General features: G+C 50.4%; 1 protein-coding gene across 3 annotated transcripts; it reads left to right on the top strand.

Annotated features, from left to right (window-relative positions):
* The first annotated feature begins 20,216 nt into the window (after positions 1-20,216).
* Positions 20,217-58,019, top strand: bcl6aa (BCL6A transcription repressor a). Of its 3 annotated transcripts, none has more exons than XM_059991238.1 (10): positions 20,217-20,237; positions 31,359-31,393; positions 32,132-32,297; positions 44,520-44,741; positions 48,239-49,171; positions 50,140-50,303; positions 52,128-52,295; positions 52,967-53,097; positions 56,059-56,196; positions 56,905-58,019. In XM_059991238.1, the coding sequence occupies exons 3-10, from the start codon at positions 32,137-32,139 to the stop codon at positions 57,043-57,045; spliced, it is 2,058 nt and encodes a 685-aa protein (XP_059847221.1). In that variant the 5' UTR covers positions 20,217-20,237; positions 31,359-31,393; positions 32,132-32,136; the 3' UTR covers positions 57,046-58,019. The 3 variants fall into 3 exon arrangements, with proteins under 3 accessions (XP_059847221.1, XP_059847210.1, XP_059847213.1); XM_059991227.1 differs by lacking the exon at positions 20,217-20,237 and adding an exon at positions 21,387-21,526; XM_059991230.1 differs by lacking the exon at positions 20,217-20,237 and adding an exon at positions 22,708-29,431.
* The last annotated feature ends 13,341 nt before the right edge of the window (positions 58,020-71,360 follow it).

Here is a 71,360-nt window from a genome sequence, read left to right as displayed (position 1 = left end):
TCACCATTCCCTCGATGACCACGACTTCTCCTGTGCTCACCATGCTCTTGATGACCACGACTTCTCCTGTGCTCACCATGACTTTGATGAGCATGACTTCTCCTGTGCTCACCAAGCCCTTGATGACCACGACTTCTCCTGCGCTCACTATGGTTTTGATGACCACGACTTCTCCTGTGCTCACCATCCCCTTAATGACCACGACTTCTCCTGTGCTCACCATCTCCTTGATGACCACGACTTCTCGTGTGCTCACCAACCCTTGATGACCATGAATTCTCCTATGCTCACCATGCCCTTCATGACCACGACTTCTCCTGTGCTCACCAACCCTTGATGACCATGAATTCTCCTATGCTCACCATGCCCTTGATGACCACGACTTCTCCTGTGCTCACCATGCCCTTGATGACCACGACTTCTCCTGTGCTCACCATCCCCTTAATGACCACGACTTCTCCTGTGCTCACCATCTCCTTGATGACCACGACTTCTCGTGTGCTCACCAACCCTTGATGACCATGAATTCTCCTATGCTCACCATCTCCTTGATGACCACGACTTCTCGTGTGCTCACCAACCCTTGATGACCATGAATTCTCCTATGCTCACCATGCCCTTGATGACCACGACTTCTCCTGTGCTCACCATGCCCTTGATGACCACGACTTCTCCAGTGCTCGCCAAGCCCTTGATGACCACGACTTCTCCTGTGCTCACCATCCCCTTGATGACCACGTCTTCTCCTCTGCTCACCATCCCCTTGATGACAACTTCTTCTCCTGTGCTCTCCAAGCCCTTGATGACCACGACTTCTCCTGTGCTCACCATGTCCTTGACGACCACGACTTCTCTTGTGCTCACCTTGCCCTGGATGATCACGACTTCTCCTCTGCTCACCATGCCCTTGATGACCACGACTTCTCCTGTGCTCACCATGCCCTTGGTGACCACGACTTCTCCTGTGCTCAGCATCCCCTTGATGACCCCTACTACTCCTGTGCTCACCAACCCTTGATGACCATGAATTCTCCTGTTCTCACCATGCCCTTGATGACCACGACTTCTCCTGTGCTCACCAAGCCCTTGATGACCATGACTTATCCTGTGCTCACCAAGCCCTCGATGACCACGACTTCTCCTGTGCTCACCATCCCCTTGATGACCACGTCTTCTCTTCTGCTCATTATCCCCTCGATGTCCACTACTTCCCCTGTGCTCACCATGCCCTTGATGACCACGACTTCTCCTGTGCTCACCATGGTCTTGATGACCACGACTTCTCCTGTGCTCACCATGCCCTTGATGACCACGACTTCTCCTGTGCTCACCAACCCTTGATGACCATGAATTCTCCTGTTCTCACCACGCCCTTGATGACCACGACTTCTCCTGTGCTCACCATGCCCTTGATAACCACGTCTTCTCCTTTGCTCACCATGCCCTTAATGACCACGACTTCTCCTGTGCTCACCATGCCCTTGATGACCACGACTTCTCCTGTGCTCACCATGCCCTTCGTGACCACGACTTCTCCTGTGCTCACCATCCCCTTGATGACCCCTACTACTCCTGTGCTCACCAAGCCTTGATGACCATGAATTCTTCTGTGCTCACCATCCCCTTGATGACCACGACTTCTCCTGTGCTCACCATGCCCTTGATGACCACGACTTCTCCTGTGCTCACCAACCCTTGATGACCACGACTTCTCCTGTGCTCACAATGCCCTTGATTACCACGACTTCTCCTGTGCTCACCATGCCCTTGGTGACCACGACTTCTCCTGTGCTCACCATCCCCTTGATGATCCCTACTACTCCTGTGCTCACCAACCCTTGATGACCATGAATTCCTCTGTGCTCACCATCCCCTTGATGACCACGACTTCTCCTGTGCTCACCAACCCTTGATGACCATGAATTCTCCTGTTCTCACCATGCCCTTGATGACCACGACTTCTCCTGTGCTCACCATGTCCTTGGTGACCACGACTTCTCCTGTGCTCAGCATCCCCTTGATGACCCCTACTACTCCTGTGCTCACCAACCCTTGATGACCATGAATTCCTCTGTGCTCACCATGCCCTTGATGACCACGACTTCTCCTGTGCTCACCAAGCCCTTGATGACCATGACTTATCCTGTGCTCACCAAGCCCTCGATGACCACGACTTCTCCTGTGCTCACCATCCCCTTGATGACCACGTCTTCTCTTCTGCTCATTATCCCCTCGATGTCCACGACTTCCCCTGTGCTCACCATGCCCTTCTTGACCACGACTTCTCCTGTGCTCACCATGGTCTTGATGACCACGACTTCTCCTGTGCTCACCATGCCCTTGATGACCACGACTTCTCCTGTGCTCACCAACCCTTGATGACCATGAATTCTCCTGTTCTCACCACGCCCTTGATGACCACGACTTCTCCTGTGCTCACCATGCCCTTGATAACCACGTCTTCTCCTTTGCTCACCATGCCCTTAATGACCACGACTTCTCCTGTGCTCACCATGCCCTTGATGACCACGACTTCTCCTGTGCTCACCATGCCCTTCGTGACCACGACTTCTCCTGTGCTCACCATCCCCTTGATGACCCCTACTACTCCTGTGCTCACCAAGCCTTGATGACCATGAATTCTTCTGTGCTCACCATCCCCTTGATGACCACGACTTCTCCTGTGCTCACCATGCCCTTGATGACCACGACTTCTCCTGTGCTCACCAACCCTTGATGACCACGACTTCTCCTGTGCTCACAATGCCCTTGATTACCACGACTTCTCCTGTGCTCACCATGCCCTTGGTGACCACGACTTCTCCTGTGCTCACCATCCCCTTGATGATCCCTACTACTCCTGTGCTCACCAACCCTTGATGACCATGAATTCCTCTGTGCTCACCATCCCCTTGATGACCACGACTTCTCCTGTGCTCACCAACCCTTGATGACCATGAATTCTCCTGTTCTCACCATGCCCTTGATGACCACGACTTCTCCTGTGCTCACCATGCCCTTGGTGACCACGACTTCTCCTGTGCTCAGCATCCCCTTGATGACCCCTACTACTCCTGTGCTCACCAACCCTTGATGACCATGAATTCCTCTGTGCTCACCATGCCCTTGATGACCACGACTTCTCCTGTGCTCACCAAGCCCTTGATGACCATGACTTATCCTGTGCTCACCAAGCCCTCGATGACCACGACTTCTCCTGTGCTCACCATCCCCTTGATGACCACGTCTTCTCTTCTGCTCATTATCCCCTCGATGTCCACGACTTCCCCTGTGCTCACCATGCCCTTCTTGACCACGACTTCTCCTGTGCTCACCATGGTCTTGATGACCACGACTTCTCCTGTGCTCACCATGCCCTTGATGACCACGACTTCTCCTGTGCTCACCAACCCTTGATGACCATGAATTCTCCTGTTCTCACCACGCCCTTGATGACCACGACTTCTCCTGTGCTCACCATGCCCTTGATAACCACGTCTTCTCCTTTGCTCACCATGCCCTTAATGACCACGACTTCTCCTGTGCTCACCATGCCCTTGGTGACCACGACTTCTCCTGTGCTCACCATCCCCTTGATGACCCCTACTACTCCTGTGCTCACCAACCCTTGATGACCATGAATTCTTCTGTGCTCACCATCCCCTTGATGACCACGACTTCTCCTGTGCTCACCATGCCCTTGATGACCACGACTTCTCCTGTGCTCACCAACCCTTGATGACCATGAATTCTCCTGTTCTCACCACGCCCTTGATGACCACGACTTCTCCTGTGCTCACCATGCCCTTGATAACCACGTCTTCTCCTTTGCTCACCATGCCCTTAATGTCCACGACTTCTCCTGTGCTCACCATCCCCTTGATGACCCCTACTACTCCTGTGCTCACCAACCCTTGATGACCATGAATTCTTCTGTGCTCACCATCCCCTTGATGACCACGACTTCTCCTGTGCTCACCAACCCTTGATGACCATGAATTCTCCTGTTCTCACCATGGCCTTGATGACCACGACTTCTCCTGTGCTCACCATGCCCTTGATAACCACGACTTCTCCTTTGCTCACCATCCCCTTGATGACCACGTCTTCTCTTCTGCTCACCATCTTTTGATGACCACGACTACTCGTGTGCTCACCATTCCCTTGATGACCAGGACTTTCCTGTGCTCACCATGCCCTTGATGACCACGACTTCTCCTGTGCTCACCATGCCCTTGATGACCACGACTTCTCCTGTGCTCACCATTCCCTCGATGACCACGACTTCTCCTGTGCTCACCATTCCCTCGATGACCACGACTTCTCCTCTGCTCACCATCCCCTTGATGACCACGTCTTCTCTTCTGCTCACCATCTTTTGATGACCACGACTACTCGTGTGCTCACCATTCCCTTGATGACCAGGACTTTCCTGTGCTCACCATGCCCTTGATGACCACGACTTCTCCTGTGCTCACCATGCCCTTGATGACCACGACTTCTCCTGTGCTCACCATTCCCTCGATGACCACGACTTCTCCTGTGCTCACCATTCCCTCGATGACCACGACTTCTCCTGTGCTCACCATGCTCTTGATGACCACGACTTCTCCTGTGCTCACCATGACTTTGATGAGCATGACTTCTCCTGTGCTCACCAAGCCCTTGATGACCACGACTTCTCCTGCGCTCACTATGGTTTTGATGACCACGACTTCTCCTGTGCTCACCATCCCCTTAATGACCACGACTTCTCCTGTGCTCACCATCTCCTTGATGACCACGACTTCTCGTGTGCTCACCAACCCTTGATGACCATGAATTCTCCTATGCTCACCATGCCCTTGATGACCACGACTTCTCCTGTGCTCACCAACCCTTGATGACCATGAATTCTCCTATGCTCACCATGCCCTTGATGACCACGACTTCTCCTGTGCTCACCATGCCCTTGATGACCACGACTTCTCCTGTGCTCACCATCCCCTTAATGACCACGACTTCTCCTGTGCTCACCATCTCCTTGATGACCACGACTTCTCGTGTGCTCACCAACCCTTGATGACCATGAATTCTCCTATGCTCACCATCTCCTTGATGACCACGACTTCTCGTGTGCTCACCAACCCTTGATGACCTTGAATTCTCCTATGCTCACCATGCCCTTGATGACCACGACTTCTCCTGTGCTCACCATGCCCTTGATGACCACGACTTCTCCAGTGCTCGCCAAGCCCTTGATGACCACGACTTCTCCTGTGCTCACCATCCCCTTGATGACCACGTCTTCTCCTCTGCTCACCATCCCCTTGATGACAACTTCTTCTCCTGTGCTCTCCAAGCCCTTGATGACCACGACTTCTCCTGTGCTCACCATGTCCTTGACGACCACGACTTCTCTTGTGCTCACCTTGCCCTGGATGATCACGACTTCTCCTCTGCTCACCATGCCCTTGATGACCACGACTTCTCCTGTGCTCACCATGCCCTTGATGACCACGAATTCTCCTGTGCTCACCATCCCCTTGATTACCACGACTTCTCCTGTGCTCACCATCCCCTTGATGACCACGACTTCTCCTGTGCTCACCTAGCCCTAGATGACCACGACTTCTCCTGTGCTCACCCAGCCCTTGATGACCACGACTTCTCCTGTGCTCACCATGCCCTTGATGACCACGACTTCTCCTGTGCTCACCATCCCCTTGATGACCACGACTACTCCTGTGCTCACCATTCCCTTGATGACCACGACTTCTCCTGTGCACACCATTCCCTTGATGACCACGACTTCTGTGCTCACCATGCCCCTGATGACCACGACTTCTCCGGTGCTCACCAAGCCCTTGATGACCACGACTTGTCCTGTGCTCACCAATCCCTCGGTGACCACGACTTCTCCTGTGCTCACCATCCCCTTGATGTCCAGGTGTTCTCCTCTGCTCACCATCCCCTTGATGACAACGTCTTCTCCTTTGCTCACCATGCCCTTGATGACCACGACTTCTCCTGTGCTCTCCAAGCCCTTGATGACCACGACTTCTCCTGTGCTCACCAACCCTTGATGACCATGAATTCTACTTTGCTCACCAAGCCCTTGATGACCACGACTTCTCCTGTGCTCACCCAGCCCTTGATGACCACGACTTCCCCTGTGCTCACCATGCCCTTGATGACCACGACTTCTCCTGTGCTCACCATGCCCTTGATGACCACGACTTCTGTGCTCACCAACCCTGATAACCATGAATTCTCCTATGCTCACCATGCCCTTGATGACTACGACTTCTGTTGTGCTCACCATCCCCTTGCTGACCACGACTTCTCCTGTGCTCACCAAGCCCTTGATGACCACGACTGCTACTGTGGTCACCATGGTCTTGATGACCGCGACTTCTCCTGTGCTCACCCTCCCCTTGATGACCACGACTTCTCCTCTGCTCATTATCCGCACGATGTGCACGACTTCCCCTGTGTTCACCATGCCCTTGATGACCACGACTTCTCCTGTGCTCACCATGGTCTTGATGACCACGACTTCTCCTGTGCTCACCAACCCTTGATGACCATGAATTCTCCTGTTCTCACCACGCCCCTGATGACCACGACTTCTCCTGTGCTCACCATGCCCTTGATAACCACGTCTTCTCCTTTGCTCACCATGCCCTTAATGACCACGACTTCTCCTGTGCTCACCATGCTCTTGATGACCACGACTTCTCCTGTGCTCACCATGCCCTTGGTGACCACGACTTCTCCTGTGCTCACCATCCCCTTGATGATCCCTACTACTCCTGTGCTCACCAACCCTTGATGACCATGAATTCTTCTGTGTTCACCATCCCCTTGATGACCACGACTTCTCCTGTGCTCACCAACCCTTGATGGCCATGAATTCTCCTGTTCTCACCATGCCCTTGATGACCACGACTTCCCCTGTGCTCACCATGCCCTTGGTGACCACGACTTCTCCTGTGCTCAGCATCCCCTTGATGACCCCTACTACTCCTGTGCTCACCAACCCTTGATGACCATGAATTCTCCTGTTCTCACCATGCCCTTGATGACCATGAATTCTCCTGTTCTCACCATGCCCTTGATGACCACGACTTCTCCTGTGCTCACCATGCCCTTGATAACCACGACTTCTCTTTTGCTCACCAACCTTTGATGACCATGAATTCTCCTGTGCTCACCATTCCCTTGATGACCACGACTTCTCCTGTGCTCACCATGCCCTTGATGACCACGACTTCTCCTGTGCTCACCATGCTCTTGATGACCACAACTTCTCCTGTGCTCACCATGCCCCTGATGACCACAACTTCTCCTGTGCTCACCATGCCCTTGATGACCATGACTTCTCCGGTGCTCACCAAGCCCTTGATGACCATGACTTATCCTGTGCTCACCAAGCCCTCGATGACCACGACTTCTCCTGTGCTCACCATCCCCTTGATGACCACGTCTTCTCTTCTGCTCATTATCCCCTCGATGTCCACGACTTCCCCTGTGCTCACCATGCCCTTGATGACCACGACTTCTCCTGTGCTCACCATGCCCTTGATGACCACGACTTCTCCTGTGCTCACCATGCCCTTGGTGACCACGACTTCTCCTGTGCTCACCATCCCCTTGATGAGCATGAATTCTCCTGTTCTCACCATGCCCTTGATGACCACGACTTCTCCTGTGCTCACCATGCCCTTGATAACCACGACTTCTCCTTTGCTCACCAACCTTTGATGACCATGAATTCTCCTGTGCTCACCATTCCCTTGATGACCACGACTTCTCCTGTGCTCACCATGCCCTTGATGACCACGACTTCTCCTGTGCTCACCATGCTCTTGATGACCACAACTTCTCCTGTGCTCACCATGCCCCTGATGACCACAACTTCTCCTGTGCTCACCAAGCCCTTGATGACCACGACTTCTCCTGTGCTCACCATCCCCTTGATGACCACGTCTTCTCTTCTGCTCACCATCCCCTTGATGACCACGACTTCTCCTGTGCTCTCCAAGCCCTTGATGACCACGACTTCTCCTGTGCTCACCATGCCCTTAATGTCCACGAGGTCTCCTGTACTCACCAAGCCCTTGATGACCACGACTTCTCCTGTGCTCACCAACCCTTGATGACCATGAATTTTCCTCTGCTCACCATGCCCTTGATGACCACGAATTCTCCTGTGCTCACCATCCCCTTGATTACCACGACTTCTCCTGTGCTCACCATGCCCTTGATGACCACTACTTCTGCTGGGCTCACCATGCCCTTGATGACCACGACTTCTCCTGTGCTCACCATCCCTTTGATGACCACGACTTCTCCTGTGCTCACCATCCCCTTGATGACCACGACTTCTCCTCTGCTCACCATGGCCTTGATGACCACGACTTCTCCTGTGCTCACCATGCCCTTGATGACCACGACTTCTCCTGTGCTCACCCTGCCCTTGATGACCACGACTTCTCCTGTGCTCACCAAGCCCTTTGCTCTCCACAAAGCATTATAGAACTGCCTTCCTGATCATTAGATCTCACTTTTGATCTCAACTTCCCAGTCCACCAGAGCTGACTTCAGATCCTCTGACAGGCATGTCCCTGTCTCATCTGCCTGTCGAAGCAGTGTACTGAAGTGTGGCCACTGTTACATTCAAACAGCTACTTAGAGCTAAGTGTCCACTGGGGCCCATTGCAGAGTTACCCCTCCCTGGACACCCCATCCACTCCTAATCTAGGTATAAACCCAGCAAAACTAAACCATAATTTGGCTTGCAGAGTGCAAAGGAGATTTAAATGTGTGTTGCCTGGATTGGAGGGCGTAACTTATGAAAGCATGTTGAGTGTACTTGGCCTTTTCTCCTTGGAGTGACAGAGGATGAGAGGTGACCTGATAAAGTTGTCTAAGATGATGAGGGGCATTGATCATGTGGATAGTCAGGGATTTTTTCTGAAAGCTGAAATGGCTAACACAAGAGGGAATAGTTCTATGGTGCTAGGGTATAGGTACCGAGGGGATGTCAGGGGTAAGTTTTTCACACAGAGACTGGTGGGTGCGTGGAATGGGCTGCCAGTGATGGTGGTGGAATCAGATACAATAGGGTCTTTTAAGAGCCTCTTAGATAGGTACATGGAGCTTAGAAAAATAGAGGGCTATGCGGTAGGGAAACTCTTGGCAGTTTCTAGAGTAGGTTACATGGGTCGGCACAACATTGTGGGCTGAAGGGCCTGTAATGTGCTGTGGATTTCTATGTTCTGTGTTCTATGTTCTATAATTTGATGTCAGATGCAGGTTTTGCAATGCACTAAACCCAGGTATAACGAGAATACCCCAATTTAAATAATCTGTGGAGCATATCAAAAACCAAGGCTTTGGTTCAAGGTGATTGGAAAAGGTTACATCACAGCCTAGTATGGAAACACTAATGCCCTTGAATGGAATATCCTTCAAAAGTAGTTGACATGGTCAGTCTATCACAGGTAAAGCCCTCCCCACCATTGAGCACATCTACATGCAGTGTTAAGCCCATAGGACCATAAGACATAGGAGCAGAATTAGGCCATTCAGCCCATCAAGTCTGCTCTGCCATTCCATCATGGCTGATCCCAGCTCCCACTCAATTCCATACACCTGCTTTCTCGCCATATCCTTCGATGCCTGAACAATTAGAAAATGATTAACTTCTGCATTAATTATACCCATGAACTTGACCACCATCACAGTCTCTGGCAGAGTATTCCACAGAACTCCTTCCCTCTGTTCTAAAGGTTTGCTCCTCAATTTTAAGTCTGTGTCCTGGACAGCCCCGCCATTGGAAACCTCCTCTCCACATCTACCCTGTCTAGTTCTTTCAATATTCGTTAGGTTTACATGAGATTCCCACATTCTTCTAAATTCCAGTGAGTACAGGCCCTAAGCTGCCAAACATTCTTAACATGTTAACCCCTTCATTCCTGGAATCATCCTCACGAACATCCTCTGGTCTCTCTCCAATGACAACACATCCTTTCTGAGATTATGGGGCCCAAAACTGTTGACAATACTCCAAGTGACTAGTGTCTTATAAAGCCTCAGCATTATCTCCCTGCTTTTATATTCTATTCTCCTTGAAATAAATACCAACATTGCATTTGTCATCTTTAGCAGAGATTCAACCTGTAAATTAACCTTCTGGGAGGCTTGCACGAGGACTCCTCAGTCCCTCTGCCTCTCTGATGTTGGAACCTTCTCCCCATTTAGATAATAGTCTTGCATTATTGTTCCTTTCACCAAAATGCATTATCATACATTTCCCAACACTATATTTCATCTGCTGCTTCTTGCCCATTCTTCCAATTTGTCTAAGTCCTGCTGCAATCGCATTGCATCTTCAGCACGACCGACCCCTCCACCTATCATTCACAAACTTTGCCACAAAGCTTCAATTCCATCTTCTAAATCATTGATGTACAGCATAAAAAGCAGTGGTCCCAATTCTGACCCCTGAGGAACACCACTAGTCACTGGCAGTCAACCAGAAAAGGCTCTTTCCTTCTCACTCACTGCCTCCCCTGTCAGCCATTCCTCGATCCATGCCAGTATCTTTCCTGTAATGCCATAGCATTTTACCTTGTTAAGCAGCCTCATGTGAGGCACCTGATCAAATGGCTTATGAAAACCCAAGTAAATGACATCCACTACCTCCCCTTTGTCCACCGTCCTTGTTACTTCCTTGAAGGATTCTATCAGATTTGTCAGGCAAGATTTCCCTTTACAGAAACCATGCTGACTTTGACTTATTTTATCATTAGTCTTCAAGTATCTTGAAACCTCATCCTTAATGATAGACTCCAACACTTTTCCAACCACTGAGGTTAGGCTAACTGGCCTGTAATTTCCTTTCTTTTGCCTTCCTCCCTTAAAGAGTGGAATGACATTTGCAATCTTCCAGTCCTCTGGGACCAATCATTTCAGAGATTCTTGAAAGATCATGACCAATACATTTGTTATCTCTTCAGTAACCTCTCTCAGGACTCTGGGATGTAGTCCATCTGACGTATCTACCTTAAGACCTTTGAGTTTGCCTAGCACTTTTTCCTTTGTAATAGCAATGGCACACACTCCTGTTCCCTGACAATCAGGGACCTCTGGCACACTGCTCGTTTCTTCCACAGTGAAGACAGATGCAAAGTACCCATTAAGTTTATCTACCACTTCTTTGTCCCCCACTACTACCTCACCAACATCATTTTCCAGTGGTCCAATATAAACTCTCACGACCCTTTTAATCTTTATATAACTGATATATAACTTTGGCTATCCTGCTGTATATTATTGCCTACTTTGCCCTCATGTTTTGTCTTTTCCTTTCTTTTAGCTTTTTTTAGTTGCCTTTTGCTAGATTTTAAAAGCTTCCCAATCATCTAACTTCCCATTCACTTTTGCTACCTTCTATGTCCTTTCCTTTGACTTTTATGCAGTCCTTAACTTCCTTTGTCAGCCACAGTTGCCTTGCCCTGCCATTTGAAACATATCTATCCTGCACCTTGCGAACTATTCCCAGAAAATTCAGCCATCTCTGCTCTGCCGTCATCCCCGTCAGTATCCTCCTCCAATCCACCTGGTCAAGCTCCTCTCTCACGCCTCTGTAATTCCCTTTATTCCACTGCGATACGGATAAATATGACTGATGCTTCAGCTTCTTAAACTGCAGTATGAATTCAATCATATTATGATCACTGCCTCCTAAGGGTTCCTTTTCATTAAACTGACTAATAAGATCTGGGTTATTACACAACACTCAATCTAGGGTAGTTTTTCCCCGAGTTGGCTCAACCACGAGCTGCTCTAAAAAGCCATCTCATAGGCATTCAACAAATTCCCTCTCTTGTGATCTGATGCCAACCTGATTTTCCCCATCCCCTTGCATATTGAAGTCCCCCATTCCAATTGTGCCATTACCTTTGTTATATGCTCCCTTTGCAATCTCAACCCCACACCTTGGCTACTATTTGTTGTTGCAGGAAAGCAGCAGTCGTCATCAAGGACCAAACTATCAAGGGTATGCTCTCCTCTTGCTGCAGTAATCAGGAAGAAGGTATCAGGACCCACACCACCAGGTTCAGGAACCGTTATTACCCCTCAACCATCAACTCCTGAGCCAGAGGGGTAACCACTCAACTCCACTTGCCACAACCAATGGACTCACTTTCAAAGGTTCTTCATTATTATTATTTCTTTTTTTCTTTTATATTTGCACACTTTGTTGTCTTTTGCATATTGGTTGTTTGTCTGTGTTGCATGTGGTCTTTCATTGATTCTGCAAACACAAGGAAATCTGCAGATGCTGGAAATTCAAACAACACACACAAAATGCTGGTGGAACACAGCAGGCCAGGCAGCATCCTGATGAAGGGTCTCGGCCTGAAACATCGACAGTGCTTCTCCTTATAGATGCTGCCTGGTCTGCTGTGTTCCACCAGCATTTTGTGTGTGTTGTTTTCATTGATTCTACTGGTTTTCTTTGTATTTACTGTGAATGCCCACAAGAAAATTAATTGTATATGGTGACATAAATGTACCTTGATAATAAATGTACTTTGTAATTTGAACATTAAGGTATCTGATGGTTATGTCTTTACAGAGTGGTAGTGATGTGGAACTCTGTGCCAGAGGAGGTGGTGGAGCCTGGTAAAATCTCCTGATGAGAGCATGAGATGTAATTAGATAAAGAATGTAGGTGGTGACAATGTGGAGAGCAAAGAAGGAACTCAGCAAGTCCATCTTCAGCTCTAGTTGGGCCATGAACCTTCATCAAGACTGAAGAAGGGTCCTCTGTAGACAGACAATAAAACATGGAAACAGAAAAAGGCCCTTTTGACCAATCAAGATACAACCTGACCTTAAAGTTCAAAGTAGACAAAATTAAAAAAATGAAATAATAATAATAAATAAATAAGCAATAAATATTGAGAACATGAGATGAGATGAAGAGTCCTTGAAAATGAGTCCATAGATTGAGGGAACAGTTTAGTGTTGAGGTGAGTGAAGTTATTCCCTCTAGTTCAAGGTTGAGGAATAATGTATTTTGAGTCAGTGGTTCAAGATTTCCAGCATCTGCAGAATCTCTTATGTTTAAAGATAGCAAAGAAAATTGTTCAAGGGTTCAGCAGGAGGTACATTGGAGAGAAATTTAGGTGCAGTGATAGCAGATGGAGTTTAATCCAGACAAGATTAAGATTATGAGAGGCATAGACAGAATAGACAGACAACCCCTTAATATCAGAATCAGGTTTATTATCACCGGCATGTGACGTGAAATTTGTTAATTTAGCAGTAGCAGTTTAATGCCGAAAGAAAAGAAACAATAATAATAAATAAACAAGTAAATTGATTACAGTATACGTATATTTAATAAACATGCAAAAACAGAAATACTTGTATTTTTAAAAACTGAGGTAGTGGCCAAAGAATTTCCATTTAGGAATCAGATGGCAGAGGGGAAGAAGCTGTTCCTGAATCACTGGGTATGTGCCTTCAGGCTTCTGTACCTCCTACCTGATGGTAACAGTGAGAAAAGGGCATGTCCTGGGTGCTGGAGGTCCTTAATAACGGACGCTGCCTTCCTGAGACACGGCTCCTTGAAGATGTCCTGGGTACTAGTTCCCAAGATGGAGCCAACTAGATTTACAACCCAAACCCTCTGCAGCTTCTTTCAGACTGTGCAGTAGACCCTCCATGCCAGACAGTGATGCAGCCTGTCAGAATGCTCTCCATGGTACAACTATAGAAGTTTTTGAGTGTATTTGTTGACATGCCAAATCTCTTTAAACTCCGAATAAAGTATAGCCGCTGTCTTGCCTTCTTTATAACTACATCAATACGTTGGGACCAGGTTAGATCCTCAGAGATCTTGACACCCAGGAACTTGAAACTGCTCTCTGTCTCCACTTCTGATCCCTCTATGAGGATTGGTATGTGTTCCTTCACCTTACCCTTCCTGAAGTCCACAATCAGTGCTTTCGTCTTACTGATGTTGAGTGCCAGGTTGTTGCTGTGGCACCACTCCACTAGTTGGGATATTTCACTCTTGTATGCCCTCTCAGCACCACCTGAGATTCTACCAACAATGGTTGTATTGTCAGCAAATTTGTAAATGGTGCTTGAGCTACACCTAGCCACACAGTCATGTGTATACGGAGAGTAGAGCAGTGGGCTAAACACACACCTGAGGTGCACCAGTGTTGATCGTCAGCGAGGAGGATATGTTATCACCAATCCACACAGATTGTGGTCTTCTGGTTAGGAAGTCGAGAATCCAATTGCAGAGGGAGGTACAGAGGCCCAGGTTCTGCAACTTCTCACTCAACTTGCCTTTTCACATTGTGGTGTTGAATGTAAGATTCAGGAAGTCATATTGCAAAACATAAATCTGATTCTGATTCAGTTTGTTCTAGTCGCCCCATTACAGGAAGTAAATAGAAACATAGAAAACCGACAGCACAATACAGGCCCTTCGGCCCACAAAGTTGTGCCGAACATGTCCCTACCTTAGAAATTACTAGGGTTATCCATAGCCCTCTATTTTTCTAAGCTCCATGTACCTATCCAAAAGTCTCTTAAAAGACCCTATCATAGCTGCCTCAACCACCGTTGCTGGCAGCTCATTCCATGCACTTGCCACTCTTGGCATAAAAAAAAGCTTACCTCTGACATTTCCTCTGTACCTACTCTCCAGCACCTTAAACCTGTGTCCTCTTGTGGCAACCATTTCAGCCCTGGGAAAAAGCCTCTGACTATCCACATGATCAATGCCTCTCATCATCCTATACACCTCTATCAGTTCCCCTCTCATCCTCCATCGCTCCAAGGAGAAAAGGCCAAGTTCACCAAACCTGTTTTCATAAGGCATGCTCCCCAATCCAGGCAACATCCCTGTAAATCTCCTCTGCACCCTTTCTATGGTTTCCACATCCTTCCTATAGTGAGCCGACCAGAACTGAGCACAGTACTCCAAGTGGGGTCTGACCAGGGTCCTATATAGCTGTGACATTACCTCTCAGCTCCTAAAATCAATTCCATGATTGATGAAAGCCAATACACCATACACCTTCTTTACCTGTGTAGCTGCTTTGAATGTCCTATGGACTCAGAACCCAAAATCCCTCTGATCCTCCTGCCAAGAGTCTTACCATTAATACTATATTCTGCCATCATATTTGACCTACCAAAATGAACTACTTCACACTTATCTGGGCTGAACTCCATCTGCCACTTCTCAGCCCAGTTTTGCATCCTATCAATGTCCCGCTGTAACCTCTGACAGCCCTCCACACTATCCACACCTCCAACCTTTGTGTCATCATCAAACTTACTAACCCATCCCTCCACTTCCTCATCCAGGTCATTTATAAAAATCACGAAGAGTAAGGGTCCCAGAACAGATCCCTGAGACACACAACTGGTCACCAACCTTCATGTAGAAAATGACCCATCTACAACAACTCTTTGGCTTCTGTGGGCAAGCCAGTTCTGGATCCACAAAGCAATGTCCCCTTGGATCCCATGCCTCCTTACTTTCTCAATAAGCCTTGCATGAGGTTCCTTATCAAATGCATTGCTGAAATCCATATACACTACATCTACTGCTCTACCTTCATCAATGTGTTTAATCACATCCTCAAAGAATTCAATCAGGTTTGTACAGCACGACCTGCCCTTGACAAAGCCATGCTGATTATTCCTAATCATATTATTCCTCTCCAAATGTTCATAAATCCTGCCTCTTAAGATCTTGTCCATCAACTTACCAACAACTGAGGTAAGATTCACTGGTCTATAATTTCCTGGGCTATCTCTATTCCATTTCTTGAATAAAGGAATAACATCTGCAGCTCTCCAATCCTCCAGAACCTCTCCCGTCCCCATTGATGATGCAAAGATCATTGCCAGAAGCTCAGCAATCTCCTCCCTTGCCTCTCACAGTAGCCTGGGGTACATCTCATCCAGTCACGGAGACTTATCCAACTTGATGCTTTCCAAAAGCTCCAGCACATCCTCTTTCTTAATGTCTACATGCTCAATGCCTATCTGGTGGGAGCACAGAAGATGTGTGCTATCAGAATCAGATTTAACATCACTGGTATATGTTGTCATGAAATTTGTTGTTATGCGACAGTAGCATATTGCAATGCATAATAATAAATACTGTAAATTAGAGCAAGAAGTGCAAGAGAGAGAAAACAAGATAGTGAGATAGAGTTCGTGGGTTCCATGTCCATTCGGAGATCTGATTGCAGAGGGGATGAAACTGTTCCTGAATCATTGAGCGTGTACTTTCAGGCTCCTGTACCACCTCCTAGCAATGAGAAGAATGTAGTTCCTGGCTGATGATGGTCCCTAATGAGAGATGTTGCCTTCTTGTGACATCGCTCCCTGAAGAGGTCCTCAGTGTTGGAGAGGCTGGTGCCCATAATGGAGATGACTGAGTTAACAACTTTCTGCAGCTTTTCCCAATCCTGTGCAGTGACCCCCCTCCCCACCCACCCCGTACCAGAAGGTGATGAACACACCTCGTGATATATCTGCAGAAATTTGTGAGTGTCTTTGATGACATACTGAATCTCCTAATGAAATAGAGCTGCTGTCATTCCGCCTTTGGAACTGGATCAATATGTAGGGCATCTGAAACTTGAAACTGCTCAGAAGACACACTGGTATGTGTTCCCTCAGTTGTATACCCTTTCTGAAATCCACAGTCAGTTCCTTGGTCTTATTGACATTAAGTGCAAGGTTGTTACTGCAACACCACTCAACCCAGCTGACATATCTCGATCCTGTACGCCTCCTCGTCACCATCTGAAATTCTACAAACAATAATAATTGTGTCATCAGCAAATTTATTGATGGCATTTGTGGCATTGATGGCTACACAGTCATGGTGAAGAGATGGTGGAGCAGTGGGCTAAGCACCCATCCTTGAGGTGTGCCGGTGTTGAATGTCAGTGAGGAGGAGATGTTGTTTCTGATCTGTGCATACTATGATCTTCTGGTGAAGAAATTGAGGATCCAGTTGCAAGGGGAGTTACAGAGGTCCAGGTTTCGGAGCTTTTTGATCAGAATGATTCTGTCAAACACTGAGCTGTAGTCAATTAACATCAGCCTGACGTAAACAGTAGTATTGTCCAGGTGAGTGAAGAACCATTCAGATTGCACCTATTGTGGTGATAAGCAAATTGCAGTGGGTCACATTCCTGCTAAGCCAGGTGTTGGTTATAACCATAACCAATCTCTCAGAGTACATCATCACCGTAGCTGTGAGTGTCACCGCTGAGGCAGCTCACACTAATCTTCTTGGGCACTGGTATGATTGTTGCCCGATTGAAGCAGATGGGAACTTCTGACGGTGGCAATGAGAGACTCAAAATATTTTGATCACACAGGTTTTCAGAGCCTTTGCAGGTACTCCATTGGGGCCTGTTGTCCTGCAAGGGTTCACCCTCTGGAAAGACAGCCAGATGCCAGCCTCTGAGACAGAGATCGCAGGGTCATCGGGATCCTCATAACTGCGGTTTTATTCTCCCTCTCCAAGTGAGCATAAAAGGTGTTCAGCTCATCTGAGATAGAAGGCATGTGTCAGACTTAAAAACTGGACAAACTTGGGTTATTTTCTCTGGAGTGTCAGAAGCTGAGAGGAGACCTAAGAGAGACTTTAAAAAAATTATGAGGGCAGTGATGGAGTAGAAATCAGTCCACATCTTGGTAGTTTCTTGTAGTCACAGGCAGAGCAGTTACCGGAATAGACAATAGACAGTAGGGGCAGGAGTAGGCCCTTCGGCCCTTCTAGTCAGCACCACCATTCACTGTGATCATGGCTGATCATACACAATCAGTAACCCGTTCCTGCCCTCTCCCCATATCCCTTGACCCCGCTATCTATAAGAGCTTTATCTAACTCTCTCTTGAATGCATCCAGAGACTTGGCCTCCACTGCCTTCTGGGGCAGAGCATTCCACATATCCACCACTCTCTGGGTGAAAAAGTTTTTCCGCATCTCTGTTCTAAATGGCTTACCCCTTATTTTTAATGTGCTGGCAGTGGACAGGGTCCAGAGGAAGTTCATGAGAATGATACTGGATTAACATATGAGGAGTATTTGATCAACTCCAACATAGACAGTCCCAAACTCAGCTGTGAAAGGAGGAGGGATGCCAAAAGAACCTTCGAAGACTTCAACCTTGGGAGAAGAAGGATCTTTGCCTGGAGACATATGAAGTTGTGGGGTGTAAGTGGAAGCAACAAGACTGACCGGTCTTCTATCTGCCCAGGATAAATAACTCTGGTGAGCTGCTGTAGATGGTTTATGCTCCAGTAGGAATGATGGGATTCAGAAGAACACCAAGAAGTGTTTGTTGACTCTGGGCCTGTATTCATTGGAGATTGAAGGGGATCTCATGGAATCCTATTGAATTTTGAAAGGCCTGGATAGAGTGGATGTGGAGAGGACATTTCCTATAGTGTGAGAGTCTAGGACCAGTCGGGCAATCTCAGGACATCCCTCCAGAAAGTGATGAGGAGGAATTTCTGTAGCTAAGGGTGGTGAGCCTGTGGAATTCATTGCCACAGACAGCAGTGGAGCCCAAGTCATTGGGAGATTGATGGGTTCTTGATTCCTGAGGGTATCAAAAGTTACAGGGGAAGGCAGGAGAATGGGGTTGAGAGGGATAATCAATCAGCCATGATTCGATGGGCTGAAAGCTGGTCCTGTTGCGAGGACGAGGCGGAGGATGAACCCAAGTTCAGGAGGCAGACTCGGGAGGCGTCTTTGACATAGCGAGCGTGGAATCCGTATCCAGGAGTGATGCTAGACTTAGAACGAGCAATCCTAAGAACCATGAAACAAGGTTACTCACACCGGAGTCAACCAACAAACTGGCAGCTCCTTGTTGTGATCCCAGGGTCTTTATCCCGCATTTTCTGATGGAAAGCAGGTGTGTGTAGTTAGTGGAACCTGGGAATGATTGGAAACTAAACGAGGGGATTGAGGCCCAATTCCTGAGGTAAATAGCAAGGTGGGGGAGTGCCAGAAGGGGCCATGACAGGTCCTCAATGAGGCATCGCCTTTTGAAGATGTCCTGAGTGCTGAGGAGGCTGGTACCCACGTTGGAACTGGTTGAGTTTACAACTTTCTGCAGCTTTTCCTGATCCCGTACAGTGGCCCCTCCAAACCAGACAGTGATGCAACCAGTTAGAATGCTCTCAATAGTTCATCTGTAGAAATATGTCTCAGAAAGACGGTGTCCATTATTAAGGACCTCCAGCAACCAGGGCATGCTCTTTTCTCACTGTTACCATCAGGTCGGAGGTACAGAAGCCTGAAGGCACACACTCAGTGATTCAGGAACGACTTCTTCCTCTCTGTTATCCAATTCCTAAATGAACATCAAATCTTTGGACACTTCCTCACTATTTTAATATACACGTTTTAAAAATCTATTCAATATACGTAATTGATTTACTTGTTTATTTATTATTAAAGTTAATTAATTTATTTTATTATTTTTTCTCTGTTAGATTATGCATTGCATTGAACTGCTGCTGCAAAGTTAACACATTTCACGTCACATGCGGTGATAATAAACCTAATTCTGATTTGCTATGTCACCTCTCCTCCGCCTTATTCAGAGATTTTTCTCCCCTGGAACTTGTCTCTCGGCCAGATGCAAACCCGGCCCGACACGGCGATCGCCGGGCAGTCAGAGCTGTGTCTTTAAGAGCCGAGTCCCGCCCATTCAATAATCCCTGCTAATTAACTTGCAAAGCGCCCCGCAGCAGACCTGTCAATCACATGTCCACGCCCTATGGGCGGCATGGCCCCGCCCCCGGTTAATGAGTTCTCAGAATTCGGATTCAATGTATCAATTTTAGCTTCAACGTCATACCTAGGACACACCACATGATGGTTCAAACCAACTTGCAAAGATGTATGGGGGGAACTATAGAGCGATCGACCGCAGGACCGGCGGAAACGGCTCCAGGCCTTGGACCACCGACTGGACTAACGGTAATATAACTGATAACTATCCGTTGCAGCGAAGGCCGACCCCAAGTCCCGTTGCAACCCCTCCGCTACTACCTTCCTAAACCTAAACACCCCTCCCTTTTAAGCGGTGGTTGAGCCCTCCGCTCAAATTCGCGGAATTGGCGAGAGGCGGTTCTGAGAAGCGGCGGTTCCTGGAAGGAGCGGCCAGGTGACCGGGAGAGGGGCCGGGGGAGGGGAGCTGCAAGCCTGGGGAGGGAGAGAGGCCGGAGAGAGAGAGTGTGCTGGGGAGGGGAATTGGGGAGACTAGTCCCAGAGAAGAGGGCTTTTGAGCGCCCAAAGGAGCCTCCAGGAGAATTGATAGAGAGAGGGTGGCCGGGGAGAGGAGCCTCCGGGAGGAGTGACGGAGAGGGTGGCCGGGGAGAGGAGCCTCCGGGAGGAGTGACGGAGAGGGTGGCCGGGGAGAGGAGCCTCCGGGAGGAGTGACGGAGAGGGTGGCCGGGGAGAGGAGCCTCCGGGAGGAGTGACGGCGAGAGGGTGGCCGGGGAGAGGAGCCTCCGGGAGGAGTGACGGCGAGAGGGTGGCCGGGGAGAGGAGCCTCCGGGATGAGTGACGGCGAGAGGGTGGCCGGGGAGAGGAGCCTCCGGGAGGAGTGACGGCGAGAGGGTGGCCGGGGAGAGGAGCCTCCGGGAGGAGTGACGGCGAGAGGGTGGCCGGGGAGAGGAGCCTCCGGGATGAGTGACGGCGAGAGGGTGGCCGGGGAGAGGAGCCTCCGGGATGAGTGACGGCGAGAGGGTGGCCGGGGAGAGGAGCCTCCGGGAGGAGTGACGGCGAGAGGGTGGCCGGGGAGAGGAGCCTCCGGGAGGAGTGACGGCGAGAGGGTGGCCGGGGAGAGGAACCTCCGGGAGGAGTGACGGCGAGAGGGTGGCCGGGGAGAGGAGCCTCCGGGAGGAGTGACGGCGAGAGGGTGGCCGGGGAGAGGAGCCTCCGGGAGGAGTGACGGCGAGAGGGTGGCCGGGGAGAGGAACCTCCGGGAGGAGTGACGGCGAGAGGGTGGCCGGGGAGAGGAGCCTCCGGGAGGAGTGACGGCGAGAGGGTGGCCGGGGAGAGGAGCCTCCGGGAGGAGTGACGGCGAGAGGGTGGCCGGGGAGAGGAGCCTCCGGGAGGAGTGACGGCGAGAGGGTGGCCGGGGAGAGGAGCCTCCGGGAGGAGTGACGGTCTCTCCCCTCTGAGGCGCGGGTAGTAGGGGTGACTCGGGGAGAGACCGGGCGAGTGAAGAACTGGTGACCGGGGTCGAAGGAAGGGGCCTTTGACTAGAGACTGGAGGAGGCATGGAGGGAAAAGGGCTGGTGAGGGTAGCCGAGTTCGGTGGAGGTGGAGAACGCCGACAGTCTGGAACGGGCCGGAGGAGCGGTGACAGGCGACCAGGCTGAAGGGACCGGGGTCTGTCAGGGCGATTGGGGGAGAGACAGAGCGAGGCCCCGCGACCGTGGAGAGCGGGTGAGGCGCAAAGAAACCCAGAGAAGTGATCCACTACTCGGGTAGAGGGGAGGCCGGGAGCGAGCCGGGGGCTGGGAGAGGAGACGAGACGGGCCGGGTGGCGGCGACCCAAACCGGGGACGTTAGGAAAGAGTGGGAGACCGAGTCTGGAGAGAGGGGTCGGCTGGCAATGACACGGAGCCGGGACTGAGGAGCTGCTTTGACGGTGCGGGGCGGAGGGGGTGGAGGCGGAGGCTGCGCCGAGCTTCGGCCGCATCAGTGTCGCAGGGGCCGGCGGCCCCGGCTAGGCAGCGTCCATAGGACCGGGCGCCATCGGCCGGTCTCTCCGGTCGCGGTAGTCCGGGAAAGCGGCCCCCGCTCTCCGGGAGGGTGTTTATACAGATTGGTGCTGCTGTCGGCCCGGTCCCCGCGGGACGTGCCTGCCCTCTGGCGGCGGCTGGGCCCTGCGTCCGCTCGGCCCGTCCCGTCCCTGCCTGCCTCGATTGCGTTCTGATTGTGTTCCGTTCCCGGTGCTTTGGAGGTTCTGTCGTCCTCAGCAAACCGAGGGAGAGGAGTTCCCAGCAGCTGCTGGCGGGCTCCGCTCGGCTGCGGTTGCTGTTCCCGTTCAGGAACAGAGCCGGCAGCAGGTGCGGGTCCAGTCTGGTTGGGCGGATTGGAAGCAAGGAGTCTGTCAGGGATTGTTGTGGATCGGAAGGGATTTGTCCTCCCGGATGGCGGTGGTTACAGTGGAGAGCGTGTGCTGTCTCCCCGCTCGCCGCACAACACTTTCCGGAATTCCCAGCACCCTTACCAAGGCTGCTCCCGTGTCCCTCAGCCCAGCCACTTGCAGTGTTTTTTTTCCCCTGTTAGCCCCGCGCCAGCAGCAATAGAAATCCCCCCTCCCATCTACTGTAAATCCCGTTTGGTCCCTGTGTAGTAACCCCCGGGTTCATTTCCTTGCTCCCGGCTGCACCGGGTCCGCCGCTTGCCCGAGCACAGTGCTGGGATCTGTATTTATATAAAGGTGCTTTCTGACTGTACTGAGCGTCTGTTTATTAACCTTGGAATATTGTGTGCTGTTGTCAGCTGCTTTGTCAACATGCCCTGTAACCCTCAGCAAACGGCCGCTTGGAACGTACCTCTTTAAATATAACTTTGCACGGGGGTGGTGGGGGGGGGGGGGTTCCTCTGAAGAGGTGCAGTTGACTAAAACTCTGCCACTGTGTTCTGTGGACTTCTGATTTCCTCAATTTCAATGCAGTTTGATGGGTTCTGGATTACTCGTGTTGAAGGTTGCAGGAGAATGGGGTTGAAAGGAATAATATATCAGCCAGTTTGAAATGAGGGAAAAGCCGGGGCTGGATGGCTTAATTCTTCTATGTTTTATGACCGAGATGGAAACCCACGAGCACTGGTCTGGTTGCAGTGCTGGTGGTCGGTCGCATCTCTATTTCCTTCCTTCCACCTTCCTCTGGAAGGAGGTGTATTCACCTTGGCTGTGTATTCCAGGCAATTATTTGGGTTTAATTATTCAAAGTTGATTGGGATGACAGTAGACTAGCAATGTCTAGTTTTTCCTGGGGAAAGTTCAGAAGGAACAGGGAAGATTCTTCCCAAAGATTTGGTATTCTAAAGGGAGGATGCAATTGAGGGAAGTTAAATCCAACATAAAAGGAAAAGAGGACATTTAAAAGAGAAATTAGTGGGAATGTAGAGGACTGTGAAACTTAAATGAATAAAGCACTAAAACACTAATAGAAGATGAAATGAAGGCGAACTCTCCAATGTCAGAGATTCCAAAGTGTAACCGTGAGTAGATATCAGACCGCTGGAGGAGCAGCAGTGGCAGGCAAGGAAATGGCAGATGATATGAAAGTGTTTTGCAAGTTTTCACTGTGGAAGTTCCAGGGGAGGCATGAAGCGTGTGAAGTGACCATAACTGGAGAGGAAGTTCTTGGGAAACTGAAAGGTCTGAAGGTAGACAAGTCACACCCCAGGGTTGTGAAAGAGGCGGCTGAAGAGATTGTGGAGGCATTAGTAATGATCTTTCAAGAGCTCTGGATTCTGGAGGGCTGGGAAATCGCAACTGGCACTCCACTCCAAGGAGGGAGGGGGAGGAGAGATTGTAGGCTGGTTAGTTTGACCTCAGCAGTAGGGAAGATGTTGGAGCCGATCGTCAAGAACAATGGGGTTGCATGATGAAGTAGGCCAAAATAGCATGATCCTTAAGGGAAAATCTTGCCTGACAAATCCGTTGGAATTCTTTGAAGTAATGAAGGAGAACTTGGATTTTCAGTTGGCCTTTGACAAGGTGCTGTGTATGAGGCTTCTTAAGTTTGCTCGTGGTACAGGAATGATCCTGGAGCAGTGGCTGACTGATGGGTGGCTGCCGTTCCACAGGGGTCTGTGTTGGGACTGATTCTTTGTTGTGGATGATGTAATTGGTGGCTTTATGGCCATGTTTTCAGACAATGAGGGTACGTGGAGGGGCAGGTAGTGTTGAAGTAGGAAGTCTACGGAAAGTCTTGGACAGACTTGCAGGTTGAGTTGGTGGTGACGAAGGCATATACCATGTTGGCATTCATTTTGAGAGGACTGGAGTATTGTGAGCAGTTGATGTGCTGGCATTAGTGAAGGCCCAGAAGAGGTTTGTGAGAATGATTACATGAGCACATTAGGCATATTTAACGTAAAGGTTGATAAGTTCTTGATTCGTCAGTGCATCAGGGATACAGGGTGAAGGCAAGAAATGGGTTTAGAGGGGTAATAGATCAGCCATGATGAAATAGAGCAGACTTGATGGACTAAATGGCCTAATTCTGCTCCTGTTATGATCTTAATTAACATATTTTGCAATTGCTTCTGCTGAGCACCGATGCCGTGTACCCTGGCTGAGGGTCCTGCAAAATGGGCAGGTACCATAGTGCATTGGAAGTGCTGTGAAGCTATTGGCTTCCCAGGTGACCCCCGTAGTCTCTTGGCCCTGATCAGACAACAGGACAAGGGAATCTAGTTAGACCACTTGGGCCATTCCATCACGGCTGATTTATTACCTCTCTCAACCCCATTCTCCTGTTTTCTCCGTGTAACCTCTGGTACCGTGACTAATCAACCTTTGCTTTAAATATACTCCGTGACTTGCTCTCCACAGCCTACAGATCTGCCACTCTCTGGCGAAAGAACTTTCCCTAATCTCCTTTCTAAATGGGCTGGTGCTAGATTCCCCCAGTCTATTGGATTAGTTGTCTAGAGCCTTTCGGGACCTGGCAGACCCCACACGCTCAACCACACTGATCGAGTTGATGGGGTAGGCGCTCATAATGTGACCCTAGACTTCTCTAAAATAAGTCATCAACACTCACTCCTACTCCCATTCATGTGGGGGCGGGGAAGGGAGAGAAAATGACCTTGTAAATGGGATCTTGCCGTGCATAGGTCAACCACCACCAAGTTCCCGCATTGATGCTGTTCTGGGAACAACTCTCCGGTCGCTGCACAAGAAATGATCCCTTTCGCTCCGCTCTGTTAAATCCCTCCAGCTCTTGGCATCCTAACGTTTTGTTCAGAATGGGACGTCGTGACCAGGCATTCGCAAAAGGTTCTTTATTTTTTGCATAAACCGTTTGTTTATGCTTCCATGTCCCGGTCTGCAGTCGTCCAGGTGCCGTTGGAATAACCTGTAGCCAAATCCAGCTCCGGCACTCTCACCTGTGGCTGGTATTGCCGGTTTAAAAATGATCCGGCGCCGCCCGAAGCCAGTGCTTCAGATTAAGCAACACAATGCTGGAGGAACTGAGCAGTATCTATGGAAAGGAGTAAAGAGTCGGCGTTTCGGGTGAGTTTCTCCAGTACTCTTCCCCGTGCTTGTGACCCTGGATAAAGAGCGGTCCGGCACCGCCACCTGCCGCCTGTGGCCGGTAATGCCGGTTTAAAAAAATGGGCCGGCAGCCCGCCCCCTGCTGTCGGTGGCGGATTCTGCAGCTGGAGGAGGTGGTTCGTGTCTGCCACTTGGTGCTCTCTGTGTACTTCTGGGGAATCGGCGGTGACTCTCCTGCCGCTTCTTCCGGGGGTACTGGGGTCTCCGTTTGCTGCTGATTCCTGCTGTTGCACTACAGTGGCCCCTGTCCCAGGAGGCGCCCAGCATATCATGGTAACTGACCATTGTATCACTCACCTGCCCTAACCCAGTAATGCAGTTGTCAGTCCAAATCCTCTCAGCCCTGCCTGCCATAAACTCACCTCCGTTCCTGTAGAACGGAGACGAGGAACTTCTTTAGCCAGTGGGTGTTGAATCTGCGGAATTCATTGCCTCAGACGGCAGTGGAAGCCAAATCATTGGGTATACTTAAACTGTATATATAAAATATTGGGAAAATGTAAAATGAAGAGGCAGACTTGATGGGCCAAATAGCCTAATTATGGTCGTCTAGCCATTCCCTTAGGCTGTCTACAAATCCCTTGAAGCTTTTCTGCATCTCTCCCTGACTGCCAGCTGTCTTTGCACGTTCGAGGCACAGAAACAGGCCTTTTGGCCCATCTGATCTATGCTGGCCTGTCTTCTGCTAAGACCTATCAACCTACATCTAGAGTATAGATCCTCTATACCCCTCCTATCCATGTACCTATCCAAACTTTTAAATATTGAAATTGAACATGGATCCACTTCCACTGGTGGTTCGTTCCACACTGTCACTGCCTGAAAAAAGTTCCATAATTATGGGAACAGAATTAAGCTGTCTGGCCCATCGAGTCTGCTCTGCCATTTTATCATGGCTGATCCATTTTTTCCTTTCAGTCCCAATCTCTTACCTTCTTCCTGTATCCCTGATCAATCAAGAATCTCTCAACATCTGTCTTGAAGTTGCTGTACATAAAGACTTGGCAATGAATTCCACAGATTAACCACTAACTGAAGAAAGTCTCTCATCTTCATTATAAAAGGATGCCCCTCTATTCTGAAGCTGTGCCCTCTGGTCCTAGACTCTTTCCCCCATAGGAAACATCCACTCTATTAAGGCCTTTCAACATTTGATAGGTTTCAATGATCTCACCCCTCATTCTTCTGAATTACAGTGAATACAGGCCCAGAGTAGTCAAACACACTATATGACAAGCCATTCAATCGTGGAATCATTTTCATGAACCTCCTTTAACCCCTCTCCATTTTCAGCACATGCTTTCTAAGATAGGAGCCTAACACTGCTCACAATACTCCAAGTGAGGCCTCACCAGTGCTTTATAAAGCCTGAGCATTACATCCTGTATTCTGGTACATAACCATACATTTCTTGACACTATTTCATCTACCACTTCTTTGCCCAATCTCCTAATCCAAGTCCTTTTGTATTCTCAACTTGCTACCTGCCTCTCCACCTATCTACAAAAACTATCAGCAAAGTATCAATTTCATCATCAGTCATTGACATACAATGTAAAAAAAAAGTGGTCCCACCAGAAAACCAGTAAAGATTTCCTTTATTTCTACTGTCTCCTCCTGCCAATCGGCCACTGCTTTATCCATGCTCACACCTTTCCTGTAATACCATGGACTCTTAAATTGTTAAGCAGCCTCGTGTGGCACCTTGTCAAATTGCAAGGACACAACATTAACGGATTCTCCTTTCTCTGTCCTGTGTGTTACTTCTTCAAATAAGTCCACTGGATTTGACAGACATATTTTCCTTTGAGGAAACCATGCTGACTATGGCCTATTTTATCATCTGCCTCCAAGCGCCCTGAGACCTCACCCTTAACAATTGGCTCCAACAGCTTCCCAACCACTGGGGTTAGAATAACTGGCCGATAAAGTCCTTTGTTCTGTGCCTCTCTTCTGAAAGAGTGGAGTTACACTTCCAGTCTTCCAGAACCATTGCAGAATCTAGTGATTCTTGAAAGATTTTTACTAATGCCTCCACAATCTCTTCAGCCACCTCTTTCAGAACCCTGGGGTGTACACCAGCTGGTCCAGGTAACTTGTCTACCTTCAGAATTTTCAGTTTCCCAAGAACCTTTTCCTTAGTGATGGTAACTTCTGACCCTTGACACTGGAACTTCCACTATTCTGCTCGTGTCTTTCACATTGAAGAGTAATGCAGGTTCCCCTTGGACATTTCACCTTTCATCCTTGACCCATGACCTCACCCGACCTCAGTGGAAAAGGGCTGTCTGCATTGACATTATCTATACCCTTTAATGTTGTATACAAGGAAACTTGCAACTAGAGCATCAGAGCACAGGCCCTTTGCTGTTCTTTAAACATGCTATGATCAATCTAACCTTTCCCTCCCACATAACCCTCCATTTTCTATTATTCTTGTGCTTAAGAGTTTAAATGCTCCTAACACCACTGTTGCTAGAGGGCATTTCATGCATCCACCACTCTGGGGTTGGGAGAGGAGTGAGCTCCTACCTCTGACATCGACCTTACACTTTCCTAGAGTCATAGAAAAGTACAGGACAGAAACAGGCCCTTTGGCCCATATCCCATCCGAGCTATTTAAAATACCTACTCCCATCGACCCGCACCAGGAGCAGCGCCCTCGTATTCCTGCTATCCAAACGTCTGTTAAACATTGAAATTGAGCTTGCCTGTAGCACTTGTGCTGGCTGCTCATGACCCTCTGAGTGGAGAAATTTCCCCTTGTGTTCCTCTTAAACTTTTCACCTTTCACCCATAACTTATGAATTCTGATGGAAACCACCTCAGTGGAAAAAGCCTGCTTGCTTTTACCCTATCTATACCCCTCATAATCTCTTCTCAGTCTTCTATGTTCCAAGGAATGAAGTCCTAACCAATTCAGTCTTTCCATAACTTGGTACCTCCAGACTCACAGCATTCTTGTAAATAAGGTTGAAAGAGTAGAGAAAATTCGCACCTTTCTTGTAAGTAGGTGACCAAAATGGCGCACAATACTCCAAATTGGGCCTAACTGATATCTTGTACAATGTCAGCATCCCAGTTCCTAGTTTCAATTCTTTGATTTTGCACACCAATGTGCTGGAAGTTCTCTTTATGACCCGAGCTTTTTACTTGTGCATTTATGGGGTATGTGCTTCCCCAGCCAAGCCAGCATTTATTGCCCATCCCTAGTTGCCCTTGAGAAGGGGTGATGAGCTGCTTCTTGAACCGCTGCGGTCCCTGAGGTGTAGTAACACCCACAGTGCTGTTAGGGAGGGAATTCCATGATTTTTGACCCAGTGACAATGAAGGAACGGCGATGTGTTTCCAAGTCAGGACGGTGAGTGTCTTGGAGGGGATTTCCAAGTGGTGGTGTTCCCAGGTATCTGCTGTTCTCGTCCTTCTAGATGGTAGTGGTTGTGTGTCTGGAAGGTGCTTCTTTAAGAACTTTGGTGTGTTGTTGCAGTGCACTTTGTAGATAGACAGCACTGTGTCGATAGTGGAGGGATCGGATGCTTGTGGAAGGGGTACCGATCAAGTGGGTTACCTTGTACTCGATAGTGTCAATCTTGAGCATTGATGGAGCTGCAGTCATCCAGGTGAGTGGTGAGTATTCCAATACACTCCTGACCTCAGGCTTTGGGGACTCGGGAGGTGAATTGGACGCTGCAGGATTCCTAGCCTTTGATCTGCTCTGGTAGCCTTGGCTGGACCAGTTCAGTTTCCTGTTGATGGTAGGCAGTTCAGTGATGGTGATGCCACTGAATGTCAAAGGACGGTGGTTAGAGCCTCTCTTGTTCATTGCCTGGCACTTGCATGGCTCGAATCTTTCTTGTCAGCCCAAGGTCCTGCTGCACTTGGGTATGAACTGCTTCACTATCTGAGGAGTCACGAATGGTACAGAACATTGTGCAGTCGTCTGCGAACATCCCAACTTCTGACGGAAGGAAGGTCGTTGATGTAGCAGTGATGTCCTGCGGAAGAGATGATTGATCTCCAACCAGCACAACCATCTTCCTTGGTGTGAGGTATGAATCCAACCTGCAGAGGATTCACCCCCTAATTCCTATTGACTCTATTTTAGATATGGCACCTTGATGCCATACTTGGTTAAACGCTGCCTTGATGTCAAGAACGATCACACTCACCTCACATCTGGTATTTAGCTCTTTAGTCCATGTTTGGATCAAGGAGGTGATGAGGTCAGGAGCTGAGTGGCCTTGACGGAACCCAAACTGAGCATTCGTAAGCAGGTTGCTGAGTAGGTGCTGCATGGTAGCATTGCAGATGATTGAGAGTAGGCTGATAGGGCAGTAATTGGCTTGGTTGGACTTGTCCTGTTTCTTCTGTACAGGGCATATCTAGGCAATTTTCCACATGACTGGGTAGATGCCGGTGTTGTAGCGGTAATGGGACAGTCTGGCTAGTGGCCTGTCTGCTTGTGAAGTCATTTTCAAGGAATTGTGGACCTGTATTTCCGATCCGTTTGTTCTATCACAGTTGAGTGGCCTGGTGACTGTGTAGCCTGTTGTCCCTCAGTTCTGATGGAGAACATTAGTGAAGACCTGTTTATATTGCAGCCTGCCTTTGGCCTGGTTTTCCAACGGGCAGGTGTGATGCTGGGTCCTTCTGGTGTGGTTACAACCTTGGGCCCCCCAGTACCAGTTTGACACTGGGCCTCTGCAGCTCCTGGTGGCCATGGTAACCTGCAGTTGCTGTCTGCTGCAGTCACTCTGCCTGAGATGAGAGATTACAAGCCTGTGAAACTAATGACTACGCTGCTGCCACTGAGCCCTCTAGTAGGACAGTTAACTGTTTTACCTGTGATGCTCTTTGCTACATGCAGTTTGAATTGTGTTTATAGTTATTTTATGTTTTGTGGGTGCACTGTGATCTGAAGGTGCATTGCATTTGGTTATACATACAGTAAGATGGCAGTAAACTTCAACTTGAATCCCCAGACTGTGCTTCACCAAGCTCCCCATTGCTGTTCACGGAAATGCTAATGTGATAAAAGTTATCTGAACTGAGGGCGTTTGTAGTTCTTAGAGGCACTCCTGAGAAATGCAGAAATCGCAGAAAGATTAAATCAGGTTGTCTGCTTCCCACAACTGAAAGTGCGAGCCTGGCTGTGAGTTAGGTAGTGTACCGCGGGAGCCTGCTGGCAGGGCAGGGGAGGGTCACCCTCGACTGCTGTGTGCAGTTGACTGACCTGGTGCTGTGGGTAGTTCTGACCAGTGAGGTGAGGTGACCAGTAGGCAACGCTTGCCGAGTGGGGAGCAGGAGGTGTGACTGCGGGCTGTGGGGCTCAGAAATGATTTGTTCTCAGATAGCTGGATCTTCTGTGAAGTCTGCTACTTAAACCAGGAATTAAACAACTCTCAGTAGAGCTGTGTGATTGCTTAAGGCTGCTTGCTAATAGTGTGAGTAGGTTTGATGGGCAAATTCTCAAAGGCAGGTGTCCAGCTGAGTTCGGTCCTGTGCGCGAAGAAGTTCCTGTGTTCCTGACGTGGGGGTTCTCTGATTGGTTGTAACTAGTGACTTAATGTGGGGAGGGGGGTTTGTCTTTGATCGGTTGTAACCAGTGACTTGACAAGGGGAGCCTCTCTGGTTGTAACTACAATGTTCCCAATGTGAGGGGGCGTGCTTGATGGGTTGTAACCAGTGACTTGATGTGGGGAGGGGGGTTTGTCTTTGATCGGTTGTAACCAGGGTTCCTGTTGTGGGGGAAGGCTCTCTGATCAGTTGTAACCAGTGACTTGACAAGGGGAGCCTCTCCGGTTGTAACTACAGTGTTCCCAATGTGAGGGGGCGTGCTTGATGGGTTGTAACCACAGTGACTTGATGTGGGGAGGGGGCCCACTGGTTGTAACCAATGTTGCTGACAAGGGGAGGGGGCTCTGATCGATTGTAACCAGTGACTCATTTGCATAATTTCCTTTATTTAATTTTCAGACTTTTCACCCAGTGGGGTCTGGACGTCTCTGTGGGTAAGCACTCGGCTGCATTGTTACAGTTCTGTATGTCAGTGAGGTTCGCTGTTCGCTTATTGGTGTTTGTGTGGTGAGGTGCCGCTTGCTCAGTTGCAGTCTGGCAAGGTAACTGCTGTTCACGCCCTCTGCTGGTCAGGGTCGACTGTGAATGTTGTAGCTGTCTACATGGTACCGTCTGGAGGGCAAGCTGCTGCCCACGCAGCCGATGAATCCAAAGGAATGGCAGAGACCAGTACAGCTTGGACTTGCCAGTCAGTGTAGACTGCCTTAAGGGCTTCCACTCCAGATTCTTCCTGTGGGTTTACTCCAGAACTTCCCCATGAGTGGGTATAGTTTGAGATCAGATTTCCTTCTAGATGAGCTGCCAACCATGGCTGATGAGCCCCATCTTCCTGAAGCAACTGGTTTTAAGGTGCCAGTAACCCTTCTGTCAGTAGAAACAATTGCACCGGGATTTGGTGGTCGGGTTATTTGAGACGTGAAGGAGCTTATCCCCACTTTAATGTCCTTACGGAACTGGGGTCGGGCTGGATGATTTGATGGTGTTATGGAGCTATAGGTTTCCTTTCCCATTCTGAATCCTCCTGGGTAACATCCTGCAGATGTTCAGCATCTGTGTAGTGAGTGAACTTCTGTTCTGAGTTTAGGTTTTTCCCTGGGATTTTCAGCTTTGGTTTGGGGCAGGATGTCCATCAAGTTGCACGTGATGGGTTACTGGATACGTTTCTCTCTCAGGCACGATGACTTCGGCAGTGGACAGCTGCATCCAGTTCACTAGACACGCCGGTGACGTGCTTTTCAACCTGAACAGACTGCGATCCCGGGACATCCTCACTGATGTCACCATTCTGGTGGACCGCCAAAAGTTCCAGGCCCACAAGACAGTGCTGATGGCGTGCAGGTTGGTCTCCTTAAATATCAGATCCAGGGGGAGAGGTTGGGCCCATCACAACTCCTACCTACCAAATTCCTTGAACGTGATGTCACTTGTAGATAGGGTAATTAAGAGAGCTTTTGGCACAAGGAGTTCATGGAGCAAAGTATTGAGTAAAGGAGTTGGGGTTTTATGTTGAAATTGTATAAGTTGTTGAGGCCCAACTTGAGTATAGTGTGCAGTTCTGGTCACCTACCAAGAGGACGGCTGAAAAATGATGCTGGAGAGGTAGCAAAGAGGGGCCACAAAATAGTAGATGAACTGAATCAGTGTTTTTGCTTCACTGTGGAACACCCTAGCAGTATGGTGAACATTCCAGGTGCTGGGGGCATGAAGTGTGTAAGTTGCCCTAACTAGAGAGAATGTTCTTGGAAACTGAAAGGCCTGAAGGTAGACAAGTCACCAGACCAGTTGGTCTCCACCCCAGGGTTCTGAAAGAGGTGGCTGAAGAGATCGTGGAGGCATTAGTAATGATCGTTCAAGAATACTTAGATTCTGGAATGTTCTGGAAGACTGGAAAATTGCAAATATCACTCCACTCTTCAAGAAGGGAGAGAGGCAGAAGAAAGGAAACTATAGGCCAGTTAGTCTGACCTTAGTGGTTGGGAAGATGTTGGAGATGACCCTCACAGAGGAGGTCTCAGGGTACTTGGCACATGATGGACCATGCTGTAGTCAGCATGGTCTCTCCTCAAGGGCAAATCTTGCCTGACAAATCTGTTGAAATTTTTTTTGGAAGAAATAACAAGCAGGAAAGACAAAAGAGAATCAGTTGATGTTGTGTATTTGGATTTTCAGAAGGCCTTTGACAAGGTGCCACACATGATGCTGTTTAACAAGCTCTGAGCCCATGGCATTGCAGAACGGATTCTAACAGATAAAGCAGTGGCTGATTGGCAGGAGTTAAGAGTGGGAATAAGGAGAAACTCTTCTGGTTGGCTGCTGGTGATGTGGTGTTCCACAGGGTCTGATTCCTTTTACATTATATGTCAATGATTTGGATGATAGAATTTTTTTTGAGGAAGTAGAGAAGCTACAGAAGGACTTGGGCAGGTTGGGAGAATGGGCAAAGAAATGGCAGATGCAATACAGTGTCAGGACTGTATAGTTATGCACTTGATGGAAGAAATGAAATGGTTGACTATTTTCTAAAGGGAGAGAAAATGCTAAAGAATCTGAGGTGCAAGGGGACTTGGGAGTCATTGTGCAGGATTCCCTGAAGGTTAGTTTACAGGTGGAATCTGGTGAGGAAGGCAAATGTGATGTTAGCATTCATTTCAAGAGGACCAGAATATAAAATGTTGAGACTTTATAAAGCACTGTTGAGGCGTCACTTGTATATTGTGAGTAGGTTTGGGGCCCCTTTTTCTTAGCAAGGATGTACTGAAATGGGAGAGGTTTTAAAGGAGGTCCATGATAATGATTCCAGGATTGAAAGGCTTGTCATAGAAGAGTGTTTGCCTTTGGGATTGTATTCACTGGAATTCCGAAGAATGAGTAATGACCTCATTGAAACGTATCGAATGATAAAAAGCCTTGATAGAGTGGAGGGAGAGGCTGACCAGAGGACAAACCCTCAGAATAGGTGGCATCCTTTCAGAATGGATTTCCTTTACCCAGGAGTTGTGAATCTGTGGAATTCCTTGCAGCAAGAAGCTGTGGAGGCCAAGTCTTTGTTTAAGGCAGATTGGTCAAGACATGAAGGGATACGGGGAGAAGGTAGGAGATTGGAAGAGAAGGAAAATGGATCAGGCTTGAAGAAATGGTGGAGTGGGCTTGGTGGACCAAATGGCCCAATTCTGTTCCTATATCTCGGTCTTTAGATGAAAGGGTGCAGAGAAAACTTACAAGGATGTTGCTGGGATTTGAGTTAGAGGGAAATGTTGAATTGGTTGGGATTTTATTCCTGGAGTGTAGAGAAATGAGGATAGATTTGATAAAGGTATAAAAAATTTGAGAGTATAGATGGGATAAGTGCGAGACTTATTTGTGTGAGACTAGAGGTCTTGGGTTAAGAGTGAAAGGGGAACATAAGAGGGAGAGGTGATTAGAGAAGTTGATATCAGAATCAAGTTTAATGTCACTGGAATATAGTGAAATTGTTTTTCAGCAGCAAGACATTTCCATGCATAAAAATAAAAACAAATTATGATGAGGAAGAAATGTTAAAAGAAATTAATTAAGTAGTGCAGAAAAAGTTAATGGATTCATTGTTCATTCAGAAATAGACAATAGACAATAGGTGCAGAAGTAGACCATTCGGCCCCTCGAGTCTGCACCGCCATTCTGAGATCATGGCTGATCATTCACTATCAATACCCAGTCCCTGCCTTGTCCCCATATCCCTTGATTCCCCTATCCATCTATAAATCTGCTGGCAGAGGGGAAGAAACGCTTCCTGAAGCATTGAATGTGTGTCTTCAGGTTCCTGAACCTTCTTCTCGATGAGAAGAGGGAACGTCCTGAGTGGTGAGGGTCCCTCATGATGGATGCTGACTTTTTGAGGCATCACCTTTTTGAAGGTATCCTCGATGTCAGTGTGGTTTGTGTGGAGCTGGCTGAGTTGACATCTTTCTGTGGAATGGGCTGGAATGTGGAACTGTTGCTAATTGTGGGAGGGGTGGAGAGGGTTGGGGTGGGTAGGGATGCTGATAGCAGGCTTCAGACAGCTGCACCAAATCCAAACTGTCCAGTGGAAGGAGAGGAGATTCCAAACAGTCCACAGGGAGCCTTTGGGACCCATTCCCAGGGAGAAGTGGAGCTGGATGATCCCTGATCTTGTGTAGCCCATAAAACATAGAAGCAGAATTGGGCCATTTAGCCCAGCAAGTCTGCTCTGCCATTCCATCATGGTTGATTTATCATCCCTCTCAACCCAATTTTCCTGGCTTCTCTCCATAATCTTTTAATGCCCTGACTAATCAAGAACATATCAAACTCTACTTTGAATGACTTGGCCTCCACAGTCGCCTATGGCATTTCCACAGATTGACTACCTTCTGGCTAATGAAATTCCTCATTTGTTCTTTGTCGGATAAGTGTTTCTCTCGCCGTTGTTTCACTTTAGAATGGCTGATATGGTAATTGTATTCATTTGTTAATCAATAGGGAATGTTATTGTGTCTTGTGATGCTGGGAACTTGGGGGAGGGGTTTTCGCGGTTTTTTTTGGGGAGGCCGAGGAAGACGCTGAGGAAGGTGGACGTGTGCTGGACTGCTCGTAAGACCACCAGGGTGGTCCCAGGTGCGACGGCCGGATGGGTCGATTGGTTCGTTGATTGAGCTCCAACGAGTGCACTAAACAGACTGAACTTTGATAAGTTGGCGCCTTTTGTTTTTTCCGTGTGTGTGTATATATATATATATATTGTATTGCCTACTATTTTTTTAATTTTAGTAAACTCTTTAAAGTGTATTTCATAACAGTATTTGTTGTGGGTTTGATACTGTTGGCGGGCGCGAGGCATTAACTCGATTCTCACAGCACCTGCATGTACGGGAGGTGGGTTGGAGAGTGGCTGGATCCCTTTTTCCCCTAGACATATACCAGCCTGTGGGTAAGGGTTACATTTGTGGGGGGCTCGTCCCGGATTGGATTGTCAGGGGCTGTGGAATCGCGCAGGCAGCAGAGCGGAGATGGACAGAGATAAGATTTTTTGTTGGTGCCAGTTTGAAGGTGTACCGGTGCAGTACGCATGCGTAGTGAGCGGAGTGGATGTTCGAGTTTCGGGAGACGCGATAGTGCGGGGTTTAAGTTCGGTGAAGGGTATTGGGCAGGTAGAATTGGTAGCTAGACGGTGTGGTAAAGAGGTGGAGTCTAGCTGGGTGTTGGTTCGTACGAGTGCTGAAGTCAGGACGGTGGAACAGCCGGCGACGGTCAGTGTACCGGGGGAGGAGGGGCCATGGGGGCTCCACTCCTACAAGGATGAGGCTGAGGAGACATCGGAGGAAGAGTTAGAGCTGGAGGTGGACCCCCGAGAGGTGCCCGGCACTAGTAAAGGGAGGTGGGAGGAGGGGCCGTGGGGGCTCCACTCCTACCAGGATGAGGCTGAGGAGACATCGGGGGAAGAGTTAGAGCTGGAGGTGGACCCCCGAGAGGTGCCCGGCACTAGTAAAGGGAGGTGGGAGGAGGGAGTCGTGACTAAGCCCCACTCCCCAGGTAGGGTGGAAGTCTCGGAGCTGGCAGCCGCACTTAATTCCCTGGTGGGGGTGGCCGAGAGGCCACGGCTGAAGCTGGGGGTGTTCTCCGGAGCCAAGCCTACTCCAGATGGGGAGGTGGACTATGAGACCTGGATCGAGCATATGTCTTTGATGTTAGAGGAGTGGCCAGGCTCAGAGGAGGAGAAGAGGCAGCGATTGGTGGGAAGTTTGAGGGGTTTAGCAGCCAAAACCGTCCGGGAGATGAAAGCTGAGAAGCCTGAGGCCTCAGTGGAGGAATGCATTGAAGTTTTGGAGGGAGCGTTTGGGTTGTCAGGGGAACCCTGGCTGGTTTTAGCAGAGTTTCAACGCCTGGAACAATGGGAAAAGCTCTCCGAGTACATATTTAGGATGGAGGGGATGCTCTCGGGGCTCCTGCGCCGGGGGGTAGTGAAGGCGACTGACGTGGCTAGCGTGAGGATGAGTCAGCTATTCAGTGGCTCTCTGGAGGAGGACAAGGTGGCGTGGACTATCCGGCAGGCTTATAGGAAAGGTCCCCCTCCATCCTTTGGGCAACTGATTAGAGAGGTGCGAGAGGAAGAGAGAGCGTTGGGGCGGAAAAGGGGCGCGGGCCTACGGGAGCAATCCTCAGCGATACAGGAAGTGGTGGCTGAGTGGAGGAATGACAATCCCCCGGGGAGTAGGGAACCCCCTTTGGAGGGGAGGGACAGGGGAGGTACCTACTCTCGGGGGTGATCAGTGCAGTGGATTGGGAGCAGGAGCCGTCCTGGGAGAGGAGGGGTGGCCGGCAGTGTGTGCTTTAACTGTGGGAAAGAGGGGCATTTCAGGCGGGACTGTGGAAGGCTGAGGGTGTGCTATAGCTGTGGAGAGGAGGGTCACTTTAGGTGGGATTGTGAGAGACGAGGAGTCCCGCGGAGGACAAGCCCTCCTGCGACTAAGAAGGGAGAGGTGTCGGGGAAACTTAGGAGAGGCTCAGTGAGGGAACGGACTGGAGCCTCTGGAGGAACACGTTCCCAGAGATCAGCCGGAAGACCACCGGGTGCCCATGCCTCTGTTCCGGATGGGCTGGTAGGACCCCGTGCCAGTGTGGGTCTACGGATAGAGGGAATTTACGCAAAAGCCGTTCTTGATACGGGATCGCAGGTGACCTTATTGTACCGGTCTTTCTACAATCAACATCTAAAGCATTTGCCCGTAACACCATTTGACACCCTGCAGATTTGGGGTGTGAGCGAGGGTGACTACCCGTACGATGGGTACCTATCGGTGAGATTGGAGTTCTCAGAGGGCGATGTGGGAGTGTCGGAAGCTATTGAGACGTTGGTGTTGGTGTGTCCTGACCCGGTGGAAACCGGTGGTGCTGCCCTCCTGGTGGGGACTAACTCCCCAGTTGTGCGACGGCTCCTGGGAGCTTGTAAGGAGAAAGGGGGGGAAGACTTTCTGGAGACCCTCTCGGTGCATCCAGTGTTTCGAGCAGTGTTCGCAGAAGGGGTTGCCTCCCAAGGGCTGGACCCGGAGTGTAAACGAGGGACGGTGTGGTGTATGCAGGCGAGGCCCAAGGTGATCCGACCCGGGGAGGTAGCACTAGTGATGGGGACCCTCAGATTCCCAGGAGTGCCGACGGGAGAAGCCCTGTTAGTAGACGCCCCAGACGATCTTGAAGGGGAGACACGATTTCCGGCGGGGGTGCTGGTGAGGCCCGAAGTGCAGAGACCAGGGGTGGTACATGCGAGGCGTATAGCTATAAGTGTCAGGAACACCACGGCAAGAGAAATCACCTTTAAGAGGGGAATGCCGCTGGCACATCTGTTCCCGGTGACGGTAATGTCCAGCGCACCAGTGCGGACCCCTAACGGGGAGGGATCGGAGCATCGAAGGGAGCTGACCGCTGAAGCCTTTAACTTCAGGGATTCCCCAGTGTCGCCGGAGTGGAAATGCAGGCTAGTGGAGAAGATGCTGAAGATGGAAGCTGTTTTTTCTCGGGGCGAGTTTGATGTTGGCTGCTCCAAAAGCACTCGCCACACCATCCGGGTGACGGAGGACACCCCGTTCCGCGAGAGATCCCGGCGGCTGGCTCCGGCAGATGTTGAGGACGTCCGACAGCACTTGTGCAAGTTGGAGGCCGGAATCATAGCTGAGTCTCGAAGTCCTTATGCATCCCCAATAGTGGTGGCACGGAAGAAGAATGGGCGAGTGCGCATGTGCGTTGACTACAGGACGTTGAATCGGCGAACTGTCCCTGATCAATATACTGTCCCGAGGGTCGAGGATGCGTTGGCCTGCCTGAGCGGTGCGAAGTGGTTCAGTGTGCTGGATTTAAGAAGTGGGTATTACCAGATCCCAATGAGTGCTGCCGATAAAGAGAAGACCGCTTTTATCTGCCCGCTGGGGTTCTTTCAGTTCGAACGAATGCCCCAAGGCATATCCGGAGCCCCAGCCACCTTCCAGAGGCTCATGGAGAGAACTGTGGGGGATATGAATCTGTTGGAGGTGCTGGTGTACCTGGACGATTTGATAGTGTTTGGATCGACTTTGGAGGAACATGAGGAGAGACTGTTGAAGGTGTTGGGCCAGCTTAATGAAGAAGGGTTGAAGCTTTCCCTGGACAAATGCCAGTTCTGCAAGTCGTCGGTTAACTACATTGGCCATATCATTTCGCGAGAGGGAGTGGCTACTGATCCAACCAAGATAGAGGCTGTGACCACCTGGCCGAGACCCCAGAAAGTGGGTGCTCTGCGCTCATTTTTGGGGTTCTGTGGGTATTACCGGCGATTTGTGAAAGGATACACCAAAGTGTGTCACCCGTTGACTCAGCTGTTGTGTGGCTATCCCCCGGTGGGGAAGAAGAGGACGGGGAACCAGAGGCAGGATGCTGGAGGATACTGGAACCCAGCGGAACCTTTTGGCTCGAGATGGGATGATCAATGTGAAGAGGCGTTCCGATCTTTGAAAAGGGCACTGACCCAGGCCCCGGTGTTGGCTTTTGCCGATCCCCAGAAGCCATATGTGCTGCACACGGATGCCAGCCGAGAGGGTCTCGGGGCTGTTCTGTACCAGGAGCATGGCAAAGCATTGAGGCCGGTAGCCTTTGTCAGCCGAAGCTTGTCGCCATCGGAGAGAAACTATCCCACTCACAAGTTGGAGTTCCTGGCGCTGAAGTGGGCGGTGGTGGACAAGCTGGGCGATTACCTGTACGGAGCCAAGTTTGAGGTGAGAACGGATAACAATCCTCTCACTTATATTTTGACTTCGGCGAAGCTGGATGCCACAGGACATCGGTGGCTGGCGGCATTGTCGGTATATGATTTCAGCCTGAGGTACCGCCCCGGAAGCAAGAATATCGATGCGGATGCATTGTCTCATCGGGAACCAGGGGAGGAGGAGGGGGACGAGGAGTGGGAGAATGTCCCTGCCCCTGGAGTGAAGGCGATGTGTCAGTTTGCTATCACTGTGAAGGCCGAGGGAAGAGGGAGGCTGGAACGAGCCGTGGACCATTTGGGGGTTTTTGACGACGCCATACCCCTAGTTTACTGTGACCTGACCGCTCTGGGGACTAAACAGTTGGCAGAACTGAGTCCGGGGGAAGTGGCAACTGCTCAGCAAAATGACCCGGGCATTGGCACAGTGTGGAGAGCGGTCGAGAAGGGGGATGCGGCGATGGCTGAGAAGGCGAAACACCCATGCGTGCCTCTGTTGTTGGAGTGGTCTCGGTTGAAGTTAAAGAACAAAATCTTGTACCGGGTAACGATGCCTCCAGACCAACCCTGCTGTTGGCAACTGGTCCTGCCGGAGGAGTATCGCCAGACTGTACTCCAGGCCTTACATGATGATTCTGGACATTTGGGGGTGGAAAAGACCTATGGATTACTCAAAGACCGGTTCTACTGGCCCCGGATGAGGGGGGAGGTTGAAGAATACTGTAGGGAATGCAGTCGTTGCATCCGGAGGAAGACCCTGCCAGCGTTGGCGGCTCCACTGTCGCACTTGCAGAGTGCGGGACCTCTGGACCTGGTATGTATGGATTTCCTGTCGATTGAGCCTAACACCAGCAACACCGCAAATGTCTTGGTCATCACCGATCATTACACTCGCTATGCTCAGGCATTTCCCACCAAGGATCAGAAGGCGACGACAGTGGCGAAGGTGTTATGGGAGAAGTATTTTGTGCATTACGGCCTTCCCAGGCGAATCCATAGTGATCAGGGGCGGGACTTTGAGAGCCGCCTTATCCAGGAGTTACTGACTATGCTTGGGGTTGAGAAATCCAGGACTACCCCTTACCACCCACAGGGAGACCCTCAGCCAGAGAGATTCAACAGGACCCTGTTGAATATGCTTGGGACGCTGGAGATTGGGCAGAAAAGCAGGTGGAGTCGTCAAATTGGACAATTGGTTCACTGTTAGAATTGTACTCGCAATGAGGCAACAGGGTATTCACCCTATTATCTGATGTTCGGGCGGGAAGCGAGGTTGCCCATTGATGTGTGTTTTGGAGGTGGAGTGGGTGAATTTCCCGGGAAGTCCCATCTAAAGTACGTGTCCGACATGAAGAGGGAGTTACAGCGGGCGTATGAGTTGGACGAGGCGGCGGCTACCAAACAAAATCAGAGGAATAAGATGCGGTATGATCGAAAGGTGAAGTTTGTACAATTATTACCGGGCGACCGGGTCCTTTTACGGAATTTGGGACTCCCTGGTAAGCACACGTTGGCAGATCGATGGGCGGCCAGCCCCTATGTAATAGAGAGCCAGATGCCGAACCTGCCCGTTTACTGGGTGAAACCTGAGGATGGAAAAGGGCCCATCAAGGTACTCCATAGGAATCACCTGCTGCCACTGGGTCAAGCGGTGCAGGTGGATAAGGAGCCCGAGTGGGAGGTTACGCCCAGTACAAGGACTCTGCGAGGGCGTGGAGAACGGGAAGAGCCCGCTGCTGAAGAGCGGGGACGGGTCCCTCACCCGGGAATGGCTACCGATTCAGAGGAGGACGACTCAGATGAGTGGGCCCTGTTCCCATTCGCTGGTGCTCCTCTGTCTTCAATGGTCCAATTTTGGTCTTAACTATTTTTTTGCTATTCACATACCTAAAGAAGTTTTTACTATCCTCCTTTATATTCTTGGCTCGTTTACCTTCGTACCTCATTTTTTCCTGGCGTATTGCCTTTTTTGTTATCTTCTGTTGCTCTTTAAAAGCTTCCCAGTCCTCCGGTTTCCTGCTCATCTTTGTTATGTTATACTTTTATTTTTACACTGCCCTTTACTTCCCTCATCAGCCATGGCTGCCCCTTACTCCCCTTAGGATCTTTCTTCCTCTTTGGAATGAACCGATCCTGCACCTTCTGCATTATTCCCAGAAATACCTGCCATTTTTGTTCCACTGTCTTCCCTGCTAGGGTATTGTTCCATTGAACTTTGGCCAGCTCCTCCCTCATAGCTCCATAGTTCCCTTTGTTCAACTGTAATACTGACACATCCGATTTTTCCCTTCTTAAATTGTAGGTTAAAACATATATTATGGTCACTATCTCCTAATGGTTCCTTTACCTCAAGGTCCCTGATCAAATCCGGTTCATTACACAACACTAAATCTAGAATTGCCTTCTCCCTGGTAGGCTCAAGTACAAGCTGTTCTAAGAATCCATTTCGGAGGCACTCCACAAACTCCCTTTCTTGGGGTCCAGTACCATTCTGATTCTCCCAGTCTACCTGCATGTTGAAATCCCCCATGACAACTGTATCATTACCTTTGTGACATGCCAATTTTAACTCTTCATTCAACTTACACCCTACATCCAGACTGCTGTTTGGGGGCCTGTAGATAACTCCCATTAGGGTCTTTCTACTCTTAGAATTTCTCAGTTCTATCCATACTGACTCTACATCCCCAGATTCTATGTCCCCCCCTTGCAAGGGACTGAATATCATTCCTCACCAACACAGCCACCCCCCCCCCCCGCCAGTCAGTCTGTCCTTTCGATAAGATGTCTATCCTTGAATATTCATTTTCCAGGCCCTGTCCGCTTGAAGCCATGCCTCTGTTATTCCCACAACATCGTACTTGCCAATTTCCAACTGAGCCTCAAGCTCATCTACTTTATTCCTTATACTTCGTGCATTCATATATAATACTTTTAATTCGTTACTCCCCTCTCAGTTCATATCAATTCCTATTTCACTTGGCCATACTGTATGATCTCTTCTTGAGCTTTCTACTCCATTGATTCTGTTGTCCTTTTTAACTTATTTTCACTTTCCTTTTAACTCCATCCTTGTATTTCCAGTTCATCCCCCTCTCTTCCCCCCCCCCCCCCCCACTACTTAGTTTAAACACATCCGTGTTGCAGTGGCAAACCTGTCTGCCAGAATGCTGGTCCCCCACCTATTAAGGTGCAACCCGTCCCTTTTGTACAATTCATCCCTACCCCAAAACATACCCTAGTGGTCCAAGAACGTAAATCCTTGCTTCCTGCACCAGTTCCTCAGCCACACATTCAGATCCATTATCTCCCTGTTCCTGCCCTCTCCAGCACGAGGAACTGGAAGCAAACCAGAGATAACCACTGTGGAAGTCCTGCTTTTCAGCCTTCTTCCGAGTTCTCTGAAGTCCCGCTGCAGAATGTCCTTCCTCTTCTTCCCGATGTCATTTGTGCCGACATGCGCTACCACTTCCAGCTGTTCAGCATCACCCTTGAGGATTCCCTGCAATCGGTCCGTGATGTCCTGGATCTTAGCACCAGGGAGGCAACACACCATCCTTAAATCGTGCCTGTCACCACAGAAACCCCTTTCCGTACCTCTTACTATGGAGTCCCCTACTACTACGGCTCTTCCTGATCTCTGACTCCTCGGCTCTGCTTCTGCACCAATTTTCGGCTCGCAGACCTGTCCGCCCCTCAGGCTGGCAGGGTAAGTTTTTATGCAGAGAGTGGTAAATGTGTGGAATGGGCTGTCATGACGGTGGTGAAGGCGGATACGATAGGGTCTTTTAAGAGATTCCTGGACAGGTACATGGAGCTTAGAAAAATAGAGGGCTATGGTAACCCTAGGTAATTTCTAAAGTAAGTACATGTTCAGCACAGTATTGTGGAGCGAAGGGCCTGTATTGTGCTGTGTGTTTTCTGTTTGTGTTAAACTCCAGCGAGTACAGGCTCAGAGCCATCAAACACTCGTGCTTTAAAGCTCAACTTTAATTGTCATTCTACCATACATGAATGCAGTCAAAACAAGTATTACTCCTGGGTATAAAACAGTGCCACAGTCATACACAGCATACAGCACATGCAAAATATCACTGAGATGTCAGGAAAATTTTCACAAACAAAATGTGGTCCAACACCCTGAGTCTATGAATGTTGCAGCAGTCATTGGACTCAGAATGGTGAGAGGCAGCCCCAAATCCAACATGGACACTGCGCCACACCACCATGGTAGAGTGCACCAACTCCAGTGCTCCTCTCCTGGGTGGCTGTTAGCAGGTGACACTGTGGCCTGAGCCTGGTCCTCTCTACATCCCAGGCCACACAGCTCCCCTGCCGTCCGCCAATGAGTCAGCAAACCAGACGTGCAGTATTCCACATAAACAATGCTCAGCAGGCTCTTGCGGTCACAAGAAAAGCGATTCAGAGAATCGCTTGCTGTGGGGCTGCACACTTACTTCCTGCATCAACTCCTCCGAAGCCCCTCAGACACGGTCAGTGGCCAAACCGCACCAAGTCTGGCTCCTTCGGTTTCTCTGCCAATGAACAACTCACTGATGGGGTAGACCTACAGTACCTTCAGTTCTTAATGTCCGGCACGGTCTTGCCATCATGAAGTACCTTTTTAAAAAAAAAAACAATAGCACCTTTGGTTAACTTGATAAAAGCCACTACAATTGAACGCACTGACATCTTATCAAAAGAATGTTAACCCTTTCAATCCCAAGAGCATTCTTGTGAATATCCTGCAGTTGGGAGAGAGCTGGGCTGTGTGTGGGGTTGTGAGCTGGTGCTATGGTCTGTCCTGCCTGATGCCATATGTGTTGTGTTTACAGTGGCCTGTTCTACATGATCTTCACGGATCAGGTGAAGCTGAACCTAGACAAAGTGACATTGGACTCGGATGTGGACCCAGAGGGATTCGGCATCCTGCTAGACTTCATGTACACGTCCCGGCTGTCGCTGCGAGAAGGCACCATCATGGCTGTGATGAACACAGCCCTGTACCTGCAGATGGACCACGTGGCTGATACCTGTCGCAGGTACCTACAGTCCAGGTGAGGCATCTGGGCGGTGACCTCACAGCTACCTGTAGTCCAGGTGAGGCATCTGGGCGGTGGCCTCACAGGTACCTGTAGTCCAGGTGAGGCATCTGGGCGGTGACCTCACAGCTACCTGTAGTCCAGGTGAGGCATCTGGGCAGTGGCCTCACAGGTACCTGTAGACCAGGTGAGGCATTGGGCGGTGACCTCACAGGTACCTGTAGACCAGGTGAGGCATTGGGCGGTGACCTCACAGGTACCTGTAGACCAGGTGAGGCATTGGGCGGTGACCTCACAGGTACCTGTAGACCAGGTGAGGCATTGGGCGGTGACCTCACAGGTACCTGTAGACCAGGTGAGGCATTGGGCGGTGACCTCACAGGTACCTGTAGACCAGGTGAGGCATTGGGCGGTGACCTCACAGGTACCTGTAGACCAGGTGAGGCATTGGGCGGTGACCTCACAGGTACCTGTAGACCAGGTGAGGCATTGGGCGGTGACCTCACAGGTACCTGTAGACCAGGTGAGGCATTGGGCGGTGACCTCACAGGTACCTGTAGACCAGGTGAGGCATTGGGCGGTGACCTCACAGGTGGACCCCCTGCTGTCAGGGTGGGTTTGAGGGGGGTAGGGGGTAGTGCTCCTATGTGGGATGGGAGGAAGCTACAGAGGGAGTGGATAGGGCTGCAGGGAGTGAGGGAGACCAGAGCAGAGGAGGTGTGGAAGCTGCAGTACAGCACGGGTTAAAGAATGTCCACACAAGACTAGCCTGCGGCTGTTGTGGTCAAGTGAGACTACTGGGCCAACCTTGCTTGTTGCAGTTCAGAAGGGTAAGAATGACTGGTAATTTGTAAGAACACTGCAGGGAGTGCTGGAGACAGACGAGATGGGAACCATGAGAGACCCAACAACTGAGGGAAATTGTATTTACTAACTTCAAAATATCATCAGTTGTCAGCTTGTAGTTTCTATTGATTTTTAACATCTCCATCATGAGTGGTGATTCAAACATGCATAAGTTACCAGACAGTCAATATCCATCACTGATGAACCAATTCTGTATAAAATTGCAGTGTTCTGGTTTCAGAATAATTTGGGTGACAGAGGCCCTGCTGTTCCCCTTGTGCACATACTATAAAGTGTGGGTGGGTTGAAAGAGTGAGTGTAGACTGGGTCTAGTTATTTTTAATTTTAGTGTTGGCAATGAATGGGTGGAATATCTTGTGTAGGGAGGTGGTGCCATAGTGACATCACTGGGGAAGGCCTTGGGCCTAGGGCTGTGGGAACTTGCTGGGTCCTAATGCTACTCTCTCTGTACTGTGGTGTTTGACAAGCTGTCAGCACTAGGTTTAGTTCTTTAAGGTTGTCGTGGGTGGGGGTGAGGGTGCAGATAAGCTCCCACTACCAATTAAATGCTCCCAGTACTGTGCATCTCAAAAAATAGCCTCTGATAAAAGTCCAGTTGCTGAGACTGGTAGGACTGTTCCTCCTGACTGGAGAAGGGGCAAAGGCAGGTTACTGCCGCCTTAAAACCCATCACTTGGGGCAGACGGGGCTCATCAGCTGTAGATGGCAGCTCGTCTCGGAGAAGGAAAACTCTGATCTCAAACTTCTGCCTCGCATCTTTACCCACTCATGGGGAAGGAGTCGGGATTGAACCCTGAGGGAAAGATCTGGAGCTGGAGCCCCTAGAACACTGTAGTGCCTGACTGTATCAGTCTCTACTGTTCCATTGCATTCATCAACGTGTGGAGAGGGGTAGCCTGCTGTGTGGGCATCAGCTTGCTCTCAATACTGTACTGTCCTGGCATGCATCATGTAGACAGCTAGGGTGCAACTTCTGTGGGTGACCCTGACTAACAAGGGGTTCCAGAACTGGGCAAGATTGCTGCCTCGCTGTCCGACGGCTGCCTTGCCCCATGATAGCTTACCTGGAGACTTGCACACTCGAAGATTAATGCTATCAGTGCGGTGGTTTTTCGACTTACCTGACCTGCTGAGAAGATAATTTCCTGGAACCTTATCCATCCATCAGCTCCTGAGCTGGTTTCCTGTGTCAGAGCTGGTGCAGACTCTGAGTGATGGTGCTCCTAGGTGAAGGGAGAGACCTGTGGCTCTGTGAACAATTGACGTTTCAAGGTCCTAGTGAAGGTTTCACCTTGAAACATCAACTCTTTTCCGGCACCCCCCCCCCCCCCACCCCACACCGGATGCAGTCCAACTGCTGAATCCCTCTGCCTCGCAGTCTACTCCAGATTCCCAGTCACTGTCATTGAAACATAGAAAATAGGTGCAGGAGTAGGCCATTCGGCCCCTTGAGCCTGCACTGCCATACAGTATGATCATGGCTGATCATCCAACTCAGAACCCTGTAGGTGTTTTCTCTCCATACCCCCGATCCCTTTAGCCACAAGGGCCATATCTAACTCCCTCTTAAATATAGCTAATGACCCGGCCTCAACTGTTTCCTGTGGCAGAGAATTCCACAGATTCACCACTCTCTGTGTGAAGAAGTTTTTCCTCATCTTGGTCCTAAAAGGCTTCCCCTTTATCCTTAAACTGTGACCCCTGTCCGTCTGCCTCACTGTCTATTCCGGATTCCCAGTCACCGACCCTCTGCCTCGCTGTCTATTCCGGATTCCCAGTCACCGTCCCTCTGCCTCGCTGTCTATTCCGGATTCCCAGTCACCGTCCCTCTGCCTCGCTGTCTATTCCGGATTCCCAGTCACCGTCCCTCTGCCTCGCTGTCTATTCCGGATTCCCAGTCACCGTCCCTCTGCCTCGCTGTCTATTCCGGATTCCCAGTCACCGTCCCTCTGCCTCGCTGTCTATTCCGGATTCCCAGTCACCGTCCCTCTGCCTCGCTGTCTATTCCGGATTCCCAGTCACCGTTTGCCTTTTGCATCTCGGACTTGGTGTTAATGTCCTGTCCAGCTGCATCACCATCCGGTACAGGAACTGCAAGGCATCTGACAGTGAGTCCCTACGAAGGATTGTGAGGATGCTGGGAGGATCAATGGGGTCTCTGTCCCACCCAGTAGAGGTATTTATCAGGAAGGCTGCAAACACAGGGTCATTAGCATCGACAATGATCCCCCTCATCTGTCCAACAATCAGGCAGCATTAGGACAAGGACTGTTAATATGGGAAACAGCTTCTTCCCCCAGACTGAGATACTGAACTCCCTGTCACCACCCAGTCTCGTCACGTATGAAGCGCCAGTAGTTTTGTACAGTTTACTTTTTAACTTGTCGTAAATGCACCCTATTTGTGGTATTTCTGTATGTGTTTGAGTTAATTTACTGTTGTACAGCTTGGTGTGAAGAATGTTGTTTTGTTCGAGTTATCCGTACAGTTGTGTACCTTGGTCCGGAGGAACGTTGTTTCATCTGTCAGAATACAGGTGTGTGGTTGAATGACAATAGTCATAGTTGTGGCACAGAAACAGGCCCTTTGGTGTTTGTGCTCTTTTTCCTGGCATCGATTGCTGACTTTGACTCCTTTCTTCCCAGTGAAGACATCTGCCCAACTCTGAGCCCATCGTGCCAGGCCTACCTGCCAGGAAACACCACACTACCTCGGGAGCTTGTAACCTTCCACAAGTCTGACGCCTCGGAGAAAGTCCTGCCAGACGCCTCTGCGCCAGACGGCAGGGGTTCAGACTCTGCTGTGTACAATGTACTGACCCCATCCCATCACCCCTACCACCTGTACCGCCAACTGCCTGTCCACAGTTATTCTGCCAGCACCTACCCTCTCCGTGAGTTCCGGGACTGCCGCCTGGCCTGGTGTGAGATGCCGGAGATGAGGAGGATCTCGGCCCAGCAAGGCTGTGCGAAATTTGGCAACCGACCTACTGCTGACATCCCATCGAGTACAGCGGCCTTCACCCCACGGGAGGCTGGGCTCAAAGCTGAGTGTCACTACAGCCCGCAGCCAGTGACGCAGGCTGGGCGAGTCAGTCCCCTTGGCTACCCGGCCTTGGCCCAGTCCTGGAGGATGGCTGACCCCCGCGTACTCAAGGAGGAGGGCAGAGGCCAGCTGGAGCCCAGCAACCTGCCTGTCAACCACAAGGGTAGCCTGTTGGGACCGCACAGCCCCCTCAAGTCTGACTGTCATCCTAACTCGCCCACAGAGTCCTGCAGTAGTAAGAATGCCGCCCGGCCGCTCTGCACCAACTCCCCGCCGGCCAAGAGTGTTATTGACGCCAGGGCCTGCAACTGGAAAAAGTACAAATTCATTGTCCTCAACTCCCTCAACCAGGACTCGAAGGGGGGGGCCGGCAGCAGCCTGGAGGCCCAGAATGGGGCTGCCCCACCCTTCTCTGAGTGCACTGCTCCATTCCAGGGATCTCACGAGACCGAGGGCCTAGCGAGCCTGACGCCCGAGAGAATGGACGTGGACACCGATGCACAGGCCTCACGACTCAACAGCATTGTGGGCAGGTAAGGGTGGTCAGAGCCCAGCATGGGCCAGGTGATGGGTGGGAGTGGTTGTGTGACCATCCTTTAGAACAGTACATTACAGGCCTTTTGGCCCACAATGTTGTCCTGATCTTTTAACCTACTCTGACCAATCTAGACCTTCCCTCCTATGTGCCCATCCATTTTTCTGTCATCCTTGTGCCTATCTTAAATGCCCCTACCTCCACCTGCAGGGAGTCCCATGCACCAACCATTCACTCTGCCAGAGCTTGCCTCTGATATTCCACCCACCCCTGCTTTCCTCCAATCACCTGGAAAAATTGTGCCCCTTTGCATTAGCCCTGGGGAAGAAGTCTCCACTCTATTTTGTGCATCTCTGTCAGGTCACTTTGCACCTTCCTTTGCTCAATACCCTTTGGCCCATCTAGTGCTTGTTAACCTGGTTATCTGCCTAGTCTAATTGACCTGGACCTTAGCCCTCCATACACCTCCATCTGTGTACCTGTCCAAACTTCTCTAAATGTTGAGATCGACTCTGCGTCCATCACACTCTCACCAGCCTCTGAGTAAGAAATTCCCCTTAAACATTTCACCTTTCACCCCTGGCCCATGACCACTAGTCCCACCCAACCTCGGTGGGAAAAGCTGCTTGTAGTTACTCTCTGTACTCCTCATGATTCTGCCTACCTCTAGCAAATCTCCCCCATTTCTCCTTCTCTCCAGCGATTAAAGTTTTCCCTGAATGTGAGTCCTCTAATCCTGGCAACATCCTTGTAAATTTGTTTGCACTCTCTTTACTGGGTGAGTGTTTGGGGGTGCTATGCAGTGGGTGTGTTGGAGGGTGTATGTGTGTCAGGCATGCACTAGGGCTGCAATTGGGTTCTGGATCTTGACAATGATCTTCCCTCAAGTCCCCTACAAAACGGTTTCCTCTCCTCCACATCTCTACCCCCCACCCCATCTCACTTCATTCTCCATTTCTGACCAAGGTCACCGGACGCCTCCTCGCCCGACTGCAAGCGCCTGTCCTCTGGGAAGTGCACCTCGTGCCAGTCGCCATCCTCCCAACAGGCAGAGGTTCGTCGGACCCCCGGATGCCCTCCCAGTGAGGAGCTGACAGAGACACAGTCTGAGCTCTCGGACTCCAGCTCAGGTGAGCAGGGGAAAGGGGGGCTGTCGGTAATGGAGAAGGGGGAAGAGGTCGGGGGAGGGGGTGTTGGAAAAGGTAGAGGGTTTGTGGGGAATAGACAGGAGGGGTGTGATGGAGGGTAGTGACTGGGGGGGGGGAAGAGTTGGATAAATGGGAGATGTCCATTTCAGTTCAAAGATCAAAGTTACACTACTGTGCACCAGGGCTCCCTAGTTTTTTTATTTTTTCCTTTAGATGTTTAATTTTGTCTTTTGCATTAGTGTCAGTAGAAAAAGCAAATTTTAGGTTTCCAAGCATTCACTTTTCAAAAAAAAAATTAAATGTTAGAGAATTTTTTGTATTTTGTTAAGGAAAATAATATATTAGTAATAGATCACTTTTCAAATAAATTAACTGAAACAACGGGTGTAGAAGAGATCAAACCGGGCCAGTGACAACCAGACTAAAAGGTGAGGATGTGGCAGATGTGAGTGTGATCTTCAAATCAATAATTCTTGCACTCTTCAGTCTGAAAGAAGTTCAGCAGTGCTGTCAGCTCAGAACTCTCAGAAACCACTGGAACCCAAGTGCACCCCATTACAGTCCGGAGAAGTCTCATCAGAGGTGCTCTTCGTGGAAGAGTTGCTCCAAAGTGGAAACAAAGCCGGGAGGTTCAGCTATGCACAAAACAAGGACTGGGTGCTGAGCAAAGGCATCTGGACTGATGAGTCAAAATGTGACGATGTTGCCTCAAGCAGGAGGTGAGCATGTGGAGCCCACCAAAGCACAACAGAGGTTTCCTGCAGCTTTGGGCTGCCTTTCTGCAAATGGATCTGGTTAGAAGTATCAGAATCCCCAATACTGAAAAGTACATCACTCAATACCATAAGAGAAGTCCCAATTTCATTCTGCATCAGGACAATGACCCCAAACACATGGCCAAGGTTATAATGAACTATCTTGGAAAGAGAACGAGGAGTTCTGCAAGAGGGTGAGGCCTCCACAGAGCCCTGATCTCATCATTGAGGGAGTACCTGGAGAGGGGGAGAGAGAAGCAAGCGAGACTGCCAAAGTCTGCAGAAGAACTGTGACAAATTCTCTAAGATGCATGGAACAACCTACTGCCGATTTCCTAAAAATCACAGGGCAGTGTATCTAAGAGAATTGATGCTGTCTTTAAGGCAAAGGGTGGTTACACCAAATACTGATTTGATTTAGTTTTTAACTGTTTACTGCTCTATAGTAATTATTTTGATGTTTAGAAACATATCATTACTTTCGAAAGCATCTTCACTTTACAGTTCTTTTTGCCTGTGCCCAAGACTTTTGCACAGCATTGTACTTTATGCACCATATGCAACCCTGAAATTGTCTTATTGCAGTCAGTAGTCAGAAACATAGTAGAATCACTGAAAGACTGCATACAATGGGACGGTCAAACAACCAATGTGTAAAAGATGATAAACTGTGCAAATACAAAAATATAGAAAAGAAATTTTAAGAGCATGAGATGCTTGAAAGTGACTCCTAGATGGAGTGGATGTGGAGAGGATGTTCCCTGTAGTAGGGGAGTCTAGGATCAGAGGGCAGAGCCTCAATAGAGGGGACTTTAATTTCGAACAGATGTGAGGAATTTCTTTAGCCAGAGAGTGGTGAATCTGGCTGTGGAGGCCAAGTCATTAGGTGTAGTTAAAGCGAACGTTGATAGATTCATGATTAGGGTGTCAAAGGGTATAGCGAGAAGATGGGAGAATGGGTTTGAGAGGAATAATAAATCGGCCATGATGGAATGGCAGTGATAGGCTGAATGGTCCAATGTTCCCACTGTGACATGATGCTCTCCTGCAGATGCCGGCTCGTTCCCATGTTGTGAGTGTGACTCCAGGTTCCCAGAGGATGCGGCCCTGAAGCGCCACCTCCTGCAGTCCCACAGTGACAAACCATACCGGTGTGACCGCTGTCAGGCGGCCTTCCGCTTCAAGGGCAACCTGGCCAGCCACAGGACCGTCCACACAGGTGGGGAGGGGGACGGGCGGGAGCTGGGAGGGGCTCATAAAGATTCTGGGAATGGAATGGTTAACATGGGCCTGTACTCACTGGAGTTTAGAAGAAAGTGGGGGGATCTCATTGAAACCTACTGAAGATTGAAAGGCTTGGAGTGGACATATTCCTGTTGTGGGGGAGTCTGGCACAGCCTCGGAATAGAGCGGCACCCATTTAGAACAGATGAGGTGGAATTTTAGCAACAGGGTGGTGAATCTATGGAATTCACTGCCACAGACAGCTGTGGAGGCCAAGTCATTGGGTATATTTACAGCAGAGGTTGATGGGTTATTGATTAGTCAGGGTGTCAAAGGTTACAGGGAGAGGTCAGAATGGGGTTGAGAGGGGTAATAAGCCAGCCATGATGAAATGGCAGAGCAGATGTGATGGGTTGAATGGCCTAATTTTGCCCTTGTGCCTTTATGGATAGAGGCTGTTGTGGCAGCAGCCATGGGGAGAGGTGAAGGAGTGTTGGTAAGGGGAGAGGGAGGGGGTATTTGGGTCTCTGAGGGCATTGGAGTAGGGTACGAAGGTGTCGGGAGGGGGAATGCCATTTCAGTACGGGGATTGGGAAGCTGGCATTGAGGTTCCCTGCCCAAATCGCCCACATTTCCTCACCCTGCCCTCTTGCCCTGCACCCACAGGTGAGAAGCCGTATCGTTGCAACATCTGTGGAGCCCAGTTCAACCGGCCAGCCAATCTGAAGACTCACACCCGCATCCACTCCGGGGAGAAGCCGTACAAGTGTGAGACGTGTGGGGCACGTTTTGTGCAGGTGGGTGATCTGTTCCACTTGCCGCACTGCTATGGGTTTGCCATGTTCCAAGTATCTTCACCCCATGAGGGTAAGCCGTACCCTTGACTGTCCTGAGCCGATTGTTTGACAGCAGAAAGCTGGTTCCAGCCGATAATGGAATTGTTGATCCCCCTCCCCCTGGACTGGAGAGAGCCTGCCTGTAACTGGTCCCTTTCCCTTCGGGAGCCCAGAGCCCAAAGCCCACCAGAATCCAGACAACTGTGATCGGGCTTCCAACCTCAGTGGAAAAAACCTGCTTGCATTTACCCTATCTGTATCCCTCAATTCTGTATCATCATCCAGGTACCGCACTGTTTGGTGTGGGCAATCAGTCTCTCAATCCATCGTGGTCCCCAACCTTCCGAATTGTAGTTGTTGCCTCCCCTGTTTCTCACCATGATGTTAATACATTTTTCATTGTCTGCCTCTGCTTTTTCCTTCCAGCTTTCCAGTTGTAACTAAATGTTCTGTCTCTCTTCGTATGATGTGTCCAAAGAACTCTGATTACTGTTTTCTGATTTTCTTTTTAAGTAATGTACATTTTGTTTTTGTTCTCTGTAGAACTTCTTCGTTGGTTCTCCTGTCCGTATATGATATGGACAGGGAATAAAGACCTAACCTTTTCAACCTTTCTGTATAACTCGGGTCCTCAGGTCCCGGCAGCATTCTGCGAATTTTCTCCGCACTTTCAATCTTATTCATATTTTTTCTGTAAGTAGGAAAGGTATATCTTGTATCTTTCCTTTGTCATCTATACATTGGCCCTGCAGCCTCTTCACATCTCAACTTTGTTGGAGCCTGGTGTTTTTAATTCAATGTTCTTTTAGAGCAAAATTTGCTGCTTCACCATTGTCTTGAAGAACAAAGATTTGAAACGGGCAGAGGCAGGCTAGTAGCAGGGAGGGAAGCAAAAAGATGTGATGTCATTAGGTCAGCTCCTCTTATACCTGTAGATAAGAAACATTCCCTTCAAATTTGTGGATGAGTCAACCAATCATATAGCCCCTACTCCAATAATGTAGCACTAGAAAAGCTTCCAGAGCTTTCCAGAATGTTACAAGGAACTGCATCCACTAAGGGAACGCACTGACCAACTACACATACATACTGTGACCACTAGGAAATATACTAAGCATTTACATGTATATAAGTGGTGGGTGCCACCGTACATAACATAGTGGTTAGCACGATGGTATTACAGCTCAAGATGTCAGATTTGCAGTTCGGTTCTGAAGTCATTGGTAAGGAGTTTGTACGTCCTCCCTGTGAGATGAGGGTTTCCTCCCACAGTCCAAAGACCTACTGGTTAGTAGGTTATTTGGTGATAGTTAAATTATCCTGTGATTAGGCCAGGGTTAAAGTGGGTCGCTGGGGCAGTGCAGCCTGCTCAGCACTGTATCTCTCAATAGATAAATTACAAAATTTACCAGTAACATGGGAAAGGTTTGAAAGGGTTATCATATGAGGAATGTTTGATGGCTCTGGGTCTGTACTTGCTGAAATTCAGAAGGATGGGGGGGGAAGATCTCATTGAAACCTTTCGAATGTTGAAAAGCCCAGACAGTAGATGTGGAAAGTCTGTTTCCCATGGTGGGAGAGTTTAGGACAAGAGGGCATAGCCTCAGGATTAAGGGGTGCCCTTTCAAAACAGATGGGGAGAAATTTCTTTAGCCAGAGAGTAGTAAATTTGTGGAATTAGTTAGCTGTGGAGACAAGGTTTTTGGACATATTTAAGGCAGAGATTGGTAGGTTCTTAATGGACATTGTGTCAAAGGTTACGGGGAGAAACCTGGGAACTGGGGTTGATAAACAAAGGATCAGCCATGATTGAATGACGGAGTAGACTCAATGGGCCAAATAGCCTAATTCTGCTCCAATGTCTTACAGTCTTGTGTTAAACAGCAAAGAAAATAACAATTGTAGTCTAATCTAACAACTTCCTCCGATCTTTGCAGGGGCAAATTTAGCAACAATGTCTTTATGCATCACTGGTCACCACCAAAGGTGGGGGGGGGGGGGGGGGCATTGGTACCCCACCTGATAATTCACTGCCTCATGTTACACTCCTCCTGCAACCTCTTCTCCCCGACCCCCCAGTTACCTCTGTCAATCCCAGCTTTTGATAATAAGACCATTGGACATTGGATCTAAATTAGGCCATTTGGCCCAGCAAGTCTGCTCTGCTGTTCCATCGTGGCTGATCTATTGTCCCTCTCAACCCTATTCTCTGCCGCCTTCTTGTAATGTTTAATATCCTATCAACCTGCACTGTAAATGTACCCAATGAATTGGCTCCACGGCTGTCTGGCATTTGCCTCCACAGACTCTCCATCCTCTGGCTAAGCGAATCCCTCCTAATCTCTGTTCTGAGGCTGTGCCCTCTGGCCCTAACTTACTCTCCCACTATAGAAAACATCCTCTCCATTGCCACTCAATCTGGGCCTTTCAATATTCAATAGGTTTCAGTGAGATCCCCCCACTCCAGTGAATACAGGCCCAGAGCCAACAAATGCTCCTCATGCATCAACTTTCATTTCTGACCAATGCCTTAAAACCCTCAATGTTACATCTTTGCTTTTGTATTCTAGTCCCCTCAGTGTTTGCTAACAGTGTAATAGCTTCCTATGTGGCACCATATCAAATATCTTCTGGAAGGTCTAGCCCACCCACCAGCTTCCATTCATGGAGTGCAGTGTGCTGTGGTGACATCATTGCTATTTCTCCCATGACGGCCATTATGGTAGTTTCCTGTTTTGTCTCCCACTGAATAAGAGTAAATTTGACTTTCTCATTTGAAGGGAATCTTCCCTGTGTCTTCTGAATTCTGAAGAATTCGGACCAATATTGAGCCTTGAGCGAGCACACAGTTACAGTGACTTGATAGTTGGAGAATACCATGTCAATGGACTGACTGACTCTCCCTTTCCTTCCATTCTGCAGGTAGCTCACCTCCGTGCCCATGTGTTGATCCATACTGGTGAGAAACCATATCCGTGTGAGATCTGTGGTACGCGATTCCGGCATCTGCAGACACTCAAGAGTCATCTTCGGATCCACACGGGAGAGAAGCCCTACCATGTGAGTGTGCAGAGTAGCTGGCCTCGAGTCCTCTGGGCATTGGGAGGTGCAAGGCTGGTCTGTGCTCTGGCCCCTGGGTCTCGAAGCCTGTTGCAGGTTCCTTGTCCGGCTAGGTACCCGCAGCCTGAGATTGGTGTCTCCGGGCTGTCCCAGAGCTTGGGCTGGGGTGCTGGGGTTGGTCTCAAACCATACAGCCCCTGGTTGTGCCTGCTGATGGGTGGGCATGTGGTTTCGGAGCAGGGTCCCTTTGGGACAGAGGCATGTAGGCCACGCAGTACCATAATGCTGGCTCAAAAATCAGTTCAATTTCCACTGCTGTCTGTGAGGAGTTTGTACGGTATGTTCTCATTACCCTGTGGGTTTCTTCCCACATTCTAAAGGTAAGCAGGTTGGGGTTGGTGACAGGTAGCTGCAGGCTGTCCCAGCAATTCTCAGACTGGGCTGGTTGCAGACACAAATGACATTTCACCGTTTTGATGTATGTCTACATAAAGGGAATATTTAATCCTTTGAAATGCACAACTCGGGTCAGGCAGCATTTATGGGAACGAATAAGCAGTCAACATTTTGGGATGAGTCCTTTCATCAGGATGTTGCTGCTTAAATGTGTGAGGGCAAAGGGTCCCTCTTGTAGCCCAGTGCGAGCCTGGGGTGGGGCTGTTTGGAGAGGGCTGACCACCAGCCTCAGTGTGTGCTGTCTCTCCGCAGTGTGAGAAATGTAATCTGCATTTCCGCCACAAAAGCCAACTGCGTCTGCACCTTCGACAGAAGCATGGAGCCATCACCAACACCAAGGTGCAATATCAAGTCCCTCCGGAGTGCCAGAATGACCCCTGTCGGGCACGTTAATCACCGGCTCTGCACTGACTGAGGTGGTGGAATTCTTCAAGGATTTGTAGTTGCGAGTTTCTATGTGGTCAATCTCACAGCGGATATTGGCCAGTTGAAGTATAACGGGTTTGAAGCTTTGTGAAAAGTGCTTGCAATTATTTCTTGTTAATAGAAATTTGGATGTTTTGCTTTATATAAAAAAAAAAATATGCATCTCTGCCCAAAATCTAAAGGAATGTATGAATAGATAAATATATATTTTTCCTTGTATAAAGCGCAACAGAGTTGTGCAATATAAGAATTGGGAAGGTTTAGTTGTATTTTTAACCAAAGTTGTAGCTATGGCAGTTAGTGAATGGTGCATCGAGCAGACTGTCTGCTGGGCAGAGCACTGTCTGAACATCTCTAGAGCTTAGAGCACTTAAAATATTTTGTCTATTGTGAAATGATATGCAGTGGATTCTGGTTAATTAGGACACATTAATACCTTACATTTTGGCCCAATTAAGGACTGCCCCGATTAGCTGGTTTCATGGAAATGGTTAAAAAGTTGTATTAAAAAAAAACTACTGTTTAACTGAGTAACAAATTTGTATTTAAATGAAATGCAGAACAAATTAGAACACTACCAATACTACAGTACTATAAAACTGTAATGGTTATCGATGGAGGAATTCATTCATGTACGCTGCTGTTCTTTGACTAAATGAACAAAATTAGTGCAGTCACCCAGTGCCCATAACGCTGACTTCACACAGTGATTGCATCCTCCAGATCTTCATTTTCATGATAACATTCAAGATGATTGTTACCTTAATTCTGTTGTTTCTAACTTGTTGAAGTAGTGAACGTTTCATTTTCACTCCCAGCTGTTTCTGGCATCTCCAACCCTGAATGCTTGAAACTGCAGAGAGCAAAACGGTTCCAAATTGTCTTAGTGCTTATTTCTTGCCAACTATCAGTGACAGAAATCACTGCTTTTTGAACACAAACACATTAAGCAGTACTGTGTCCCAAATAAACTAAGGGAATCCTGCTGTTTTATTGATTAGTTTTTGTTCAAGAATTGTCCCAAAAAAGTGGCTGCCTCAATTTGCAGATGACCCCCATTAACTGGAATCCACTGTGTGCGCTTTTTGAAGTATTCTTCTCTGCTGCTTTTGAAAAGTAAGGTTTACATTTTTCCCAGATGCTGTTGGACTTTTTCTGTCCCTGTCTTGTCTATGGAACAGTGTTCATGGTGCCTTTACTGAGCCAGGGTTGGCTTTCTCGCGTCTAGTATCCCTTTCACTGGCTCAGTGACCTCTTGCCTTTGCCCTCTTCCCTCACCCCCTTCTACACCAATCCCTCCAGTCACTGGATCCCTGTCCCTACCTTGAGTCACCAGGTCACTGACAAGAGCTCTGTGAGCAAGGTTGGGTTGAAATAAATGGGCAAAGATTTTAAAGAGAATTTTTATCATAAACTGTACAATATCGCCATGAGAATGAAATAAATGAATATATCATCCTGTGGCCTGTCAGTAATTATCTCATCACTGGGAAAATGCTGAGCGTTGTTACAAATCAGTTCATTAAGTTTAATCAGTGTGGAGCAGTGTTCCTGCAGAACCAAGGTGCGAAACAAGCTACCAACAGCACAGTGCACTGCTCAAGTAGCACATACGGTTATGATTTCAGAAAAACATCATCACAAAGAAAAAATATAACCAATTGGCTCTGGCTCCAGTTTAATCTTAATCCCATAAAACATAAGAGCAGAATTAGGACATTCAGCCCATTGAGTCTGCCCCACTATTCCATCATGGCTAATTTATTATCCTTCTCAACCCCATTCTCCTGCCTCTTCCCTGTAAACTTTGACACCTTGACAAATGGAGAACCTATCAACCTCTGCTTTAAATAAACCCAATGACTGCCTTTGGCAATGCATTCCACAGATTCACCACCCTCTTGCTTAAGAAATTCCTCCACATCTCTGTTTGAAATGGATGTCCCTCTGTTCTGAGGCTGTGCCCTCTAGTCCTTGACTCACCACTATAGGAAACATTGCCCACAGCACAAATATCACATGTGGTTATGATTTCAGAAGAACAAACATCTGCTCATTTCCTGACATTTGTGTGTGGAGTTTGGTAGTGGGGGGTGTTTCTGGACACTGCAGGGGGAGTGGGGAGCACTGACTGTGGGCTTGGGCTGGACTTCAAGTTTATATGAATTGTTATCTGACTGTACAGAAAGGCAACCAAATGAAGCGATGTTCCTCCAGACCATTCAAAGCACATAAAACAAGATCTTGCCAATAATATGTAAATAAAATGTAGTTTATAAAGCATATACATGCGGTGTGAAGCACAGCTCGCCAACAGTCCTGTACCACCACCTCGATGCTAGAGGGTCAAAGAGATTGTGGGATGGGAGATGGGGTTCCTCCGCAATGCTCAGGCCCTTCGTCGACAACAACCCCATGGTGGGATGAAGGCTGAGTGTTGTTCCTGGAAACTGCAAACTGAAGGAGGGACTCATACTGGGGTAGGAGGGCAATGGTTGGTGTTGGGAGGCTTCTGACCGCAGACGTCGGGCTTGAAAAGTGTCCCAAGCACCTTTGTCCATTAAATGATCAGACCCTCACATTTGGGATGCTGTGGTAGCTTCGTGCTCAACATGACACTGTTACTGTTCGGAACATTCCAGTGTCCTCTGTAAGTAAGTTTGTATGTTCCTTCCTGTGTGTGTGGCTTTCTTCCCACAGTGCAAAGACGTAACAGTTAGTAGCTTAATTGGCCACACTAAATTGTCCCTTCATCGGGTTAGCAGTAAGGTGGAGGGTTGTTGGGTGGTAAAGCTCTTTGGGCTGGAAGGGCTTGTCCACATTGCATCTCAAAATAAATACAGAGCAAAGCTGGCTGCAGTAAAGACCCCCTCACCCCTCCCCAGATGGGAACACCACCCACACTGACCATAGATCCCGTGTGGGCACATCACCTTGAGCAGCGCCTGGCTCAGGACCATCTTTTATTATTACAAAATCCTTTATTACAAATATCAGTGCTATGCAACATATACAAAACAGTGGCAAACACAATTACTTCACTACAAATAGACAATAGACATTACACCAGAATGTTGCCATCTCTATCCACGATGGCATTTACACCCCGCGGAGCCCATCGGTCTCGAAACTCTAAGGCCGCCGTGGACTGCACTTGTTCTTCTTCAATAGTTACCCGGGCACGAACATACCCCCTAAACATTGCCAGGCAGTCTGCCCAGGGAGATCCTCCCGCCACCCGTTTCCAAGACCCACGGATGGCGGATTTCGCCAGCCCCAGGAGCAAGTTGACTAGGACATCCTCATCCCTCCATGCCCCCTTCCTTACTGGATGACCATATATAAACAGGGTGGGGCTAAAATGCAACCAGAAGGCGAGAAGCAGCCTACGCAAATACACAAAAAGAGTCGGCAGCCTCGTACATTCCATGTACATGTGGTACATGGACTCCTCCAGCCCACAGAAGTGACATGTGGGTGGGAGATCCATGTACAAACTGAAAAACTTATTGCAGGGCACCGCTCTATGCAGTACCCTCCAGCCGAGATCCCCCAGGTGCATGGGAAGAACCCCCTCGTAAAGGGATTTCCAGTGGGGACCCTCCTCACCTCCGGGTGGAAAGAACGACTGCTATGGCGTGTCGGGACGGTGGGCAAGGGCAAGGAAGTGGAGGGTGTGGAGCAGCAGCCCAGACAGGTACCTCTACTTGCATCCCTGAATGGGACTGTGGGTATCGATGAGAGACGGCTCAAGTTGTGCGGACTCGGCTCTCGGATAAGTTTGTGAGGCCTGGGCCTGACCAGCAGCTCGGCCTGAGTCGGTCCACACACCTGAGCCGTACCGACACCCACTGAGGTAGGGCAAGGGTCGGCCAGGACTCTGCCCTCTGCCAGAGGAGGGGAGTCCCAGCCTGAGGGGACCATGTTCCAGACTCTCAGTAGGTCCTGATAGAAGCCGGGCAGACTCCGCAAAGCAGCACGGCTGACGCCCGCCAGTGGTAGCTGCATGTCTTCGTGAAGACAGCAGCCCCTCCGGAGGAAGAAAGTCACCAACATGTGCCACCTGGGAGGGTGCTCGGCGTCCAGGAATCAATGCAGAGTCCTGAGGCGGAGAGCCGCCAGTCACGTTCGAATGCACACCAGCGACTGTCCGCCCTCTCCCACTGGGAGACTCAAGACCGCTGCAGAGACCCAGTGTTTCCTGTTGCCCCAGAAGAAGTCCACTAACTTCCTCTGCATTCTTGCAACAAAGGGGGCAGGAGGGGCCAAGGTGACCATCCGATACCACAACATGGAGGCCATCAGCTGGTTTATGACCACCACACTGCCTCCATAGGAAAGCACCCTGAGAAGGCCTGACCTGCACCCCGGCTGGGCCATGACTTTCGTCTCCAGGTCCTGCTAGTTCGACAGCCAGGTCTCCCCAGGAGGACTCAGGTAGACTCCCAGATAGAGGAGATGCCTAGTACTTCACTCAAAAGCTCTCATCTCCTCCAGCAGGGAGTCCAACTGCCACTGACCCACTAAGAGTCCGGAACATTCCGCCCAGTTGATCCTAGCGGAGGATGCCGCCGAGAAAACTTCTTGGCACTCGCGCATCCTCCGCAGGTCATTGGGATCTGTCAGCATGAGGAGTACATCGTCAGCTAGGCTGAGAGGACGACCTCCATGTCCGGTTCATGCAGAACCAGACCTGTCAGCCTTCGCCGTAGGAGGCTCAGGAATGGCTCGACACAGATCGCGTACAATTGACCGGACATGGGTCACCCCTGACGTACTCCTCTCCTGAAGGGAATGGGTGCTGCCAGTGATCCATTGACCTTAACAAGGCACTCCACGGCAGAGTATAGGAGCCGAACTCGGGCCACACAATCTGGTCCGAGCCCAAAGGCCTGCAGAGTGCCCACCAGGAAACTGTGGTCTACCTGGTCAAACGCCTTCTCCTGGTCAAGAGAAAGAAACGCTGCCCAGGACCCAGTCTCCTGGTGCAGGTGGATCAGGTCCCGAACTGGGTGGACATTGTCCTGGATGGAGCGGCCCGGGACCCAGTCTCCTGCTGCAGGGGATCAGGTCCCGAACTGGGTGGACATTGTCCTGGATGGAGGGGCCCGGGACCCAGTCTCCTGCTGCAGGTGGATCAGGTCCCATAGTAGGTGGACATTGTCCTGGATGGAGCGGCTGGGGACCCAGTCTCCTGTTGCAGGGGATCAGGTCCCGTACTGGGTGGACATTGTCCTGGATGGAGCGGCCCGGAACCGTGTAAGGACGGGTCAGGACCATGGGTGTGAGCACATGGCGAAGGGTGAGTGTGAGGGAGGGACAAGTGTGCATAATGAGTGGGTGTGTCTGAGTGTCATCGGAGTGGGGACGCTGAGTGTGAGTGTCGTTGGGGTGGGGACGGTGATTGTGAGTGTCGTCGGGGTGGGGACGGTGAGTGTGTCTGAGTGTCATCGGAGTGGGGACGCTGAGTGTGAGTGTCGTCGGGGTGGGGACGGTGAGTGTCGTCGGGATGGGGACGGTGAGTGTGAGTGTCGTCGGGGTGGGGACGGTGTGTCTGAGTGTCGTCAGGGTGGGGACGGTGATTGTGAGTGTCGTCGGGGTGGGGACGGTGAGTGTGTCTGAGTGTCGTCGGGGTGGGGACGGTGTGTCTGAGTGTCGTCAGGGTGTGGACGGTGAGTGTCTGAGTGTCGTCGGGGTGGGGACGGTGATTGTGAGTGTCGTCGGGGTGGGGACGGTGAGTGTGTCTGAGTGTCGTCGGGGTGGGGACGGTGTGTCTGAGTGTCGTCGGGGTGGGGACGGTGAGTGTGTCTGAGTGTCGTCGGGGTAGGGACGGTGAGTGTGAGTGTCGTCGGGGTGGGGACGGTGAGTGTGTCTGATTGTCGTCGGGATGGGGACGGTGAGTGTGTCTGATTGTCGTCGGGATGGGGACGGTGAGTGTGTCTGAGTGTCGTCGGGGTGGGGACGGTGAGTGTGTCTGAGTGTCGTCGGGGTGGGGACGGTGAGTGTGTCTGAGTGTCGTCGGGGTGGGGACGGTGAGTGTGTCTGAGTGTCGTCGGGGTGTGGACAGTGAGTGAGTGTGAGTGTCGTTGGGGTGGGGACGGTGAGTGTGTCTGAGTTGTTGGGGTGGGGACGGTGATTGTGAGTGTTGTTGGGGTGGGGACGGTGAGTCTGTCTGAGTTGTTGGGGTGGGGACGGTGATTGTGAGTGTTGTTGGGGTGGGGACGGTGAGTGTGAGTGTTGTCGGGGTGGGGGCGGTGAGTCTGTCTGAGTTGTTGGGGTGGGGACGGTGATTGTGAGTGTTGTCGGGGTGGGGACGGTGAGTGTGTCTGAGTTGTCGGGGTAGGGACGGTGATTGTGAGTTGTCGGGGTGGGACGGTGAGTCTGTCTGTGTTGTTGGGGTGGGGACGGTGATTGTGAGTGTTGTCGGGGTGGGACGGTGAGTCTGTCTGAGTTGTTGGGGTGGGGACGGTGATTGTGAGTGTTGTCGGGGTGTGGACGGTGAGTGTGTCTGAGTGTCGTCGGGGTGGGAAGGTGATTGTGAGTGTTGTTGGGGTGGGGACGGTGAGTGTGAGTGTTGTCGGGGTGGGGACGGTGATTGTGAGTGTTGTCGGGGTGGGGGCGGTGAGTCTGTCTGAGTTGTTGGGGTGGGGACGGTGATTGTGAGTGTTGTCGGGGTGGGGGCGGTGAGTCTGTCTGAGTTGTTGGGGTGGGGACGGTGATTGTGAGTGTCGTCAGGGTGGGGACGGTGAGTGTGTCTGAGTGTCGTCGGGGTGTGGACGGTGAGTCTGTCTGAGTTGTTGGGGTGGGGACGGTGATTGTGAGTGTCGTCGACGTGGGCACGGTGTGTCTGAGTGTTGTTGGGGTGGGGACGGTGTGTCTGAGTGTCGTCGGGGTGGGGACGGTGTGTCTGATTGTCGTCGGGGTGGGGACGGTGTGTCTGAGTGTCGTCGGGGTGGGGACGGTGTGTCTGAGTGTCGTCGGGGTGTGGACGGTGAGTGTGTCTGAGTGTCGTCGGGGTGGGACGGTGTGTCTGAGTGTCGTCGGGGTGGGGACGGTGATTGTGAGTGTCGTCGGGGTGGGGACGGTGAGTGTGTCTGAGTGTCGTCGGGGTGGGGACGGTGATTGTGAGTGTCGTCGGGGTGGGGGCGGTGAGTGTGTCTGAGTGTTGTCGGGGTGGGGACGGTGATTGTGAGTGTTGTTGGGGTGGGGACGGTGATTGTGAGTGTTGTCGGGGTGGGGACGGTGAGTGTGTCTGAGTGTCGTCGGGGTGGGGACGGTGATTGTGAGTGTCGTCGGGGTGGGGGCGGTGAGTGTGTCTGAGTGTTGTCGGGGTGGGGACGGTGATTGTGAGTGTTGTTGGGGTGGGGACGGTGATTGTGAGTGTTGTCGGGGTGGGGACGGTGAGTCTGTCTGAGTTGTTGGGGTGGGGACGGTGATTGTGAGTGTTGTCGGGGTGGGACGGTGAGTCTGTCTGAGTTGTTGGGGTGGGGACGGTGATTGTGAGTGTTGTTGGGGTGGGGACGGTGATTGTGAGTGTTGTCGGGGTGGGGGCGGTGAGTGTGAGTGTTGTTGGGGTGGGGACGGTGATTGTGAGTGTTGTCGGGGTGGGGGCGGTGAGTGTGAGTGTTGTTGGGGTGGGGACGGTGATTGTGAGTGTTGTTGGGGTGGGGACGGTGATTGTGAGTGTTGTTGGGGTGGGGACGGTGAGTCTGTCTGAGTTGTTGGGGTGGGGACGGTGATTGTGAGTGTTGTTGGGGTGGGGACGGTGAGTGTGAGTGTTGTTGGGGTGGGGACGGTGAGTCTGTCTGAGTTGTTGGGGTGGGGACGGTGATTGTGAGTGTTGTTGGGGTGGGGACGGTGAGTGTGAGTGTTGTCGGGGTGGGGACGGTGATTGTGAGTGTTGTCGGGGTGGGGGCGGTGAGTCTGTCTGAGTTGTTGGGGTGGGGACGGTGATTGTGAGTGTTGTCGGGGTGGGGACGGTGAGTCTGTCTGAGTTGTTGGGGTGGGGACGGTGATTGTGAGTGTTGTTGGGGTAGGGACGGTGATTGTGAGTGTTGTTGGGGTGGGGACGGTGAGTGTGAGTGTTGTCGGGGTGTGGACGGTGAGTCTGTCTGAGTTGTTGGGGTGGGGACGGTGATTGTGAGTGTTGTCGGGGTGGGGACGGTAAGTCTGTCTGAGTTGTTGGGGTGGGGAGGGTGATTGTGAGTGTTGTTGGGGTGGGGACGGTGAGTCTGTCTGAGTTGTCGGGGTGGGGACGGTGATTGTGAGTGTTGTTGGGGTGGGGACGGTGAGTGTGAGTGTTGTTGGGGTGGGGACGGTGAGTGTGTCTGAGTTGTTGGGGTGAGGACGGTGATTGTGAGTGTTGTTGGGGTGGGGACTGTGAGTCGGTCTGAGTTGTTGGGGTGGGGACGGTGATTGTGAGTGTTGTTGGGGTGGGGACGGTGAGTGTGTCTGAGTTGTTGGGGTGGGGACGGTGATTGCGAGTGTTGTTGGGGTGGGGACGGTGAGTCTGTCTGAGTTGTTGGGGTGGGGACGGTGATTGTGAGTGTTGTTGGGGTGGGGACGGTGAGTGTGTCTGAGTTGTTGGGGTGGGGACGGTGATTGCGAGTGTTGTTGGGGTGGGGACGGTGATTGCGAGTGTCGTTGGGGTGGGGACGGTGAGTGTGTCTGAGTTGTTGAGGTGGGGACGGTGATTGTGAGTGTTGTCGGGGTGGGGACGGTGAGTCTGTCTGAGTTGTTGGGGTGGGGTCGGTGAGTGTGAGTGTCATCGACGTGGGCACGGTGTGTCTGAGTGTTGTCGGGGTGGGGACGGTGATTGTGAGTGTCGTCGGGGTAGGGACGGTGAGTCTGTCTGAGTGTCGTCGGGGTGGGGGCGGTGAGTGTGTCTGAGTGTTGTCGGGGTGTGGACGGTGATTGTGAGTGTTGTTGGGGTGGGGATGGTGAGTCTGAGTTGTTGGGGTAGGGACGGGATTGTGAGTGTCGTCGGGGTGGGGGCGGTGAGTCTGTCTGAGTTGTCGGGGTAGGGACGGTGATTGTGAGTGTCGTCGGGGTGGGGACGGTGAGTGTGTCTGAGTGTCGTCGGGGTGGGGGCGGTGAGTCTGTCTGAGTTGTCGGTGTGGGGACGGTGATTGCGAGTGTCGTCGGGGTAGGGACGGTGATTGTGAGTGTTGTCGGGGTGGGGACGGTGAGTGTGTCTGAGTGTCGTCGGGGTGGGGATGGTGAGTCTGTCTGAGTGTCGTCGGGGTGGGGGCGGTGAGTGTGTCTGAGTGTTGTCGGGGTGTGGACGGTGATTGTGAGTGTTGTTGGGGTGGGGATGGTGAGTCTGAGTTGTTGGGGTAGGGACGGTGATTGTGAGTGTCGTCGGGGTGGGGGCGGTGAGTCTGTCTGAGTTGTCGGGGTAGGGACGGTGATTGTGAGTGTCGTCGGGGTGGGGACGGTGATTGTGAGTGTTGTCGGGGTGGGGGCGGTGAGTCTGTCTGAGTTGTCGGGGTAGGGACGGTGATTGTGAGTGTTGTCGGGGTGTGGACGGTGAGTGTGTCTGAGTGTCGTCGGGGTGGGGACGGTGATTGTGAGTGTTGTCGGGGTGGGGACGGTGAGTGTGTCTGAGTGTCGTCGGGGTGGGGACGGTGAGTGTGTCTGAGTGTCGTCGGGGTGTGGACAGTGAGTGAGTGTGAGTGTCGTTGGGGTGGGGACGGTGAATGTGAGTGTCGTCGGGGTGGGGACGGTGAGTGTGGCTGAGTGTTCTCGGGATGGGGACGGTGAGTGTGTCTGAGTGTTGTCGGGGTGGGGACGGTGAGTGTGAGTGTCGTCGGGGTGGGGACGGTGTGTCTGAGTGTCGTCAGGGTGGGGACGGTGATTGTGAGTGTCGTCGGGGTGGGGACGGTGAGTGTGTCTGAGTGTCGTCGGGGTGTGGACGGTGAGTGTGTCTGAGTGTCGTCGGGGTGGGGACGGTGAGTGTGTCTGATTGTCGTCGGGGTGGGGACGGTGTGTCTGAGTGTCGTCGGGGTGGGGACGGTGAGTGTGTCTGATTGTCGTCGGGATGGGGACGGTGAGTGTGAGTGTCGTCAGGGTGGGGACGGTGAGTGTGAGTGTCGTCGGGGTGGGGACGCTGAGTGTGTCTGAGTGTCGTTGGGGTGGGGACGGTGAGTGTGTCTGAGTTGTTGGGGTGGGGACGGTGATTGTGAGTGTTGTTGGGGTGGGGACGGTGATTGTGAGTGTTGTTGGGGTGGGGACGGTGAGTCTGTCTGAGTTGTTGGGGTGGGGACGGTGATTGTGAGTGTTGTTGGGGTGGGGACGGTGAGTCTGTCTGAGTTGTTGGGGTGGGGACGGTGATTGTGAGTGTTGTTGGGGTGGGGACGGTGAGTGTGTCTGAGTGTCGTCGGGGTGGGACGGTGATTGTGAGTGTTGTTGGGGTGGGGACGGTGATTGTGAGTGTTGTCGGGGTAGGGACGGTGATTGTGAGTGTTGTCGGGGTGGGGGCGGTGATTGTGAGTGTTGTTGGGGTGGGGACGGTGATTGTGAGTGTTGTCGGGGTAGGGACGGTGATTGTGAGTGTTGTCGGGGTGGGGACGGTGAGTCTGTCTGAGTTGTTGGGGTGGGGACGGTGATTGTGAGTGTTGTCGGGGTAGGGACGGTGATTGTGAGTGTTGTCGGGGTGGGGGCGGTGAGTCTGTCTGAGTTGTTGGGGTGGGGACGGTGATTGTGAGTGTTGTCGGGGTGGGGGCGGTGAGTCTGTCTGAGTTGTTGGGGTGGGGACGGTGATTGTGAGTGTTGTTGGGGTGGGGACGGTGATTGTGAGTGTCGTCGACGTGGGCACGGTGTGTCTGAGTGATGTCGGTGTGGGGACGGTGAGTGTGTCTGAGTGTTGTCGGGGTGGGGACGGTGAGTGTGGCTGAGTGTTGTCGGGGTAGGGACGGTGAGTGTGAGTGTCGTCGACGTGGGCACGGTGTGTCTGAGTGATGTCGGTGTGGGGACGGTGATTGTGAGTGTTGTTGGGGTGGGGGCGGTGAGTCTGTCTGAGTTGTTGGGGTGGGGACGGTGATTGTGAGTGTTGTTGGGGTGGGGGCGGTGAGTCTGTCTGAGTTGTTGGGGTGGGGTCGGTGATTGTGAGTGTTGTCGGGGTGGGGACGGTGAGTCTGTCTGAGTTGTTGGGGTGGGGGCGGTGAGTGTGTCTGAGTTGTCGGGGTGGGGACGGTGATTGTGAGTGTTGTTGGGGTGGGGACGGTGAGTGTGTCTGAGTTGTTGGGGTGGGGACGGTGATTGTGAGTGTTGTTGGGGTGGGGACGGTGAGTCTGTCTGAGTTGTTGGGGTGGGGACGGTGATTGTGAGTGTTGTTGGGGTGGGGGCGGTGAGTCTGTCTGAGTTGTTGGGGTGGGGACGGTGATTGTGAGTGTTGTTGGGGTGGGGACGGTGAGTCTGTCTGAGTTGTTGGGGTGGGGTCGGTGATTGTGAGTGTTGTTGGGGTGGGGACGGTGAGTGTGTCTGAGTTGTCGGGGTGGGGACGGTGAGTGTGAGTGTTGTTGGGGTGGGGACGGTGATTGTGAGTGTTGTCGGGGTGGGGGCGGTGAGTCTGTCTGAGTTGTCGGGGTAGGGACGGTGAGTGTGAGTGTCGTCGACGTGGGCACGGTGTGTCTGAGTGATGTCGGTGTGTGGACGGTGATTGTGAGTGTCGTCGGGGTGGGGACGGTGATTGTGAGTGTCGTCGGGGTAGGGACGGTGATTGTGAGTGTTGTCGGGGTGGGGACGGTGAGTCTGTCTGAGTGTCGTCGGGGTGGGGGCGGTGAGTGTGTCTGAGTGTTGTCGGGGTGTGGACGGTGATTGTGAGTGTTGTTGGGGTGGGGATGGTGAGTCTGAGTTGTTGGGGTAGGGACGGTGATTGTGAGTGTCGTCGGGGTGGGGGCGGTGAGTCTGTCTGAGTTGTCGGGGTAGGGACGGTGATTGTGAGTGTCGTCGACGTGGGCACGGTGTGTCTGAGTGATGTCGGTGTGTGGATGGAGGCTGGGTGTGGAGGGAGAGGTGGTTGTTTTTCGAGGATGTTACTGGGAAATTGGATGAAGGGAAGGCAGTGGGTTTTGTCTGTCTGGCGTTTAAGACGGCATTGGATAGGATCTCGCATAGGTGGCTGGTCAAGTAGGTTTGGTCGCTCGGCATTGAATGCTAGGCAATAAATTGTGTTAGACAGTGGCTTTGTGTGCGAGGCCAGAGTGTGTAGTCAATGTTTTCCTCTTTGACTGGAGGCCTGTGACTAGTGGTGGGCCACAGTGATTGGTTGTCTGTCATTTGCATCAACGATCTGAATGACATTGTGGTGAATTGCATCTGCAATTTGCAGATGACACCAAGATTGTGGCTGTAGTGGACAGCGAGGAAGGCAGTCGTGGCTTGCAGAGGCATCTGGACCAGCTGGAAAAATGGCAGATGGAGTTTATGTAGACTACCCAACCCCCCGCACCCCCATCAAGAACAATAGTGTCTAACAAAGGGGTCAGTAACATGGTGAAGGACCCCTTACCCAGCTCACAGACTTGGTCTGACCTGGGTGCTGTATAACTGTAACAGAATATAGTATTAATGGTAAGATTCTTGGCGGTGTGGAGGATCAGAGGGATCTTGGGGTCCGAGTCCATAGGACACTCAAAGCAGCTGTGCAGGTTGACTCTGTGGTTAAGAAAGCATACGGTGTATTGACCTTCATCAATCGTGGTATTGAGTTTAAGAGCTGAGAGGTAATGTTGCAGCTATATAGGACCCTAGTCAGACCCCACTTGGAGTACTGTGCTCACTTCTGGTCGCCTCACTATAAGAAAGATGTGGTAACCATAGAAAGGGTGCAGAGGAGATTTACAAGGATGTTGCCTGGATTGGGGGGCATGCCTTATGAGAATAGGTTGAGTGAACTCGGCCTGTTTTCCTTGGAGTGACGGAGGATGAGAGGTGACCTGATAGAGGAGTACAATATAATGAGAGGCATTGGTTGTGTGGATAGTCAGAGGCTTTTTCCCTGGGCTGGAAGTAGGTACAGAGGAGATGTCAGGGATAAGGTTTTATGTAGAGAGTGGTGGATGCGTGGAATGGGCTGCCAGCGACGGTGGTGGAGGCGGATACGATAGGGTCTTTTAAGAGATTCCTGGACAGGCACATGGTGTTTAGAAAAATAGAGGGCTATGGATAACCCTAGGTAATTTCTCAGGTAAGGACATGTTCAGCACAACTTTGTGGGCTGAAGGGCCTGTATTGTGCTGTAGGTTTTCTATGTTTCTAACATTGCTTCTTGGCTCCTAAACTCAGTCCCAAGACTGATGAAAGCCAATACACCATATGCCTTCTTAACCACAGAGTCAACCTGCACAGCTGCTTTGAGTGTCCTGTGGACTCAGACCCCAAGATCCCTCTGATCCTCCACACTGCCAAGAGTCTTACCATTAATACTATATTCAGCCATCATACTTGACCTACCAAAATGAACCACCTCACATTTATCTGGGTTGAACTCCATCTGCCAATTTTCAGCCCAGATTTGCATCCTATTGATGTCCCGCAGTAACCTCTGACATCCCTCCATACTACTGACAACACATCCAACATTTGTGTCATCAGCAAATTTCCTAACCCATCCCTCCACTTCCACATCCAGGTCATTTATAAAAATCACAAAGAGAAAGGGTCCCAGAACAGATCCCTGAGACACACCACTGGTCACCAACCTCCATGCAGAATATGACCTGTCTACAACCACTCTTTGCCTTCTGTGGGCAAGCCAGTTCTGGATCCACAAAAAAAGGTTGGCTTGGATCCCATGATTCCTTACTTTATCAATAAGACTTGCATGGAAAACCTCCTCCCTCACCTCCCACAGTAGCCTGGGGTACATCTCGACTGGTCCCGGAGACTTATCCAACTTGATGCTTTCCAAAAGCTCCAGCACATCCTCTTGAGCACATGTCTATATGCTCAAGCTTTTCAATCTGCTGTAAGTCATCCTTACAATTGCCAAGATCCTTTTCCGTAGTGAATACTGAAGCAAAGCATTCATTAAGTAACTCCGCTAACTCCTCTGATCCCATACGCACTTTCCCACTGTCACACTTGATTGGTCCAATTCTCTCATGTCTTATCCTCTTGCTCTTCACTTACTTGTAGAATGCTTTGTAGACCTTTAGATAGACACATGAATGTGATTAGTTTAGTTGGCCAATTGATGACTAATATAATTGGCTCAGCACAACATTGTTGGGCCGAAGGGCCTGTTCCTGCGCTGTATTGTTCTGTGTTCGATGTTCTAT

Source organism: Hypanus sabinus, chromosome 2 (genome assembly GCF_030144855.1).
Source record: "Hypanus sabinus isolate sHypSab1 chromosome 2, sHypSab1.hap1, whole genome shotgun sequence".
NCBI lineage: Eukaryota > Metazoa > Chordata > Chondrichthyes > Myliobatiformes > Dasyatidae > Hypanus > Hypanus sabinus.
Note: the sequence above shows the minus strand (reverse complement) of the source record. Positions and strands in the feature narration are given on the sequence as shown.

What these genes read in the sequence shown, in the direction of transcription:
- bcl6aa (XM_059991238.1), top strand. Translation starts at nt 32,137, where the DNA reads ATGACTTCGGCAGTGGACAGCTGCATCCAGTTCACTAGACACGCCGGT. An exon ending in ACAGTGCTGATGGCGTGCAG is followed by an intron (nt 32,298 to 44,519) that starts GTTGGTCTCCTT and finishes TTGTGTTTACAG; the next exon opens with TGGCCTGTTCTACATGATCT. An exon ending in CGGGAGAGAAGCCCTACCAT is followed by an intron (nt 56,197 to 56,904) that starts GTGAGTGTGCAG and finishes GTCTCTCCGCAG; the next exon opens with TGTGAGAAATGTAATCTGCA.